General features: G+C 34.5%; 1 long non-coding RNA gene across 1 annotated transcript; it reads right to left on the bottom strand.

The window, feature by feature from the left end:
* Window positions 1–18,307: 18,307 nt before the first annotated feature.
* On the bottom strand, window positions 18,308–47,320 carry LOC145691931 (uncharacterized). Its single transcript, XR_014132587.1, has 3 exons — window positions 47,104–47,320; window positions 19,780–19,925; window positions 18,308–18,812 (listed from the first exon to the last, which is right to left on the bottom strand). It is a non-coding gene; the product is annotated as an uncharacterized LOC145691931 (long non-coding RNA).
* Window positions 47,321–72,089: the final 24,769 nt, after the last annotated feature.

Here is a 72,089-nt window from a genome sequence, read left to right on the forward strand (position 1 = left end):
GCCAAATGACGGTCCACGAGTATATTTATTAAAAGACCTATCCTGCAAGGTAAGGCCAATTTTGAGATAAATGCAGATTCCATGCAGTTATTTTCAAGTAGTCGTAGCTCAGGCTTTAACTCGCATAGATACGAAAGAGAAACAGAATACGCCGAGTGTAATAAAAATTTAGTAAATATAGAACTACGCACATTTGGTAAACTGCCGTTTCAGGGGAAGAATTACTTTCCATTATGGTTCTTATTTCGGCCTGATGCACAGTGCTTTATAGTTTTGCAACCTCTTATTCTATAAGATGATAGAAACTAAACTCTTATTTAAATCCGAACTAAGAGGCATATGTAGTAAAGACAAACGTGCTAACATTTCTTATAACTTACTTCTGACACTTTAGTAACTTAATGTATAGTTATCGAAAACATTAAATAGATCATATGCACAATAATCTTTGTCGTTGTTTTTGATTTCTGTACAATACCTAACTCTATGTTAAGAAATTAACTTGAATTTAAACAGCCGGCTTTGCATATTTGAGTGTCATGTCTATCAAGGATTCGGATCCTGCTCATAACATAGCCCTTTAAATGCTAATGCAATCTCGTGCTCAATGCTAACGCTTCAATCTTCACTTTCTTATCGAACATGACACCCTAATCTCCGATTTTCTGGTTAGTTTTACCAGATTAGATTGTTTTAGGGATCACTCCACTTCTGGAAGAATCACTACAGTAGTCTCTACCATTCGTCTCCGCCTTACGTACCTTTTCTCTTAAGCACTGATTTACCTGGATAGGAATATTCCAGATTGGAGCTCATATTTTTCTGATTTCACATTAAGATATAATTCCACATCTGACATAGCCTAGGTGCTGAAAGGAACGTTAAACTCCAAATTTACTAGCTAAAAGAAGAGTAATTGTGCTCGTTATCCGATTCACTGTAAAAAATAATTTCTTAAATTTGAGAAACCGTTTCTTATCTGTGCACCGAGACAATACTTTCTTACAAATAAGATTTAGCAAGTTTCATTCATTAGAAAAGCAACACTGTGGTGTCTTGTTCCGCTTTATACAACCTCCTCTACTTTTCTTCATTTCTCTTTAACGAGAATTTCAAACCCTTATTTCTAAGAAAAGATCTTCTCGGTGCACAGATAAGAAACGTTTCTCAGATTTAAGAAAGTATTTTTAACAGTGTTCTTTGTAAGTTTCTTGAAAAAGTTTTTAAAAAATACAGTGTACGGATACTTTCGAATAAGAAATAATTTATATAAGTTATATATAGACTAATTCTTTTCCATAAGAATGCAATTTAACATTGATACCATACAGTCATTAAAAATATCACAATCAATTGTACATATTACATTCATTACACATTCTTCAAGATCAATGAAACGTTGACATGAGTAAATTTGAGAGCAATTGCTTTTTTTTTTTTTTTTTATCCTTTAAAGGTTTAACATAAGTTTTTAGCAAGAAAGATATGTGAGGTGTACAGTACATTTACAATTTCAAAATACAGGTAATTTGTATATGGTAGTATTATAACCGAACTTCGTGTTTTATTGGCGGATCTTTCTAAAGTACAGAAAACATTCGACAGATTTTATTGTTTCTAAATGATAAGATGGAAAATATCACTGCCTTACCATTTCGAAATCCTGACTCATTCTGAACATAATGACATACAAACCATGAATGTAAGATAATTATAATATGAGCAGGAGCCTCCTAAGTGTATTTTTTCACCAATTTCTCACTACAATAATAATAATAATAATAATAATAATAATAATAATAATAATAATAATAATAATAATAATAATAATAATTATTATTATTATTATTATTATTATTATTATTATTATTATTATTATTATTAGTATTATTAGTATTATTATTACTCCAAAGCACAGAAACATCTGGGGCCACACTCTGTATCGATTTGCGCCAGAACAACGTAAAATTTGTATTTCTTACAGGAAAACGCATGTTACAGAACTGAACTACGTTTGCACATTGGCGTAATTATATTTCCATTGATGCCATGCTGTAGAAAACTGAAATGTCATGTCTCAACGGAAGCATATCTTAACTGTCTCTTTAACAACTCGAAAACATATCCACTAGACAGAGAATTTTTGTTTCCATCATCAGATTACTGTTTGTTTTGGTCTCTGCAGCATTCCCTGAATGTTGTTACGTTAGTTTTTGAAAAAGGCCTATGAAAACCACATGTAGCAATTCTTTTGATCAGGGACTATTGATGTTCTGTAGTGATGAGATTGTGGTGTTGCTAGAACAATGCGAGGTCATCGAACAAAATGGTGCATACGTGATTTTATAATATTATTTTCAATCACAATATATGTATTCTCAATTTGGACTTCCAAAGTCCCAATACTTTATAGACTCCTGATGTCAGAAGATTTTATAATAATATATTTTGTCCAAGATATTGGTCAGATACCGAAAACAGTCGTGAATATTGTAGTTAATTACAAAACTTAACAAAATATTGCAACTAAACGTAGTATAAACTGATATAAAAAAAAAAATCACCGAGTTATCTGTATAGAATGTACCGCTGAAGCGTAAACTACACATTTAAAGCAGTAACTAAATCTGTGCTCAATAAATGTGTTTAGTCACAATCAATTGTTCAAAACCCCCTTTTTTCCTTGTGATCATCCCAGGCGAATTGTTTTTGCTTACAGTAAACGTGATCCATTGTTTAAGATCAAACACTGTGGAAGCTATTTCCCCTTCTCTCAGTTGGGCGCCGAAAAAAAAAATGTGGTGGGTGGACCAAACTTATCTATTCACGAATATCTAAAGTTCTCATATAAATGATATCTTTTTGATCTTTTCGTCAAGGAACAGAAAAGACATTTGTGGCACAGGTAAGTGTTCTAACAGTCACCCCCTGGGAAGCATCAAGGTAAAGAAGTTTTTTTCCTCTTCAAGTCGTATGCCTCAAGTAACTCTTTCCATCACGTTTTTACAAGGTTTCATTTTTCAACATTCGTTACATATATATTTTTTTTGTTTCGTTTTGAACATAAATCTTTGCACGAAATACGCTGTTTCTTTCTAAAATTTAAATTTTAAAAAAGCAACTTACGAATAAAACTCTTGTAAATGTAATAGTAACTGGAACTAAAAATTCATATGTTGAAGAGTACAAAATGATTTATATGTTCCAAATCATAGAATATCTAGTTGCACTCTGATTACAATCTTTCATTTTTTCTCTTCTTATATTATGAATATGACAGTTGCAATGGGTGGGGTTTTTATTTGATATTCAATTTAAGGATAACTTACTATTACTACTACTAAAACCACGAATAATAATAATAATAATAATAATAATAATAATAATAATAATAATAATAATAATAATAATAATAAGAAGAAGAAGAAGAAGAAGAAGAAGAAGAAGAAGAAGAATATTTAGTATTTCTGGATATGAATGTAAATGCACTGATAGTGTTACACCCGTGATGTCGGAAATGTTACATTTTGTTTTATTTGTTATGCTGTTTTCTTACAATCATTTTTCATGCCATTTCAATATTTTGTGTTAATGTTACGGTTTAGACCCCTATGACAGTTATTTTACAGAATAGCATTTTCTGCATAAAATTGTTCAACATCTGTGCGCCTTATTATGTGCAAAGCATGAAATAGATTCCAATTTAAATATACAAGTATTTAAAAATGAATTTTAACCTAAATAATTCAGGTTTATTTTAACAGGATTTATTCCATAAACATTATTTTCAGCAGAGTAAGAGAAGTATTTTTATTAAGATTTTCAATAATTTTCTTTATTTTAATTTATTTCGTCGAATTAATTTTAGAAACTCTGGCTAGGATATATTTTCAATGGAGTAAGATAAAAATAATGTGTACATGCATTTCCATGGTTATTTCCAACTAAACCCTATTTTACGAGTAATTTGATAGAATCTACAGGGAATTAATCAACATTTCATAGAATTATCTGCTGGGTAAAGGATTAATCTATGAGAAGGAAATTACAACGAGGTCGAAAGTGTGTAATTTTGTTGACTATAAAATTTAGTGACTTTAAACAAATCATCTATTTTCTTCGCTGCAAGCATACGAATTTGTATAAATAGATATATCTACGACATTAGAAAATTTATTGAAATCTGGATATTTGATAAATATATACCAAATTTTCTATCGAGTTGTCATGTGTAGAAATGGAAGTCTTCCTCTTGTTTTCATTATTGGACTTTCAAGCAAGTGAAATATTATTTTTAAAGTAATTCTACGGGAGGGGGTTAACTGATTCAACTACTAATATTTCCTGGTGAGATACAATAAAATAAATATTTGTTGGAATAAAACTAAATTGTGGAAGATCAGAAGTTTGGTTATGTACATTGCTTCCTGTGCATGGCAATACTTGAGGAATAAATAGAAAAAAGTCAATGAGTTCTTATGTACATTCTGAGGTATTTTTTTTATTTTTGAGTTGAGTTGATTTTGAGTTGAACGTCCCGTTCAGCAGCGAGTCTATGATACGTAGACCTATGATTAACGTGGAATCTGAACGGGAATCGAACCCTCGTCTCCACCTTCAAAGGCGTGTAGGCTAACCGCTTAGCCACGAAGAAACGCTATTTATTATTTTTCATCACTGCCGAAATGAAAAATGTAATTCGAACTTAAAGCTTTCTTATTCCTTCCATAGAGGTGAATGGCTAGCCCCTATAGCCTTGCTGCACTATAGGATGTTTCTGGTTTAATCTTGACAGATGCTTAAATGTTTTAGAATACGAAACAAATTTTGTTTGATTTCAGGTTTTCATTATTTCGTGTAATTTATGTGTTCTAGGTTGCTACATACTCAATCAATCGTATTAAGATTTTACAATAATTTTTACTTTTTCTGCAATAAACAGCGCATATTTGGTAGAACGCGACTTAGAATTAAGAATTCTTATTCTGATGTCTACCGGTTTCTTTTACTTTATTATCTCGATCACAGTTCAATCTACATTTTGCCTTTCTCTACTAACTTAAAGTAAGAACTGTAGTGACAGTAATGAAATTACTGTAATGGCATTAAATTCTGCTTATTTCACAGTTAACATACAGAAAAGTTGCAGCTTCACATTTTTACCTGAAAACCTTGGGTCTACTTGTGTACAGTTTTCTGTAACATGGAGAATGTCATAACTCTTTGAGACATAGTAAGATGTACTAAAATAATTGAATCAATTTTGAAACTACAAACAAAAATACTATATGCCATTAGCCACTATGAATGTGTGATATTTTTATATCAAGCGAAATTCTCAAATATCGAAATCAATAAATAAGAACAATTACTTTACATAGTTATATATTTCACATTCCGATTGATTTTTTTATACTTTGTCGATTGGGAAATCCCAATTGGGATGTTTCACACCCGTAGCATTAGACCTACTTTTGTTTGCGTTTGTGCTTAGATTTCTTACGCGTGTTATTACGAGCATCTATGTTTGAACGCATGAACTTTGCCTACTTTTAAATTAGGTCTGCTCTTAAGCACTTATTTTCCCAGTAAATTGAACCTTAACTTTTTGCTGATTATCTCATACATATTACAATGTAAAGAAATCTTAATTTATTGCATAATATTTTATAGTAATATAGTATTTTATAAAAAACGAAACGTTTTACCTTAATGTGGTAGAATATTAAAGAAAGTGATAAGCTTTGTTGATATATTATACAAGATTCTTAGGATCACTGTTGATAAATACAAATCTCACTGACATTCAGAAAGTACTTGGTTAGATCATCATTTATTAAAAAGCGAAGTCGAGACTTTGTAAACTAAATACGGCTAACATTGAGGACAAATTCCAATCTTCAAATGTAACAGCAGAAATTGAAATATATCAATGACACATACAATGTTGTAGTTGCCCATGTGTGGTGAGAATAGTATAGTTCTCCATATATAACTTGGACTTTATGTTTTCTTATTCACATAAGAGGGCAATATGGAAGTTATAAATCAAAGTGAAATGGTAACAGGTCCTGAGTTGATAATCACACATACTGAACCAGACCTATTAGTTATCAAAAGACAAGGTGCGCTACTCACTACAGGTGGTCCTTTACAGCCACTCGGAAACACAGCGTTTCCAACTGTCACCATTGTTTCAACTAATATTGCCTTTAAACACTTTCGCTTCTATCTGTTACAATTTTGTGTCTTACGGATGTATTAAAGTCATTGGAAATAAAAAAAAGAAACAGAGAGGAGTGAAACTTATCTACATGAAATCTGATTCATATGTATCTTCACCCGCATCGAACTCAAATCCCCCATACAATATATAAGAAAGCTAAACATTTATTAAGAGGGATCTAAGAGAGTGAAAGGGTGTTTCATCACTAATATTATATGTTAATCTATCAAACGGGCCCGCGGTGGCTCAATGGTAGAGCGTTCACCTCTGGAGCGTGGGGTCTCTGGTTCGATCCCGGCTAGCGCCAAGTGGACTTTGTGGTGGACAAGCACCGTGTTCGTGGGTTCTCTGGGGATTCATCCGTTTATTTCCACGTTATTCATTCTACCACTGCATTCATTTCTGATCATCACCATCTCCTTTAGCGTGCCCAGCATAACCATGGCACATAAAACTGAAAGATTACATTTCAGTTCCCTTTGTTAATTCATCAAGTAAAATCTTTCGCATTTCTGTGAGGTGAATGCATTGTAATTTAAACTTAGAGCTAACAATTAACTGAGAATTAAATACACAATTTGTGAAAGCGGATAGGAATGTGTCCACATTGGTCTGGTTTTGAATATAGATACACATCAATTTTCGATTTTCACCTTCTTACTTCTCCTTTACTGTAGGCCTACTGGACGATGAGTACCAATTCTCAGTATACCATGTACTATTAGTCATGTATCTAGAATCTTAAATGTTCCGCTTGAAAAAAAATGAGTTGAGTTGATTTTGAGTTTAGTGTCCCTTTCAGCAGCGAGGCTATATGAGAGTAGACCTACTGATTATGAAATGAAATGAAATCTTTGAGTTTTACGTCCCACGGTTATGCCGGTTAGGCTAAAGGAGACGGTGATTATGAGAAATGAGTGAAATGGTGGAATGAAGAAAGTGGGAGGAAACGGGAGAACCCCGAGAAAACCCACGCACACGGTGTTTGTCCACCACAAAGTTCACTTGGCGGGGGCTGGGTTCGAACCTGGAACCCCAAGCACCAGAGGTGAACGCTCTACCACTGAGCCACCGCGGCCCCGACCTACTGATTAACGTGGAATCCGAATCACATGAGCTCCCTCCGGGAATCGAACCCAAATCTCCCACGCCAAAAGCACGCACGCTAACCTCTTAGCCACGAAGAAGTCCCACTTTAAAAAAGTAAATATTCTATCTAATTATATAATTGTAGTATGATTTCTCTCCCAATGAACAGAGGAAGAAAACCATTTCTCTTCGCTGAAAAGAAGAAAAAGAAGAGTGAAAGTTGTGTATTTTTAATGAAGTAAGAAGGTATATTTTTTGCCGCGAGTTTTTGAGAAATTCTCCTTTGCATAATGTTGGTTTGTAACATTGAATATTAAGTATGATATTGTAATCTTTCATTTAACATTGTAATATATAACAATCTGTCATTTAAAAATATAACTTTAAGTTGGGTCGGTAACCCTGCTAATTGGGTAGTAGAGTGAAGTATGCCAAAGAATGTTCTCTGCTGTTGATATTTGCACGTTACAAATTTTCATCGAATTTTATCTTTAGCCCATTTCTGCCTGAATTTTTTTCAAGGAAAATTTGTGGATTTTTAGAAAAAAAAAAAACTTCTTTAGAATTGCAAATTAATACTTTTTAATGAAAAATGTCATCTACAATGCACCTTGAGCGATCAATGATCAGTGACATATTTTATATGGCACGTTAGGTAGAAGATTCAATTTTGACCTATTACATTGGTGTATGACACACTAAGAAACAGAAATCAATATTTAGCACAAAATATAATTATTACAAGTAGCAATGTTCAAACACTAATGAAAAGAATTGATTGGTGTGGAATGGCTCAAAACATTCAATTGTATGTCACGTGACTTCATGAATAGGTTTTAAAAAAACAGCTCCGTTGGTATTTAAGCGTGGGCATTAGTTTAAAATTGGCATAAGCGGTACTTCAAAGACTCCAAATTTTCGATCGCTTTTTTCGTGATGCAGTAAAAAATATACTCTTAAATATTATTTGGATTCATCTTTCTCAAATTAAAATAAAAACAGAATTAGAAATTTGCCTAAGCGTGGACGCTTTTTACTAGTGTCATGATCGGTCGTTCTTTAGAACAAATGTACATTTTCAGTTTGTGATGTCAATATTTGCGATTAGGACTCCTAGAATTGTAACTTGCATCTTGTGTATTTTGTGATTACCCTGCTTGAGTTAATTTTGTTGGTTGATTTAAAGTTTAGCATTCCCTTCAGTACGAAGGTTATATGATACATGATACAGTAGCTTAACATGGGATCCGAATCACATGAACTCTCATCGGGAATCGAACTCGGATCCGTACTCTAACCATATAACCACGTGGCAGTTCTTTTTGAACTAAGAATAGTAATGTAATTCCAATTTTTTAAAGAATTAGTAAAATACATAGAATGTGAGAGACACTAATATACAAAATAAATTAATTTCATAGTTGCCACTGATACGTGGGCATGCACTTTTGGTCCAATCATCTTCTCTCGCCTTCTTCTTTTGTTACAATTTTCTCTATACTTTCTTATTTGTCGATGACCTTATATCTAAAAGCTATAGGCCTACGTAAAAATAAAAGTGATAAGCTTTATAGTTAAACAAGAAAAAAACTTTTTAAAAAACTTACCAAATACCAAAGCAAATTATCACTTTAATTACTGTTATATTGATTGTTATTTTGCAAGTATTAAGACAATAGGGTTAATCAATTCTAAGTGATTAAGCATGTGCCGCTCGACCATTTCCAAAAAATCTAATTTTTTCATGGATGTTTATCCTATATAAGAGTACTTCAAAACCACAATTAATTATTTTTTTCAACATCGCATGACGACGCAGCGGCTGCCGCCATTTTGCGCTTTCTCCATTTTAAGCATTTACGTTGTTTTGAATATCTCAGCATGTATTTGTCCTACTAAATTGAAAATTGCTGGACGTCTTTAACTTGTGCAGAGCTAAAACTTTGATCTCTTAACATTTTTGCCTAAAACAACTTAAAAGGGGTGAAATCAAGGCCTGTAGTAGCAACATTTTTGGACATTGAAGACATGTTTGGGAAGAAGAAGCAACTGACGTAGAGGTCTGAATTTGTGTGTGCATATAGTCCGGGGTCATAAGTTTATAGCTACTCGAAAATTTGCAGACCTGTATCTGCTTCTAAAGGTCCGAAAAAATTGTAAAGTTGGGGAATTATGCCAATTTGACACATTTTACTGTCCAATATATCCAATGGACCTGGATTAAAAATCTGAAATTTTGGGAATAGTTACTCTTTTAATATACCATAACACACAACAAAGCGCGTTTTGTTTTTGAGCGGAAGAGGGTCAAAATATTAAGTAATGATGTCATAGTATAGGAGGTGTTTTATTCAAAATTCAACTGGAAATTCGTTGTTGTGACGTAAAATAAAGTAGGATAAATGGTAAGTCCGATCAAGGTTCTCAAGCTTGTTTCTTTCCTCTAGTTGTGACTCACTGTCTTATCACATCCACAGCAGCACTAGTGAAGAATGTCGCTATCAGCAGAAGATAAGAAAAGTCAAAATGTACATTTGACAAAAAGTCCGTAAGTAATTGCTTTTGCTGCTTGTTACATCAATGATATTTAATCATGTTTATTGTTTTGACTGTCAAGTCATGCAAGAGACTACTGTCCTTTTGTTTGGTCTACAATGTTTACAGCGAATAAGTGTTCATGACTGGGGAATATAGATCAAACGAAAGGAGAACAGTCTCCTGCATGACTTGACAGTTAAAACAAGAATAAACATGATTAAATATCATTGATATAGCAAGCAGCAAGAGCAATGAATACTTACGGACTTTTTGTCAAGTGTACATTTTGACTTTTCTCGCCTTCTGCTGATAGCGCCATTCTTTACTAGTGCTGCTGTGGGTGTGATAAGACAGTGAGTCACAACTTGAGGAAAGAAATGAGCTTGAGAACCTTGATTGGACTTACCATTCATCCTACTTTATTTTACGTCACAACAACGAATTTCCAGTTGAATTTTGAACAAAACACCTCCTATACTATGACATCATTACTTAATACTTTGACCCTCTTCCGCTCAAAAACACAAAATACGCTTTGTTGTGTGTTATGGTATACTAAAAGAGTAACTATTCCCAAAATTTCAGATTTTTTATCCAGGCCCACTGGAGATATTGAACAGTAAAATGTGTCAAATTGGCATAATTTCCCAACTTTACGATATTTTCAGTCCTTTGGAAGCAGATACAGGTATGCAAATTTTTAGGTATAAAATTATGACCCCGGACTACACACATACATAAATTCAGACCTCTATGTCAGTTGTTTCTTCGTCCCTAAAATGTCTTCAATGTCCAAAAATGTTCCTACTACAGGCCCTGATTTAACCCCTTTTAAGTTGTTTTAGGCAAAAATATTAAGAGATCAAAGTTTTAGCTCTGCACAAGTTGAAGACGTCCAGCAATTTTCAATTCAGTAGGACAAATCATGCTGAGATATTCAAAACAACGTAAATGCTTAAAATCGAGAAAACGCAAAATCGCGGCAGCCGCTGCGCCGTCATACGGTTGAAAGAAATAATTAATATGGTTTTGAAGTACTCTTATATAGGATAAACATTCATGAAAAAATTAGATTTTTTGGAGATGATCGTGCGGCAATTTTCCGTTTTTCTCGATCACTTAGCATGGATTGACCCAATAGTAAATTGAAATAAGTTTCAAGGATTTCATGGCCTCGGGTCCACGGACATCGTGTGAAATACATTTCTGTAATTTACTCTTCCGATGCTGGGAAGTTCTAAGAATTGTTATTTTTTAAGTTGGTAAGACAAGTATATTGTGAAGCTTTTGGAATTTAATTTAAGCATTAGATATTCACTACGACTTAATTTGTAAACAAATCACAATAGATGGAAGCCACCAATTTTGTGAACTTAGTTTTGCTTCTGAGCAGTTATAGAAAGAAAAAAATCTAAAATACGACTTCAGGAACGTCAAACTTCTTCTAACCAGTACATACAATGATGCTATTGCGTTTAATTACCTTACTTAATAAATTATGCTCCAAAGGTCTTCAGTTTCAGTTACATTACAACATGTTTGTTACTTTTACAGAGTGCGAGCAACCTTGAACTACAATTAGCGTAGACAGAATACTTATAATGATTTAAATCAAAAGACGTTTCTCAAAATCGATTTCTTCCGAAACAATGACGTAACCAGCTAATTTTTCTCTTTCTAATAAACTCAAATCTTGTTTTATGGTCTATCATTTCCAGTACTTCCTCATTGATTTTCCCTCGATCTATCTAAGTTTCTCCATTTTTTCCCCAACTAAAATTTCGAAAGACTTGAACCGTCCTTTCTGCTTCTTTTCCTTTCTTGCTTTTTGTTAACCCTCAAACAGCACATTGCTCTACAAGATAAGTTTTGTCGTAACTCTTACTTAAGTCACTCTCAAACTACGATTTTCTAGGGTTCAGAAGAGCGTCTAAACAATAATAAATAAACATTCTTCCTTTCATGTCCTGTCTCTGAAAGAAATTTGTTAATTTTTGAGTACTTCTACTTGAATCGAATCTGAGTAATGAGTATTGAGTATTTACTACTTGAACCAAATTTAGCTGAGGGATTTTTACCTTCATTTTACTTTTCAAGAAATAGTTCTTTTTTTTTTCAACAATACTCATAGTATCAACCCTGTCTGGATAAATTCAAAAAAGAGCAATCTAAAAAAACGAGATTTTGTTTCTGCGACGTTGAACCTGAGAGTTTCTTAAACTTATAGTTACTTTATGTGACATATTGTCTTGCCACCAGATGCTATGACTTTAAAAAAGTATGTTTGTTCTAAAAGAAATCACCTAATCATCTAATGTAATTATCATTAAATAAAGGGGGATATTGTTTTAGAAATGTCAAAGTTAATTTAAGGAAGGAACATTTATAGGCTCACTAGTTTTATGGCTGTAGCTTCTAATTGGTTATCTCTCAAGAGTTCGCAATGTAAGTAAGTTCTTTCTCTGCTTGTTTCCTCTCAGGTTGCTGAATAACTCGTGCTATGCTCTGTACAATATTAAATTTCAGTACTTTAAACATGATTCATGTGCACAACGTTACAACTAATTTAAACTATAAATTTTATTAAAACTATTAACAGATTTAAATTGTTTACCAAAAATATAAAGAGAGTAATATATAAATTCAATATATGTCCTTATTTTCATTGTTGAAAGTATTTACTACAACTCGGTAGCCATAGATTCAGATAAGTGTTAAAGTTTGTCTATTAAGACTTAAGGAAATAATTATCCAAAATATGAAGCAAAATTGTTTAAAGAAACTGCGATTGGTAATATCAAAGATCACTTTTCTGGTTTATTTGTACGTTTCTGATAATTACAAAATGGAACTGCATAATAATCTTGAAGATTTATCTGGACCATCATGGAGATAACATGGAATCAGCAGAGGTAACTCACGCCAGCCAGATCACAATAGTTCAGAGCCACACAGTTCAGACATTGAGCTAGTACCCAGCGAGGAAGAAGTATTGTCCACATTGGACTATGAAACGATTTCCTTGTCTCTAGTACGAAGAATGCAAGAAGTTCCTCCTGTCACACCTACGGATATAATCAATGTTCTGGGTACAGTGGCTACTCTAACAGGATTTGAATGAAGCAGCCCGAGCTGTTACAGTCATCCAAGATGGAATAACTGGTCCGCAGGCTGTTGGGATGTTTACCTCGTCTAGTGTTGTGAACTTAGCGGAGCCAGATGAACCAACAGCCGACACTACCGATTACAACATCCCGCTCTACATTAGAATGGACATCGACCTGCGACCTTCTGACCAGCTTGACGTGTACTGGCCATTAATAAGAGATGTAGCAGAACATATAATATATCGGAATTTTATATTTCACATGCATAATATGGAAATATTAAATTCAAGTGTGCTCATTATCACATAGTACTCCATAAGGAAGATATGATCAAGTATTTATTTAGAAATAACGTAGGTAGTGCCAAGAGTATCAGAAATATAAGGGTTTATCTGAAGATAGAGCAAGAAGAGGGATTTTGTTTATTTTTAATTTAAAGACATTGGAAAACTGCACGTATAGTAATTTGCTTTCTACCATTTGCGTTAAAGCAAAGTAACTCTTCGGTAAAATTCTTAATTATAGCAACCATGCCTGAGTTTATTAAGTTTGCTTGAGTACATTAAACATTCCAAAGAAACACAGATTCTACCTTTTTAACGCTCAATTTCTGTAAGGGGTAAATACACCAATAATACCACAATTTAGTTACCACATAAACATTTATAAACTGTATGTAATGAATAAATGAAGTCTACAACTCGGATAACTACAATAACTGGCGAATCTCTGTCACCACCAGGAATTCAATCTTGTCATATTGAAGAGTAAGGACCAATATTAAGGGAATATCCAAAATCGTTAAAGAAATGACATGGGACTTGTCTGTGCTAGAGGATCAGTAGCTGGTAAACGAAAGCATTAAACTAGTCTCTAAGAATAATGTGTCTATATTTTTCTCAATATCACAAATTATTTATAATCAAATTATTTACAGTGTTCAGCAATGAAATCGCACTTTCGTTATGATCCTGGTGAATCCGAAAATCAGTTTTATCACATTAAGTGCGAGGAGTATATTGTAACTTTCAACTATAATATCCATAGATTAGGGTTAAAGCTTTAATATAGAGCAACGGTCGTCAAAAGAAATGTTCACTTCAGTCGATTTATTCTTTATAGTGATTACGACTACAGGCGTGAGCGAGAGGTGATAGAAGGTATACACGGTGATACAAGGTATTCAATATTGTTTAAAGTGCCACAATAATTCGGTTTTACATGCATATTAAATACTTTTAATGAATGAAATGGCTAACTGTCTGAAATGACTTCTTCTAATGTTTATTTGATACATCTCTATTAACATTTTCTTGTGCTCATTATGAGTACATTTTAGTTTGAGAAAGGAATACTAATGAAACTGAGTAAAATTAATACAAAATAAATTGGACGGTGTTATGCATCAATTGACCAAGCGCCAAAACACGACTCTGAGGTATTGAAGGAAACTCAAACGTGTTACTATTACGATCTAGTTCTTGACGCTTGGTCGAATAGCTTTTCCTGAACGTTTAAGCAAGTAATAGGGTTTCGAACATTTTTTGTTTACATTATTCACATTATCTTCTACACACTGATGTAAAAATTTCGAAAATCGGAAAATGGTGCTTGGTCAATTGGGGCATAACACCATCCAATTTATACGTTACTATCAAAGTGATGATAGTTAAGAAAGAAGTGTTTGTTTTCTTTTTAGTTGGCGCAAATAAACTACAATAATAAATGTCACTACCTTTTATTATTTTTTACAAAATATTAACAGCATAGTTTAAGAAGAAAAGTTAAAAAGTTTAGTATCTAACTACATATTTGTGAATGTGTAAGTAAACAGAGAATAATAATTACTTTTTGAAAATTAAAACCATTATACGCAAAGATGTTGATATGTCCATGTGCATAATTTCCTCATCAATAGTTAACTTAATTGCTATGCTGGTTTCTTGCAATTTTTCTTGCAAAATATCTTTCAGCTCAAATAATTAAATTCAATATATTCAAGATGGGGTTTCTGAGGGTCAATTCTCAGGAATCTTTACTCGATGACCCAAAATTAAATACTCCGTTATACATATTCTGAACGAACTTCAGAATGCTTCTGCCTCAAGTTTTGACGCACTATTTTAGTTCAAATTCTGCTTATGCAGAAATATTTTTGTTTTAGCCAAATAACTAAATTCAATGTACCATAATTCTGTATAACGTAAGAAAAATATGTTTCAAACTAATGTACCGGTTGCAATGCCATCCTAACAGCATTATGGGGCTCCTACGACAAGCCCCAAGCCCTAATATGGGCTGGGGCGGCTATGGCAACTACGCAAGGAGTAAAATGTAAATGGACCTACATGCATGTGAAATGGCACTATGGCAGAAGTGACTGTAATACTAACCCAGGCATACTAAATCCTAGACAAATCATGATGTCCATTTGTAACACAAAAACATTGCACCAAATGTTGTTTCATATTTTCGTATAGAACGACTATGACCAGTTGTCCAGAAAGTATCCAGTTACTTATCTTTTAAGTTAAGACGTGAAAATAAAGGGGACTGGCTGATGCCAAACATGTACGTGCATATCAATTCTTCACAAACTAAGATTTTACTAATAGCGAGTATAAAAGATTTCCATTTTTAGTATATGCTCAAAGATAACATATTTTCTTATTAATTACGTGTGGATTTTAAGTGTAACCTCATAACAAGGTTACATTCAGCGAGCGAGAAATTCTTAATAGCAAGCAACCACCCTTGAGAAGACTAGGTACTTCTTTTAGAGGAGAAATGGAACGGTAACTGTATGCTTTTCCAATACTAATAACTTGTAATTTGAACGCCTGATAGCAAATAACTATGAGCTAATATAATACGTAGTTGTTATGATGCTAATAAATGGAAATCTCTCTCATTTACTTCAATAGATTTCCGTAAATAGTTGTTTCTTTCTGAGCAACTTATTTCATCTGTCTCAGTCATACTTATTGGCAGTCTTCTATAGGTTCTTCCATATCCAACACAGACCCACTTCACATGCCACCGCAACTCTGGTAACCCAACAAAAACCTATTTATCTCCAATATTTTGTCTGATGTTCAAGCTATGTGGCTTGTCTCCATTCTCTTGGAGCCTTGATATTGATTAGAATCAGTTATAATAGGTTATATAAAATCCATAAAATTTATTTAAATAAAATCCTTATGAAGGTAGTGTCTGAGACAGCAATGAATGTTTTTTTTTTCATAAACTACGTAAAGAAGCTACAGGCATATATGACAAAGGCCTGAATGATACCGGTATCTATTTCTCAGAAGAATTCACCTAAAGCATTCATGAACTTGGCCCACTGCGAAACTAATCACCCAATTTCTTTCACATAGAATTTGAGGGTTGGTCTCTGAACCACTTGGTACAGTGACATTCATCTCATCATCGGTGTAAAACTTCTACCCACACAGCAATGAAATATTTTCAAAACGTTTCTAAAACGTGCCATCATTTTCCTTCAGAAAATGTATCCTACTTCCCTTAAGGAAATATATTCCATATGTTTTTGAAAACATTTTCCACATAATACTGAAAACATTCTCTGAATATACTCAAAAGCGTTGTAGAAATATTTTATACGCCGTTAGAGAAGATTTCCAAAAAATGTTTCCTGTACGATTTCCAAACATTACTGAAAATGTATTTGAAACGTTTTATACAGTGTTAACGGAATGGTTTTTAAAATGTTTCTCATGGAATATTTTAAAATTATTTACCAGTAACACTGACAATATTTTCCTACATATGCCAAAATATATTTAGTGAATATTTTTTGTACATCTCAGAAAATATTTAGAGAATAATTTCTGTGCATGACAAAATATTTAGGGGATATTTTCTGTACATGACAAAATATTTACAGAATATCTTCTGTACATGATAGAATGCGAAGCCCATAGGCCAACCCGGTTACCATTGCAGATACGGAAACAAGGTAAGATATAGAAGGAAATGTTTAAAATGCAGCAAGTTTTGTATTTATATTAGTATACTGCCCAATAGTAACGAGAAGTACAAAGCTGCCACTGTTGGATAACACTGAATGAAAGAAAGTGTGGTTTGAAATTATTTGGACCAAAGGGAACGGAAAGACACAATGAAAAATATAGTGCAAGACCCAATTTCGCGTCCTTCGTATCTGCTCTTCCTCCCCCCCCCCAACACCGTGGTTGCTACGCCACTGGCGTAGATATTGCATTTGCATGTTTATTCTTCACTGTGTCTCCTTTCAATTCTTCTCGGTGTAGCTAATTTTAAACCACACATTATTTCATTCGTGTAGCCCAACATGATGTATGGTAACGCATTTTCTTTATTGAGCGGTACACTAGTACAAAAACAAAAGTGTTGCTGGAATTTAAAAGTGTCCTTACATATCTAACCTTGTTTTCATATCTGCAATAGTAACCGAGTTGGCCTATGGGCTCCAGCCTTTTGCGTCATTGTGTATATATAATGGCTTCTTGCTGGGAACAAATAGTGGGTCGAAAACAAGGCGGCCATACTGTGACATAGCAGCTGGAAGAAAACATAATATTCTTCTGTCCAATTTTACCTGCTTAGACGCCTTTGCCTCACTCTGTCTTCATGACGAAAAACCATTGCGGCCCACAGACTCAGACAAAATAAATAAATAAATTAATAAATAAAAATAAAATAAAAAAATATTATTAATAATAATAATAATAAAGAGTGTAAATTGTAACTACAATAATTTTAGCTTGTTCTCATAATTTTAAGCATTATTTTTTACTCAAAATCTTATTTATACAAATGGTTTCTGGGTGTTCCACTGGTGCTACTGGTATATGGCCACGTCGTGCATATATGTTGGGGTGTCTTATGTGACTTACGAGATTCAAACTGGATATCAGTGTGTTCATAATCGTCGCCTGCCAGTTTTGAAAGCGGCTGTATTGGATCCATAAAAAGATTGAGGTTTAGACATCCAATTCAAGAAACAATTGTTGGCAAATCTTTTCCTATCTTAAAAATAATAAATTCAATATAGCCGCTTTGAAAACTGGCACGCGATGATTGTGAAGACTAATTTGCAGTCTGAACCTCGCAATATGACATAAGACACCCCAACATACATACACGGCGTGGCCACATACCAGTAGTAGCAGTGGAACACCCAGAAACATTCTGTGCATAAATAAGATTTTGAGGAGAAAAAAAATATGAGAGCAAGCTAATATTATGTAGTTATAATTTACACTGTCCACTATAATAAATATGCATATATATATCAGTTTATATCGGTTAGTAGTTAAATAAAAATATAAATGTACACTATTCTGGTTTTATTTATTTAAATTCTCTTCAGCAGAATCTTCATGCTGCTCGTATTATTTGTTTCTATACATTAAGAACAATCTTCTCAAATATCAGAAATTCACATTTTAACTTGTAAAAACTTGTTCCAGGAAATTATGTCACTGACACGCTAATTCAATAAAAATCAACAACAACAATATTTATGGATGTTGCAAAAAATATGTTCCACAAATCTACGGCGCATGGGGAATAGATCTTTTCACGAAATGTCACTTTTTTGCTACTTTCAAGAAATATCACATTGCTGAATAACAAGAAATACTCATTTGCTTCTGTATAATCTCACTTTTGATTACCACAACTAACTCTAATTTCGACGCTGGGAATTGTCACTCCAAGTTCTGTGGAACTGCAGCTGAATTCTTAACTGATTTTCTTGTTCGTCTCTGTATGGCATGTTGAAGCCAAATCCCAATAATCTACGCGTTCTCATCGTTAGTTACGTTTCTCTCCTGTTGCAGTTTCTGAAAATAAAAATAATAGGCAGTGTTTAATAACATAATAACAGCAGGGAATGATTAGAGATCAATTATTACATCTTAAACTTACAAAAATATTTAAAATGTTTGTGTAGGACCTACAGCAGGTTGTGAAGACAATAATGTGTTACAAAAGTAACATCCTGAAGAAAGTGTAAAGGGCAAGGAAGACAACAGCTAAAGCTGAAGGTGACATACCTCAGACTGTAGCTTAATTACGGTCGTTTTAACATGTTGAAGTTGTCGCACTTTTATTTTTAAAAAGTATAGCATTTTATAAATATTAAACCTAATATTAAAAATAATAATAATTTGAAAATATGTGGCAGCATTTGAGTTGATGAAGAACTAGCGTCTCATTCCGAAGGCTCCGATCTCAAATCTGGGCCTGATCATTCTTTTTCCCTCAGTCGCACAAGATGAATGCCGAGATGGTTACTAAGGCTTTGATGACCGCTACCTTGCTCGATTTCTTTGCCACGGAGCAGGCCATACATATTACTTTGCCTTATACAAATGAATAATTTTGATAATGTAGGAATTAATCATGAAATGCTCAAGAAAACTACCAACATGACAGAACAATTCAGTAAAAAGATGAAATATATTTTATACATATTCAGCTCTCTCTTCCACGGACACTTAAATGTAACGTGTCACTTGAGGACAGGAAAATTGCAAATTTTGCTAAAATAAGGATTTCCAAAGCCTTTTAAATGTTATAACAGCGGTTGCAGTATATGCTTTTGGGAAATAAAGTTCACAGGAAGATGGTTCTGAGAAGTATTCATGGCACAATAGTAAGTATTTAAAGCGAAGAAAATAAAAAGGGCACCAGATTTTTTTTTATACAATATTTTAAACATAGTGTATCCCTCTTCAAATGACAACTTCTATATTTTGTTTTCCACTCTGAAAATGAGATTAAAGAACAGTAGGGAGAGTTTCTTACCTATTATTGTGTTAGTGGTTAACGAGGAAAGCTCTTTCCTTTTGCACCGTGCCAACTAAATTGCTCAGCTATTTCACTTGTCTTTTTCATGATGTTTCTTGTGATGGCTTCTAAGCTGTGACCTCCCAGTTTTTCATTTCTTAGACCTGTAATGAAATACACATTAAGCACTCAAGTAATAGTAATGGAAATTTAGAGCATACAACTGATGCCCTTAAACAAATTACATTGATTTTAGACGACAGTCTCACCGAGTCAGTTGCAATTGGCGCATCCTCAAAAATTAATATTTGCACTGACGTTTTATTTTTCCAATAAAAGAAAAATTACATACTAATTTTCAAGCAGTTGTACAGGTTTGGCAAAAACCATGGTTTTTATTGAAAAAAAAAGTTTTTTTTTGTTTAAATAATTTACTCTATGTATTTATATTAGATATGGACAGAAATTAATTTGTTTCGTCTTGGTGTTATTATGCAACAACAAGGTTATGCTGAAAGGGAATCCAAACCGCTTCTCGGGTTACATCCAAGAGAAATTGTCCATTTCGACACGAAACCGGGACTAATTGGTCACAAGTGAGATTGTCGACTCACTCACGAAGGACTCCTGATAAAAATACGTTATACTGATCTTTACATAGGCCTAGTTGTTAATATAATTGTCAAGAGTCATTTCGGAAGGACAAAAAGATAAGTAGTTACAGAAGTAAAAACATCATACAGAATTACATATAAATCAAGAAACTCCCGCCTTAGCCATTGGGAAAATCCTATTATTAGCTTAAATGTATTTGTATGTAAAATTTTAAGTTCAACGTATCATATTAAATGACAAATTTATTATGTAGATAACATTCAACGAAATTAAAACAAAGTCGAATCCAAGCTGATGTTGGAAGCTACGTAGGCAGTTGATACATTTTGCCAATTTCTATCAATATATTTAAGCAACCTTGGCTTCTTTATAAAACAACAGGCATTCAGGCAAGTAGAAATATACAATTTGGTTTCGTTTCGTATGTTTAGCCTTAACATCCTTATGAAATACAAAAGTTATCACGAAGAAGACTTTCGCTTAAAGGGACACCTAATCGCTACTTGGTTTACACTTGAAAGATGGGTTGTGGTTCGACCGAGAATTGAACACGGGACCCCAGTAGTCCTATGCGCTTATCGGACCCCATGTTTAACTTATAGGAGAAAAGGGGAGGTAATCATAATAGAACGTAAACAAAAGAGAACAAATGAGAATGGTGGTAGTAGGGGGAGGGGATACAATATGAGACGATAGAAAAACATGGTTTGGAGGTGGGGTGTGATGAGAAGGTGTATAGAATTCTTTGACGGCATGTAAACAAAAGGATAAAAGAGAAATGAAGCATACAACATGTTTAAAGAAATACAAAAGAAAACAAAAGGTTAATAGAGGATAAAAGAGAAATTGTATATACAACGCTATGCAGCTGTATGTTTTTTAAAAAAGAATAATTGGTGAGAAGGATAAAAGAGAAATGAAGCATATAATGCTATACACTTGTTTGCGTTTAAAAAGATTTTGGCGGTGTGGTGTGTGAAAAAAGGTTTGTTGTTATTGTACATATGTTAAATAGTAAACAAAAGAGAAATTGTATATACAAGGCTATGCAGCTGTATGTTTTTAAAAAGATTTTGTAGGCCTGGTGTGGGAAAAGGTTTGTTGCGAAAAAAAAACGAATTGTAAACAACAAGAAAGAAAGAATAGTACCAGATGTTGATACCGTGGGAAGATAATACGTATACGATGGTTTTCCAGTTGGGATGTTTATGAAAAAATAATAATTTTCAGAAAAATGTTAGAACATTGCAGCCGAGGGCGGAAACGCGGCGCGGCGCGGGGCGGGCGCGGGAAGGTGCGCGGAGGCGTGCGCGACCGGAAAACACCCGCGTGTGCGGGCGCGAGCGCGTGACGTCATTTGATTTTTTTATTTAAATATTGATTTCTAAAAAATTATATGTATAGTTTTGTTAGCGATGGAGAACAATCAGTTTGTTGAAGACAATGTTGAGAAGCGTAAGTTAGACGATGAGAATGATACTTTTTGTAAAAGGAAAGTAAAAATAGAGGACTATCTAAATTCTCCCGATTCATCATTTAACGAAACACAATTAGAAAGATATGAAAATGATAATGTAGAAGTTTACCCATGTTTATCATCTGATAGTGAAGAAACAAATGATTTACCCGATGGCGAGGTGTACGAGTTTTCGGAGGATAACGTGGATTCTGAGGCGGAATCAGACGAAGGCCTGGTAACAAATGTGGGTACGCCGCCACCTTCACCTGCTTCAGCAGAATTAGGGTGGAAGTGTGAATGTTGTGTTAACTACGTGGATGTAAACTGTATTAGAAACAGTATTGTGAAATGGAATCCAAATGATTATTTGATATGCTATGCATGTTATTGGAATGATACATTTCATTGGACTCATGAATGTTTTTATTGTGATGACGATATTTTACGATTACGTGTTTGGTATGTGCTGACGACTCCACGTGTACAGGACGAACTGTTTAACATTTATGGAGAAACACACAGTATTGGACCATTAACAAGAGACTATTTTAATATTACATATGGGGAACTAACAATTGATGTGAATGCAAGAGAAGATCTTTTGCGTATTTTACTTGAGAAAGACAGATCGAATGCGTATAGTGAAGTGTGTTAAGAAAACATACTGTGCAAAATGTTTTCCGATATCAGTGTATGTGTATTATGTAGTGAAGAAAATATTAGTGAAGTTTGTGTTTTAAAAACTATAAGTTTATACTTACGTTTAAACAATATTTTTTGTGAACAATGTTTGCTACATCTTGAACATGATTGTTTATTTCTTCATGATGTAGGAACTTTTGCTGTAGAATATTTATCCAACGATATAACTCTTATTGATTTATTTGAAGTGTTTGAAGAACACCATAGTGAAATTTCAAGTATAAACTTTATACGCAAAATGCGTGATTGTTTAAAGAACACTGAATTTGTTGGACAAATTATACCTTTTTTCTTAGAACGTAAACATAAAATTTCACCATGTGTTAATGAATATATTATTGATATACAAGGTTTTAAGATTTCAAATCATGAATTTATTATACGTGAATTTTGTTTAACTGCGTGTGATGATACAGTAAATTTGCATTGTTTAATAAAATCGCCAGTAGAATACAATATACTTCCGTTAGGATGTCAAAAACAAATTGAATGGTTAACATTAAACTTACACGGATTAATTTGGAATGATAAATGCGGTTATACTGTATCACACATACGTAACCTTATATATCAACTTTGTAAACAAGATGCAACCTTTTATTGTAAAGGTGCAGAAAAAACACTTTGGATTAAAAACATTTTTGCACTAGCTAATGTTATTGATTTGGAAAGTAAACAGTGTCCACCATTAAGCACATTACATGCAAACGTATTTAATGATTATTGTACTTTTCATGAACAAAATATTAAACTTGATAAAAAGTCAGGATGTGCATTTCGTAATGCACAACAATTATGTTATTGGTGGAAGTTTCAACGTACTATAACATTAACTAATGCATTTGCAAAGTTGTAAAAAGGAAATGATATGTTCTTGTAAATAAAAATACAAGATTTTAAATTGTAAATAAAAATTTTATTAAGCTATTCTACTTTTTTTCATTATATTGGTTACATGATTGAATACAATTTTATCATTTTGTTTAAGATTATTTTTTCTGAATAAATTTAAACATTCTTGAAAGCTTTTCTTTCGTAGAATATGATGCAGAAAGTACAACACAAATTGCAAACACAAGATTGAATTATCATCTTGATATGCGGAACTATTTGTAAAATATATTTTACAATTTTTATTTAAAAAAGTTTTTATTTCTTTTGGAAATGGTAAAGCTAGGCTATCGAAATAGTACCCTCTTTGATTTTCATCAATGAATACGCACACCCAATGCGTGCCACCTGAAGATGAATTGCTTAAATTTATAATAAGTCCAGCCGGTGGTTGTACAGTTTTTGGTATTCTATCAATAGAATAAATACCATGCACATTTGCACCAGTAAGTTTATCACGAAGTAACACTTTTATTAAATCATCCGTGTACATAACTTTTGTTTTTTAAATTCACATCACTTCACTTCACTTTACATTACTTTATACGCGTATATGTTGGAAGACCTAGTGGGGTATATGGAATATTCTCATAAAACGAAATAGCATGCTCATAATATTATTGACAGATTTTTTTATAACTTTTCCAATAACGATAAATGGTGCTAACGCATAAAAAATACTTTTAAGACACTTCATAGTATGATACCTTGCAACTCTTTGAATAATCAAGCAAAAATATTACAATATACAATGTTTGTACCAGAAGGGCACATGTAATTCATATGCTTAGAAGTGACCTCCTATACTTCTTTTATTAAAATGATACTTTTAAAAAGTATTATCAGTATATATATTTCTATCTTTATCAATTTGAATTAAAGAATCGAACTGGGCGTATACAATACATGTTATAGGTTCAGTTAAATTTTCAGAAAAGGAAACTTTAACATTTACAGGTGCATCACGCACAAGGTCCCACGTACAATCATCTAATGTTGCTGTAGGTGATAGAATAAATGCATAAAGAGTATAGCCGTGTGGATATTCTTCAGGAGTAATAGTATGTGCATTATCTTTATAATATAAACCAGTACCGGAAAACAGAGAATGGTAACTTAGAAGGTACAAATTGTTTTCAAAATTGGGGGTGAGGGGACTGGGAGGAAAAGATTTCGATCCAACCTGTAGTTGCAGTTTGTTAACGTTAAAGTGTTGAAAATGAAATGGATTTAGTTCAGATTTTCCATTAAATGCCGAATTGGAAACAAATCCGATAACGAGACCTTTAGGTACGTTACCCAGAAAAATATTATCAAGATTGTATGAATTAACGTTTGCAGGAATAGTATACGATCTTGTTTGAACTCTTGTAAGGGGATATTTTGTTGTTTCATGATTCATATTAGTATTGATTTCCATTGCCAAATGAGGTGCAACATCAATGCGGCGTATATGTAGAGTAACATCTTCAAGTTTAACTTTATAAAAAGTATTTACAGGTGACATTAAACAAAAAGCATCTTTACTGCGGTGTAATTTTATACGAAGACCTACTTTATTTACAAGTGCTCTTGGTAATCCAGCAATATCTGTATACAGACGCCCATACATTTCAAACGATTTACTATTTTTAATATAATTAGCACGTTGTTGAAAACCTACATTAGCATTACCAATGGTATCAAATTGTTTAGCGGTATCTTTATACCACATACCTAATTTCAAATGTGTATCAGAAGCATCACGGGAATAATTTAATAATGTTTCAAGGTATGCACGATAAGGATAAAATCCTGATGAAGAAGTAATTAATTTATCATTTAATGAAATGTCAATTTGACTAAATAATGAATGTAGGAAATTATTTGTTGGTGCTACAACATCGGTGTCAGCTAATGCTGTGCCATCAGGTTTTGTAATTTTACAACGTACGTAAAGATAAAGATATGCAGTATGAATAAATTCTCCTGTTTCACCGGGAATAAAAAATTCAATAGGTCCATCAGAACTTAATGTTGAAATTGGTCGATATTCAGCATTAAAGCAAGATTCAATTGCAGTTTGCGTCATTGGAGTACTAAATAAATCGAAATCGTTGGTACAGCATTCCACACTGCTTGAATTAAGTAGTGCCATTATGAAAATATATCTGTAACACGACTTATTTTTCTTTTTACTTTTCTTTTGCTTTTGCTTTTGTTAGTACGCTTACGTTTAGTTGGAGGCCCAAAACGAACGATTGCTGGAGCTTTACGCCTGCGTGGCCGTCTCTTACCACTTCCAGTTAATAACTGACCAACTTTGTTAACAGCTTTTGTCTTTAATGTTTCACCAGCTTCTTTTACACGTGCACGAACAGATTGTTTAAATGGTTTATCTTCTAATACATCACCCGCTACTTGTATTCCCGTTTGTAATGCCTGTCGACCTAAAGTTTTTGCACCCTGTTTAAGAAATGGTAATGCAAAACGAAATAATCCTTGGAAGAAACTACCTATACCATGTCCCCGTTGATATACAGGTCCTGAAAAGTATGGGATACCATGTCCGTAATGTCTTCTAAATTTCATTCTGAATAAAATTAATTAATTTTTATTAGGAGAGCGCTTAAAATGAAGTGTAACACTTAGTGTCCCAGAACGAAATGGCAAATTTCGTCCTGCATGATCTTTTAATAGTATTTCAATACTGTTAAATGAAAACTTTGCAAGTGGTAGATAATGAATATCTTGAAATGTTATTGTTTCCACTTTACCATATTTAACATCTGATATTGTTGCAATACGTAATAATGGGGCTTTTGTATCACCTAAAAACTGATATTGTATGATATCAGTGTAAATAAATATTTGATGTGGGTAACCAATATCAACATATGGTTGTTTAATTCCACGTCTATAGAAAACAAGATCTTTATGTTTACGAAGTCCTAATTGTAATGCTAATGTTGGTGATAATAATGCTCCTTCAACACGATTAGTACAATCTACTTGTACAATATTTGATACAGAAAATTTTATCTCTTTTGTTATTTTATTTAATTCATCAACGATATGATGTGCGGAGTGGTAATATCCACTGACAATTTTACTTTTTTGTGCTTCTTCATTTTTTATTTTATACCATATCACATTTTCCCCATCGTTAACATTATAGCATGTTAAAGAAACATGTAATTCACTTAATCCTACATACCAATCGGTTTCTGATAATTGAATATTATTTTTTAGTTGATTTATGAAATGTGATGGACTATTTGTAGGATATACATCAGTACTAGCGTTTGATACAAGTGTAATGTAAAAACTATCATCTATACTTTCAGAAATCATTTTCGTTAAAGTGAAGTGTCAAGTTTGAAGTTCCAAATTCAAATGGCAATTTTAAACCGTGCTCATCTTTTAAGTTTACTTCAATTGTGTTAAAATAAGATTTTACAACTTTAGCGTATTGTGGTGTGTGAAATAGAAAACATTTTACATTTCCATGCTCAATATTATATGCACTAACTTTACGAAGTAATGGTCCAATATCTTCTTGTTGCTTTACAATATCAACACAAACATTAAGAATGTTTGGTATATTGTAATCTAAATTGCATAAAAAGTTTGCACGTGTTATTTGTGGTACTTCTACATTAGCAGGTTTTAGAAAAACAATATCTGTAAACGCAGTTGTATTTTCATTTATATAACCAAGTAAATGTTGTAATCCCTGTGTCATTCGAATGACAAAAAAATCTTTTAATTTTAAAGAATGTTTAATTCCAACCTGATTTTTATTTTTATAATATTTTAACAAGCGCAAGTGTTCAGGAATCATATCTAAAATGGATGTAATAGAAGTATAGTATCCTGGTGTAATATTAATGGTTGCAATTTGAACTTCATCATTAATGACGGCTTCTATTTCAATTTTTTCCTTTTGACGAACATTATAAAAACTAAAAGGTACATTAAGCTGTGTTAATGCAACATACCATTCTCCCTCACTTAAGTGAATAGGTTCTGCTAGCTTTACTATAAATGAAGAAGTTGTATTATTACTAAAAATTTCAGTACTTGCATTTGAAGGAAGAGTAACATAGAAATCATGTTTTATCATTGAACTCATTTTGAAGACTGAACAGAAATTGTTTTAATCCATGAATTCATACTTGACGGATATCCTAACCATTTTACATACATCATACCTTTCTTTCGTTTTAATACTTTTTCGATTAAATATGTCTTGTTTGAATTCACATTTATTTTTTGTAATTCTTGTGTATAAAATATACCTTTAATTTCTTCATCATTCCAATCTTTTAATTTATATGTAATAGGATTTGTCGGAATACATTTATCAACGATAAATATTTCTTGAGACCATTTTGGTAAATATCCCTTTTCTAACTTATGCTTATATTTACTAACACGTACATAATCACCCGGGTGAAATTTACATGTTATTTCCTTTTTATTCATTTTATCACCGTACAATGTATTCCAAACTTGATCAACATTAGAATGAGTTACATCTGCAGGTGCCATTTTAATACTACTATGATACGTGTGATTATAATTTTTTACAATTTGCTCTAACACATCTATATAACGATATGTATTCTTAGCAGTAAAATAACGATACAATTTTTCTTTTAGTGTTCTTATAAATCGTTCTGCTAATGCACATCTAATTTCTGAATGTACACTATAATGATTAATTTCATATTCTTTAAATATTCGTTTTACATAACGATTATAAAATTCTGTACCTAAATCAGTTTGTACATTAAACACAGGAAGTTTAAAATTTTTTAAAATTTTTCTGATTGCTTTTGCCATTTCAGGACCTGTTTTTGTTTTTAAGGGAACACAATACGCGTACCGAGAAAAAATATCTATACAACATAATATATACTTATAATTTTTGTTATACTTTGCAATATTTTGCATATCTGCTAAATCCATTTGTAATGTTTCATTTGGTGCACTAACATAATATTGTTTACGTTCAAACACTTTACGTGCTGGTGCATGTAATGTATACGCATCTTGAGATGCTAACCAATCTTTAATTTTCTTTTTCGATAAATTTGTTTTTCTTTGTAGTGTTTTAATACTTGATAAGGAAGCAGGATTCGTATAATCATAATATAATTTTGACAATTTTACCATTTTTACATTTTATAATCTTTCCAATTTTTAAATATATTTGCTACGATTGTTGGACTTTTTGATTTTTTACCTTTGCTATGTGATTTAACTATAGGTGTGGAAATAAATTCCCGTGGTACATTAATATCATCTAATAAACTTTTAAATTCATGAATACCTATGGGATTTCTAGAATATTTACGTGTACGAACAACATCATTTACTAAATCGATAATATTAGATCCTGGTATTATTTTTCCTTGAATACGTACTGTTCCCGTTTGATCCCAATGAATTTTATCAGAACTTGTTAACTGTTTTAATAATAGATCTGTTTTCCTTCGTTGTGTTTTCGGTACTGAATGTAAAATGTCCGATACAAAGGGTAAAATAGAATTATTCTTTTCTTCAGCTGATGATGTTTCAACAACATCTTTTTCAATAATAGGTAATGTGATAGGATTTTGTGAAACAGATGAAGTATAATTTAAATACTGTTGTAATGCTTGTTGATACAATTTCCATTTTTCATCAACACTAAGATTACGACGTTGTAAAATATTATTCATTTCTTCATCTAAACGTGATTGATGTGAATCTATTGATTTTATATTTGCATGCATTTGATGCATTGCATTATCAGGAACTAATATCATTTTACGAAATTCAGACATAGTTATCTTCCAAAAAAACTACTTGCTACTGCACCAAGTAATGGTCCTAAAATTAATGGTAAAAATGCCCCACCTTTTTGTAATAAAATTTTCCTTTTCTTATTAATTGCTGTACGTTGTGCAGATAAAGCTCGCAAGATCTTTTTATGTCTACGTAAACGTTGCCTCTGACGCGAATTCAATGGAATATTTCCTTTTATTGTGTTTTTAGCAACTTGTGAAATAGTACGTATTAAATCGCCAGATGCATGTCGTATAATTTGTTTTCGCTTTGCGTTTTTGCATTTGCATAAAGCGCGGAGAGTATCAATGTGTTGTTTCACCTTCAACATCTTGAACTAAACTAAACGTAAACGACTGAATTACTGTCTTTTACATTTGCATATACATGCAATGTTTCATTAGGAAAAATATTTGTACGTAATCGTAATGCATCATTTGTTTTCTGAGTTAAGTCAAATAACAAATAAGTGTGAGGTTCACGTGTTACATCTTCGAACACATTCACAACTTGTTTACTATATCGTGGCATAATTTGTCTTGCTAAATATTGTATTTGTAATTTATCACGAGGATTTTTAAATACTATAATATAATGTGCATTTAAACTTATATCACGAGCATGTTTTCCTTTTGGAAATAAATTTTGAACAATAAATATTACTGTTAATTTTTTATGATGTGCATATTTTGTAAATAAGTTTGCAACATCACCATTGGTTTCAGACATTAAATCATCTAATATTAATAATGAATTTTCTTGTATTTCAAAATTATTCATGTCTGGAATTCCCTCTACGTAGCGAATTTGTGCAGTTGCATCCAAATTTGGAATGACTGCACCGTAACACCATACAATTTCATTAAATTTCATAGTAAACATTTGATCGCGTTCATTTAATAAACGATTTACAAAACATGTTTTACCTGCACGTGAAGGACCAGCAATTAAAATGGTTGATGGATGTTGAAACTTTAACATCTTGTATTAAAATGAATGCACACAACAGATACCATACTTTATATATACAATCATTCACACACTCACTCACACAATTAACAAAAATAAATTAAAAATAAATTAAGAATAAGTTAAAAAATAAATATTAAAACTTGAAATGACTAGAATCACAGCTTAGCTGTTGTTATGAGTATACTTTGGTCTAGAATTTATGAGTGCACAGCAAACGATGGAATAAATAAATAAATAGTGATAGTCTACTATTGTTCTGTTAAAAATAAATAAAATCAATCACTTATAAGCCAAGCTAAAATTATTCTACAAAACCATGAGGTAAACTTCGAGTTTTTGGTATCGGTCCGTTATTTTGTATATCGTCAATTCGTTTTCGTTTTTTGTTTACCTCTTGGTGTGTTTTCGTCTCATTACGTGAAAAGATTTTGAAACCATGTTTTCGCACGATACTATTTGGATTATCTATGATGGTTGAATTAATTTCTCCTGTTACTAATCCATAGAAACTCTCAAAGTTTATTCTTTGAGAGGTCCTATCATTTAGTGAAATTCCCCGAATTTTGTGAATATAACGAAATTCCCCTGAGGCATTTTTAAGCCTCATACTATAATTTTTTGGCCCTAACCCTATAAACGTCACAAACTCCCACCCTTGTTCTATTTCATTAGTCAGATCACCCAAATAGTTTCCAAGCTTCAACGGAGGTTCACTATCTTTTTTACACGTAAACATAATACTGTCTGTATCACAATAAATTACGTCATTAGGTCCTACAGTCACAAGTAAATCAAATAATTGTAGCCTGGCCCATGAGGTAATAAAACCAGCAAGTATGACGTTGGAAAATTCCAGAGGTACATTCTCAGTTTCCAGGTCTTTATATGTGAGAATGAGATGATCTTCACCAATTGGAATAACACTATGAACCTCATACCGCGGTGTGGTAAGGTACCTATGAAACTCTGTCCCACTATCAACAATCACACACTGCGTCATATCTGTGCGCTGCCCCCATTTTCCGTATAAGGAATTGAGGTACAACTTCGCGCATTGTCTAAGTCCAGGGTTCGACCTAATATTATCTTTATTTAATTTTATGCCTTCATGAGCATAATAATCGTCAATGTATTTTTCCTTGTCTTCTTCAGTTTTACACCAAGCAGGATAGCCTGAGGCTTCCTGCTTCATTTGAAGAAACGTATTCACATAGTCCCGGAATAAACTAGGTGAATTCCGATCTTCAGATCCCATTAGTTCGAATTCCCAAATTTCATAAATTTTGACGATCTTATAACCGTTTGCAAGAGCACGGTGAAGCTCTGGTGTACAAAATGTTCCAGTTAATGCACGTTCAGAATCACTATGTGTGCAATTGTCATTAGTTTGTTCTTCTTCCATACATAGCCTGCAAAGCCCGAAAAGTAAACGGCCTTGCGCTACGTACGGCAAAACAGGAAAAAAGAGTTGTTTTGGAGCCAATACGGTACATTTTACAATACCATGAATTTTTCCCACATCTGGGAAAACCGGCCCCTTATGTATCATAGGTGGTCCCACCGGAAAAGGTTTCCTTGCCATTACCCATGGATATAACGATGTGATATCAAAATATTTTATTTCTTCATCGTCCGAACAATTCACATATGAACGGAAAACTTCTGTTCGTCCGCCGTTGTAGCAACTCTTAGGAATAAGAAAGTCGTCGGTAGTACTGCAATGTTCTTTAAGGAACTTTTGCAAGTCTACATCTGTGCGTACTTTATCATCCCAAGAGCACTCCCATATTTCATACAAATTCATTTTGAGGATTTCTGTGAAATATTTCCGACGGATTTCCGTGTGTTCATACCTTTTTTCAAATGTGTTGTACGGACCATGCGCGTTATCTATTATCGCGTTACGATTATTCGGGAAACAGGTCTTACAAGCATGCCAGTAACAGCCCATAAATTCAAAGACAGCATTGAGCTCTGCATGGTAACCATCAACATTATACCTGCCAAAAGATTGTTCTCCATTTCGTCCAGCATGCTGAATTTCTATACCCATCTGGTGCTCCATATATTTTAGCCATTTCATTGCTTTCTTACTTGTTTTTGTTTTATGATGGAACCCCAAAGGTGGTATAATAGAGATACTTTCTTCTGGAAGATATGATGTTCGATATGTTTGCATGGCTAAACTTGCAATTGTTGACGAAACAAGAAAACATTGTAAACCACCCGTTTTCTCTTCTATAATATTACTAAATTTGATAACACCTTCTGTGAGAATTCTCACATCGTTTTCACAGTACTCCAGCATATCCTTTTGCAAATTAAATTGCTCTCCCATTTGCACACGTTCTTGGTGCCATACCTCCAACCGTTGTCTTTCTTCAACACTTCGTGATTCAGGGTCATAGTATTCTATTCTCGGATAGGGTCCTACATAATTTTGATTTTCTACTGTGTTAAACAGGTATGGGAAATCTCCCTTCTTTAAATTTTCAGAAAGGCCTAATGTCTTCGGGAGTCTTGCCAACTTGACCCCGAGGAAAAGATAAGAATCCCTGAAAATGATTTTCTTATCAATAGAAATACTAAAAATCTTCTGACCCTGAATTAAGGTTTTTGGAATAATATGCTGAGACTCAATGAGAGATCTCAAACAGAAAATGCTGTCAAAGCGTGAAGCATTATGTGCAATTACACAAACCTTATTAAATTTGGGTCTATCTAGTAATATGTGTGAAATAAACTCGTCTATGGTTTTAAAAGAAAACGAGCGGTTACCGTTTTTATCGCCACATGTACTGCATGGCTCATCAATGCCTTTGTTTATACAATCATGGCATACGTGTCTAAGACACACTAAGCATACAACATGTTCCCGTTCGCCACGTTCATTTTCAGGTTTCAGCATGGTCTCTACATCATAAACAATATAAAGAAACCTCTTGATATGAGTTGCTTTCAGTTTCTTCACATAACATGAGTGACCTTCCTGTACATGTTCACGACAAGTACTGCAAAAGTATTCACCACATGCATGATCCGATTTCCGACTTCTTAAATCATAGATTGCATTACACTTGGTGCAGACCTTAACATATTCGCACACACTCTTGCCAATTTTATTACCTTTCAAGTGATTGTCAAAACATTCACCCCTAGTAAAATATCTGTTGCATGCATTACATTTCATTTTATACATGTTAATGTCCACTTTATGCACATGTTCGCAAGATGAACACATTAACTCACACTTATGTGATCGATTTGGACCATTAAAAGGCATTAAACAATTTAAACAATACTTCCTCTTTCTTAGAAATGAAGTAATCGTTCTAATAGGACGAAAATGTCCAATACTACCCCTCTCATCATAATAGATATAAATTGGTTTTGCTTCCTTTAAATCTGGTTGTTGCACTCCTGTTTCTGGGTAACGTACTCTAAATTCACGCTTTGTTTCGGGAACTTTTTCATATATAATAATTTGATAATTTGGACTCAAATGATTTTGAAATAGTTCAACATCATTAAAATCCATTCCATTTTTTCCTTTAAAGCTAACACCTGCACGTGTACAGAGGGCAATAGCTCTACTCTTTAATTCATGACGGTTTGGATCTGTTAAATGACTCAAATTTCGAAGGGTATCGGTATGCTTTGCTATGCCCCAAGCGATACTTTTAGGTAAACAAAGTTTGTCAGTATCGCTTCCCGGAAGATCTACCAAATGTTGTACCAAAAATTCATTCAAGGGTAAATATTTGTTTAGTGAGGAATTGTTACTTCGACTTCTTCCAGCACCAAACATCGAATTTACTATATGGAAACGAAATAGGATATTATCACCTAAAAGAAAGTCTTCATTACTATTTAAAACTCTAGTAATGGAAGATAAAATGAACTTGGCAGAAATATCTTTGCGGCGTCTCCATGGAACATACACTGCTTTGTTATCCTTACTATTCGAGGAATCAATGTACATTCCAACAAAATCATTAGGTCTTGCATTATTAAGAACATTATTTAATGCAAAGTTCATTAAGTTTTCAATATAGGCCGCAGGATTTCTGATTTCTTCATTTCCCCTTGGCCTTACCGCAATTTCATGTCCCACTAAGTTAAACTTAGTGAAACTCTTTCTGCTTTCGTGTGCAACTTCGAAGTTACCTTCCCCTGTATTATGAACATCTCTTTGATCACTACGATCAACCATAGGAACGTAGCCGGATGTGCTAGGCTGTGGAGACCGCATCCCGTAACCCCGAATATCCTGTGAACATTGTACACTTGATGATTGTATTTCTTCTTCAGTTACAACATAAACAGGATTTTGACCATTTTCACATAGTTCATTCAATAAGGTCTCCATATAATCAGAAGTTCCAAATTCGTCTCGATTAACTATAACTGCGGAATTTTGAATCATATGCGTACCATCTGCGTCACTATCTAAATGTTCATTAATAATCTCATCGATTAAATTGAAATCTTCTTCTTGAAGTGTATTTTCCAAGGTTACATTTTCTTGGTGGACCGAGGTCACGGAATTCTCATTAACAGATGGCATCACATTATTATTATTATTAACCAAAATAAAACGCGTTCCATAATTACAAAATTCGGCTACCTCTACGGCATTTATCCTATCACCTTGGGTGCAATTAAAATAATTAAAATGGACGAATTTATCATGTGCCCACTGGTACATGATTTGTTCACGGAAAAATCCGTGTGCGAACAATTCAACGATGTCAGCGCTAGACATCGTGTATTGTAATATAACTGCTTGATTATCATGGTAAAAATTAAAAAGAGCAGATAGCAAGGTATCATACCTTTCGCTGCCGCGTAGTCCCTGCCTCTGCTTATCTATAATTCTCCACCAGGTCTCCAACACGCGTTCCTTTGTATTGAGTCCTTCAATCACTCCCGCCAAGTAAATTTCATCAACTTCATTGAACTCGTTTACCGAGGATGTGCCGAGGAATTCCATCTGAAAATACATGTAAAATAATTTTCAGTATTTTATAAACAAACAAATACATACAGCATATACAATAGAATTTTCATCTTGAAAAAATCATCAAAACTGTTATACTGTGAAAATATTAAAATTTTTAATAAAACACTTAATGGGTGTAAACCGAAAAATATTTAAAAATATGATCTAAAAATAATAAATACATGTGATCGCTAAAATCGTTATACACAAATGTAATAAGTTTAAATAATTGTATTGCTTTATTCAAATACACGCATATATATATATATATAATCTATTAAGTATAAGTTTCATTAACATTTAATATTTCTTTCAAAAGCATCAAATTCAATCTTAAATAATCAAGTATGTATAATAAAAATGGACTTACGATTTTCTTCTAATTTAATCTGCTAACTCTGGTGAAAGTCTCACAACAGTTCTTCTTTTTTCCCTTTAGCGTTTTTTTATGCTGTCTCTTGCGCTCTCTGCTATTCTTAAATCTTCTTTATATATGTACAACTGCAACAATATAGTTAATATTAATACTCTTTTCTAAATATAATATTTTAGTATTTCTTTAAATATATGTTTCTATAAATTTATTCAGTAAGTAAATATCGTGTTGAAGGTATGGTTACCAGTGAACATTTGATAACGTTTCTTCATCCATGCGTTATATATATATACTATACTGGTCACAACGCACAAAAGAAAAAAGAAATTCCTAGCCTTACTAAGAAAGGAATTTTTAAACCAGTAACACAAGTTCACAAATGAAATTTGCTCTTGCAACTAATTTATTAGGAAATTATAAATAATTAATATTTTCGGATCATTTCTCTTCGGTTCACAATCATAGATTGTTACGAAAGGTTACATAAATAAATAATGAGTATGAACCGCAAGCAAACTAATAAAAAATACCACAATTACAAATTACATCACATTATGTAATATTACTGTTACTAATTTAAAATATGTTAAAGCACCTGCGTACGAGACTACAAAACTAAATGGATTTGGGTATGAGATTACAAAACTAAATGCCTTTGGGTACGAGATTATATTTCACAGCACAAATCGTGTTACATCCTATACAGGTAGTATTGTTATACTTAGTGTAAATAATATAATTAATTTCGTTATAAAATTACAATTAATGCAAAGTATACGTATACCTTTACTAATGTTTAAAGTTACATTTAATAAACATGTACAAAAATAGTTAATACATTCTCATGCTTATGTTCTGTTAAGTTTCACAATGTTCGGAACCATTAGTGTGGTACAATTACCAACATGTATAGGAATTGTGTATAAACGCTTATGTTTATGTTCAGCAATGTTCGTAAAACTTCGGAAATCTTCGTGTTAACTTGTTCAAATTTCCAATTATTGGAGTTTTATAATAAGATAATATTATATTATAAACATTATCGCATATACTACATATCATTAATGCAAAAAAAAAACACATTAAAATCCAACCGTAATGTTTGCTTTTTAAACGACACCATCTGTACACATAACATTGACATTAGTGTGTATAAGACTGTGCGTGTGTGTACATGTACCATACCAAGTTACCGAGTGTTGTTTGATTTTATAAGCGGTGATACCCCGCGCAGTTTCCGACCGGCAATATTTTACGCGTCCCGCGTCGCGAAACCTTTTTCCGGGCGCAAATACCACGCGGCGCGCACCGGTAGCGGTAAAAAGGCGCGAAAATGGTATTTATTTTAGTAATATCATTTGTTTTATCTAATGATATAAAAATACAACCTCTAATAAGCATATTTCCAAAGTTTCAAAAAAATCAACGCCATATTTATGCAAATTCATTAAATTTTAATTTTCAATTTACAATATTCTAACCTGTATAGTTGTGTTTGGTAGGTCCTAACTTTCAAGAAAATACCTTTCTTTACTTTCTACGACCATTAGTTTGCCGTAAAAAGTCAAAAATAAAAAATGTACTTTTTGATCATGCCTTGTATAAATTCGAAAAAAATAAAAATTGTTCAAATTTATCATGTAAGGTGTCTTTCTATATAGATTTTGTCCTGATAAATCGATTTCTGTAATCCATTTTATCCTCGGATCAATGGCTTAGGAGCTACGCCCATTTAAAATTATTTTAAAGCTACATTGTTCTAACCTGTATAGTAGTGTTCCTTAGGTCCTATCCTTCAAGAAAATACCTTTCTTTTCTTTCTACGACCAATAGTTTGGCGTAAACACCCAAAAATGTAATGGGACACCCCCTTACGTAGCGAGCCGCCACTGTTAGCCAACCACAAAATTGTTCAAGTTTATCATGTAAGGTGTCTTTTTATATAGATTTTGACCCGACAAATCCATTTCTGTAGTCCATTTTGTCCTACGATCAATGGTTTAGGAGCTACGCCCATTTAAAATTATTTTCAAGTTACATTGTTTTAACTGAAATTGTAGTGTTCCTTAGGTTCTATCCTTCAAGAAAATACCTTTCTTTCCTTTCTACGACCATTAGTTTAGCGTAAAACGTAATACCAGTCCGCGCCCTTCCCTTGTAAGAATTTAGAAAAATTAAAATTGTTCAAGTTTATCGCGTAGGGTGTCTTTCTATATAGATTTTGACCTGACAAATCCATTTCTGTAGTCCATTTTGTCCTAAAATCAATGGTTTAGGAGCTACGCCCATTTAAAATTATTTTCAAGTTACATTGTTTTAACTGAAATTGTAGTATTCCTTAGGTTCTATCCTTCAAGAAAATACCTTTCTTTTCTTTCTACGACCATTAGTTTAGCGTAAAACGTAATACCAGGCCGCCCCCTTCCCTTGTAAGAATTTTTAAAAAAATTAAAATTGTTCAAGTTTATCGTGTAGGGTGTCTTTCTATATAGATTTTTACCTAATAAATCGATTTCTGTAGTCCGTTTTGTTCTACAATCAATAGTTAACGATTTATGAATATTTAGAGTTATTATACGGAAAAAAATCTTAGTCTTTTACCATCAGCGGCATCTATGTAACCATGATTTTCAGTACCATGCATGTTTTTGTGCGGTTAACATCAAAAGTTTTTTGGTCTACTGTTATTTGTAGAAACGGGAATGCCTCATACGTTTACCGAGAAAAATATTTTGTCATTTTCCCGCCATATTTTAGTTGTTCGTATACAGTTTTCGTATGTGCTTCAAACATGGAAGAGGATGGCAATTTTATGTTCGGTATGTATGAACATTTTAAATTTGCATGTGCTTTCCATTAGCTTTACATAAACATATCTCATACTCAAAACCTAATTTTTACCCCTTCAAATGGTACACATATCTTTAAAATAATGCTAAATTGGTAAAAAATAATCCACCCGTATAATCATATTTCGTATACGCCACTGTTCTCAAGTCCTTTGGATTGTCTTAAATTACATCCCATTCACCGTCCATTAAAGACCGGTTCAAGCATGAATAGCAAGTATGCACATTCACGCTTTTTTCCCATCCATCTCTCACACATACAAATATACATACATACACATGGAACATCAATAAATTATTGATAATGCAAGCAGGGTCAGTGGTAAACCGTTCATTTCTATTGCTCATTATGATATTCTCGCCTTTCTTCATTTCACGAGAGCACCGTCTCTCATTTAGCCTAGCCAGCATAATCATGGGACGTAAAACTCAAGATTTCATTTTAGTTTTACTGTTTCAGGTCCAAGATTCGATCTCGACCCCCACCAATCAATATGCACGTGAGCTTCCTCGTTGATATCACGTTTCCTCCCACTTTCTTCATTCCATTATTTTATGAGAGCACCGTTTCTCATTTAGCCTACCAAGCATAATCGTGGGACGTAAAACTCAAGATTTCATTCTAGTTTTACTGTTTTAGGTCCAGGATTCGATCCCGACCCCCCCCCACCAATCAATATGTACGTGAGCTTCCTCGTTGATATCATGTTTCCTCCCACTTTCTTCATTCCACCATTTCCTGAGAGCAACGTCTCTCCTTTACCCTAACCAGCATAATCGTGGGACGCAAAACTCAAAGATTTCGTTTCCTCCCACTTTCTATATAGTCTTTCAAGAGCTTTCTGTGTACAGCGAAGCATTATAAAAGATCCATTTGTGTTAATCAACCGTCTCCCTTAGACTACCGGGCAAAAGCGTTGGACGTTAAACTCAGCATTTCATGAAGCTCTACTGGATGGGGTCCCAGGTTCGATCCCAGTTCGCGCCGTGTGGCCTTTGTGGTGCACAATCAACATGTGCGTGATCTTCCTCGGGGTTCTCCCATCTTCTCTCACATAACTTGTATAAGGGCTACACGTTCAAACTTCATTCACATTTACATACACGACCTTTATATTTACTAGTATTTCCACCGCTGTTAAAAATTTAACTCAAATCACGATAAGTTTATTATTCTAACAATCATTAAAGCTAAATCATTGCTGACCTACTCATTATCGTGAAATCCAAACCATCCCACCTAAAATCCAAACCGTGTCTCTCACTCAATCAAATTCCAATCGCGCTAATACAAAAAGCATATTAAGGGAAAACGCCTCCCCACGCTATGATCACAAATCATATCAATAAAACGTATAAGAATTCTTACCTTTTAATTGTAGAAGAAATAACTTTAATCACAGAACAAACACCAACTACGCAACACACACACACACCTAATCAGATAATAAGATACATATATAATCTACATTGCGTTTTTAAACACGGAAGTTCCATCACCTCTCTTCCCTCATACTTTTTTTTTTCAAGTTAAAGCCCTGTGGATTGTGTAATCCCCAGCTGCTACAAATCGTTCCCACGGTCAAGTTACCAAAACTTTTACAATAACAACAACATATTAAAAAAGCATAAAAGAAAAAAGAATTGTCTCTTCTAAAAGTAGAAAAAAAATATAGCATGCATTCATTCACATTTTGCCTCTCATTCACGTAAACACGGGTAGTCTATTTTTTTCTCATGGTTTTTCAACACACACATATATACACTCTCTTGGGTCTTGTAAACACGAGCTCTCTTTTCATGCATCATTACATGTTTCTATAGGTTAATATATAAGAATATAATTGGAACTCTCTTAGAGCCAAAACATCTCATACATGCTTCACTAAACAGCAATTATCAATCATACAGAGTATAAGGGTTCTCTTTCTCTCTCTCTCTCTCATATTACACTCAATTTTTCAATACACCATCCCCTCCCACATTTCCTCTTCAATTCAATTGTATCTAGTACACCTGCGTTTTGTTTTTCACATCCTGTTACCTTATATCACAGGATGTTATTCCACAGTTCCCCCACTACTCTGCATTCGTCTATATAGCGAATATTGTCTTCCTTTTGTTTACGTTCTATTATGATTACCTCCCCTTTTCTCCTATAAGTTAAACATGGGGTCCGATAAGCGCATAGGACTACTGACCCCTTGATTAAAAGATGAAAAGTAGATAAACATAATGCAGATGGTGTGATATGTGGAAACGTCACCATGAAGTTCACACGATTTAAAGCATTTTTCGTTCTTTTTTTCTTTTTTTGGTTTAAACCTGTTGGGTTTTTTGGAAAAAAAACAGCTGTTTAAACCAGCCAACCCTGCCGTTGTAAATTAGAAATTGATGAAAGCAACGTTTCTATAAAAAATATTATGAAATCTACAGGAAGACGAGGAATAATTTAACAGTTTTAGAATATACACGGTGGTTGTAAAGTCAATACCTATTTTTAATCTAGATTATCCTAGAAACTGGCATCAGCTTAGCTGGCCAGTTAACATTTTAGAAGTTGTGGAAAATGCGGGTGCATACGTTGCAATGTAACTTAATAACCAAATGGTGCACTCTAATAATGTATTCGATGAAAATAAAACTGTGATAAGTTGTTTAGTTTTAGAAATATTCATTGTTACAAATAAGAACTGACTTTACACCCACGCTGTATTCAGGGAGTAGTAATGCAGAAAACAAACTATTCGCGAACATGGATGAGAGATACTTTCTAGCATGCATTGTTTAACAAGTCACGTATTTCCAAACTACTTCCAAAGCAAAGCCTACACGAAGTTGTTCTATCAGAATTCATAAATATCAAATTCTGCGGAGAATTGTAGGTACTATAAAGTCAGCAACCTATATTAATACACTAGTTTAGCACAGATTGAAAATATTATGTATAACTCAAGAAGCAGGTATTGTACATGGAAATTAAGATGAAATGAAACATTTAGTTTAACGTCCCACGTTTATGCATCCAGGGTGAGACGCTGATGATGAGAAATGAATGAAATAGTGGAATAAAGTAAGTGGGAGGAAACGGGACAGCCCCGAGAAAACACACGCATACGGTTTGTCTACCACAAAGACCGCTTGGCGCTAGCTGGGATCGAACCAAGGACCCCATGCAGCAGAGATGAACTACGTACTTTCTAAACGTTTCAACTAGTTCTAAACGTACTCGCTTCACTGTCAGACCAACAATTGAGCCTCTTTCACTCTAATATACGGAATGTTCAAAAACTCCGGTCCGATACGGTTTAGTGTATATATATTTTTGCATATGTATAATGTAATGCTTTATTAACTGTTATATTGTTTCATATCGTTGTATGCAAATTAGAATAATGAAAAATTGTACCTCTCTTACTTAAATTGACGCTATTTTACTATCGGATGTAGATTTAAATGTATAAATATGTACACATTCAATGTTCTTGTGACGTGTCCAACTCATACGTTCATGTTGTGAACAATTTGTATGAAAACGTGTGAAAATAAATACAATACAATCAGTGTTTGAAAAACCCGGACTTTTTTGAAAAAGCCCAACACACCTGGACCCATATGGGGTTTTTCGGGATTAATTGTTTTTTCTTCGGGTTTGAGTTTTTTTTTTTTTTTAAATATTCCAATGCCTTTAGGGTAAAAGTGTTAAAATGTGATTTATATTTCAAGATTATGATTGTCACAACTTGCAACAATTTCACTGCTGTTTTGAAAAATGACTGTCATTTTGAAATTTTACGTTGGATCGCCACCAAAATATATACAGTTAATTTAGAGTGTCTTGTGCTTCTACTCTGAAAATTTCAACTTGAAAAACTGAAAATTACGGCGTGGATACCCGCTATTTTGAAATTTTAGGTTGGTATGCCGCCAAAATCTGAACATGAGAAATTTAGTTTGTCTCGTACTTGTACCCTGAAAATTTAAACTTAAAAGACGGAAAGTGGTACCCTGTTGTAAGCGTGGTACAGGCAGACGAACGAACAAATATAGAACGAATCAGCCTAATACCCTCACTGACATTCGCCAAATTTATTAATTGAGAACAAATATATTAATTTAATTTAAACAAATCAATCTGTAACTCATGTTTTATAAAATAAAAGTTTCAAAATGTCTTAAATAAAATTAAATATTTTCTAGCGTAAAATAAATGGTTCTATTGTTGAAGTTCACTTCCGATACTTTGTGCGTTGAATTACGGGAATTTCCCGAGCACTTGTTGCAAGACCGTTCTCCCAGAAAATTAATTTAAAACAATTAACATATATGTAGGGTGTTTTAAAACAACACCGACACCGGTTTGGGAGGTGATACCTGACACCAATGTAAGACAAAAAGTATAGATCAACCTAGGTGAACAAATGCTTCCTTTCGGAGTTATAAGCTGCCGAAAACATGAACAAGAGGTAGTTGGCCAGTACTCCAAATTATATGCCAGTAGCAAGGCTAGCTCTATAAAAATTGTTGCGTGAGTACCGCAGGATTTTGAAACGCGTATTTTTGGAGAGTGCACATCTCAGTTTTTAAGTGAAGTCTCGACACGACTACGGTAGGTACCACAGTTTTGGCGCTATAGACCTTTAAAGTTTATCTTTTCATATTTTCGGCAGCCTACAAGTCCGAAAGGAAGCAATTGTGCACCCAGGTTGGTCTATACTTTTTGTCTTATTTTGCTGTCAGGAATCATCTCAAAAACGTTGTCGATGTTGTTTTGAAACACCCTGTATAATTCAATTTCATAAAGGAAATGTTTCAATATGTCTTAAATGAAACTAAATATCTTACAGCGTAAAATAAACAGTTTTATTAGGGACGCGGTGGCTCAGTGATAGAGCGTTCACCTCCGGTGCTTGGGGTCCCTGGTTCGATTCCAGCTCGCGCCGTGTCGACTTCTTGGTGGATAAACACCGTGCTCGTGAGTTTTCTCGGGTTCTTCCGTTTCCTCTCACTTGGTTCATTCACCATTTCATTCATTTCTCATAATCACGGTCTCCTTTAGCCTAACAGGCATAACCGTGGGACGTAAAACTGAAAGATTTCATTTCATTTTTTTCAAATAGTTTTATTGTTCAAGTATTCAGTTCCAATGCTTTGTGCGTTTAATTGCTGAAAATTCCCGAGCACTTATTTCGCGACGAAGGTTTATTATTATTTTCCGAAAATGCAAGCTTTCTTTACTGTACATCGAAACTTCCACTAGTACAAAGTTTGAATTCAGGATTTGAAATAGTAAGCGTTACGCACCCTTCGAAACTCCGAGCACTAAGATTCTTAAATTTGACACGAATTTTTACGCTATTGCTGCTGTTGATTCTACAGAAAGCTAGTTGAAAAGTAGCAACAAATAACTAAACTAAACTGTTGTTGGAAAACCAAACTCTACTGAAGAATACCAGTGTTACCATCAAAGATAATAAAAAATAATACTAATAGTTTTATTAATACACTACATATTTACTAGTAGTACCAGCACCTATAGCACTAAACCCATCAGATGTATGAGGGATAATGTCCTTCGGCGTCGCTAAGTAAGCGAGCACACTATTCACGGAAAGTATTTTCTAAAATATAAAATTGCATATTTTACTTGAAATAGGATATAAGCACATTCCATAAATTAATTTGTTCTATAATTATCTCAATCTAAGGTACGGCTTTTTAAAATGCATTCAGTGCATTAAGAACTTTATAAAGGCCTCACTTTGGATGTTGTATACCTTAACGTGAAAGCACCTAATTTGCCCAAGGAAAGTCCAAAATCTGATAAGAATCACTTCCAATGTGATCACGTTAATTGCACCAATAATATACTAACGAAAATCTCAAAAACCCAGGTGGGTCCAACCCGAAAAAACCCGGTGTTTTTTTCCGGGCTGGACCCACTTGGGCAAACCCTGAATACAATACAATACAATACAAGAATAATTGTAATTTTTCGGCAAATCTAGTCTGATGGCCCCCTTGAATTTTATATATGCTAGGTGAAATATTTACATTCGCCTGCCGCAAATCACTTAAGAGACAATAACAAAATTAGCGAAAGAATTATAATTTTTCAACAAATATTTCGAGCGGCACGCCAATAGTAAACCTGCACACAGAATTAGGCAATACTCTAGCAAGCTGTTGTACCAAATTTTGACGCATTTCTTGCATCTTCCAGTTTCTTTTTGCAGAACATGCACTAAATGAAAAATCCTTAAGTTTCACGTCCCACGATTATGCCGCTTAGGCTAAAGAAGACGGTGATAATGAGAAATGAGTGAAATGAAGAAAGTGGGGGGAAACGGGAGAACCCCGAGAAAACCCACGAGCACGACGTTTGTTCACCACAAAGTCGACACGGCGCGAGCTGGCATCGAACCAGGGACCCCAAGAACCGGAGGTGAACGCTCTAGCACTAAGCAACTGCGCCTCCCTATGCACTAAATGAGGAGCTCTAAAAGAAAAGGGGAAACAACTTGTGCTAGGTGGCCAGTAAAAAAACAAGAACGCTATTTAACCGAGTCAGGGCAGAAGCACAGCAGGGGGGCCCGAGCAACAGCGTAGGGAGCAGGAACATCAGCGACAGGGGGGTGGGGGGTACGCATAAAAGAGGATGGTCATTCACAATATTTGTAATTATTCTTATCTTCAAAAACACTTAATTTCGATCCTTTAAAAAAAAACACTTTTCACAACTAATACACGTGTGTTACACCCCCTTTCTTTCTCACCTTTACGACTGAAAATAGTGTATGCAGGGCTATTGCCTCTGTTCTGAATTTTTCTTCGTGAATACATCTTTTCCACACTTTGCGCAGTTGATTTTACGCGCATCACCATACCATGACTCTACATAAACTTTATAATCCTTCTCTCTTTACTACACAATTCTTAAAAAAAAAAATCACATTACGGCCATCGCAGATGTTCACAACTGACGTATGAACCGGAAATTCCCGTCGCTTACTCTTACCCTATTTGCATTCAAAATCCATTTCAATAAGCTGTGCAATGACAGAAATAACTTACATTCACACTCTTATTCCTTCACGAAAAATACTTCACATTTTACCTATAAATTTTGCTCTCGATGTAAACGTCTGCTCGAATGTACCCCACAATTATTATAACCCAGTGGTGTATTTAAGGGGGGCTTCCGGGTTTAAACCCATTGAAATTGTACTTACGATATTAAAGTAAATAAATTATCTTTCAGAATTTTTTCATCTCCAGGAACAAAGTTAGCCAAGCGTCTGTCCCCTAAAAAAAAAATCGTGAATACGTCATTAAAATGGTAATATACGCGCCATTATCCCTTGATCAAAATAGAAGAGTACGTGCCTGCTCCCTTCGGAAGCACCCCTCGTAAATACGCAAATCGTAAAAGAATTGTAACTTTTCGACAATTAATTCTGACGGTCTCCTTGAATTTTATCTATGCCAAGTGAAAAATTTATACTTCGCTTGGCGAAAATCATTGAATACACACAAGAAAGAAAGTGGCGAAAGAATTATATCTCAGTAAGTATTTCGAGTAGTGTTTCTTCCAGACCTTTTTTTGGGAGGGCAGTGCCCCCCGGAGCATCCTAAACAATACGTTTACAATAATAACTAGAATAGTATTAGCAATGCCCGCGGAACATTACTTCTGAAAGAAACAGAGATTTCGAGTGGCACGCCAGAAGTAAATCTACACGCAGAATTATTATAACCTGTCATTAAAATGGTAATATACGCCTGGTAACTCTTTACTTTGGGCAAGGTAGTAATATTATAAAATACAAATCGCCGAGCGAGCGTTAGCGATTGAAGGCGGATTAGAACCCCGTAGGGCGCGTTATCTTCTGTCTTTCCTTCTTGAGAACTGTAACTAACTGCAGGAACAGGTTCAGATGAATGGTTTATTGCCACTGCCTTGCCTAAAGTAAAGACTTGCCCACATCTTTTCCCTTTGGAAAGCATCTACTCGCTCCTGTTGTCCTCCACCTTCGCCCTGTTCTGATTCAGATAGTATTGTTGCGGGAAGTTTCTAGAACACAGGTCCCCATATAGGTTAACAGATTTCTTTCTCTGTACCAAAGTAAAGTAATTAATTCACATAGTATTGCCGAGCGAGCGTTAGCAAGTGAAAGCGGGTTAGAGCCCCGCAGGGCATGTTGATTTCTGTCTATATTACATATAAATGGGAAGGGAGACCTGTGTTCTAGAGCCCTGCCTATTGGTGCTTTTTAGTGGCCACGTAGGCTGATTTGTATTTTTTGCACTGTAGTTTTTACGTGATACATCCGGCCCCGTATATATATACGCAAATCATAAAATAATAACTGTAATTTTTCGACAATTACTTCTGACGCTCCCTTAGAATCTCATCTATGCCACGTGACGTATTTCAAATCGCCTATCGAAAATCACTTAGGAGACAATAAAAAGAAAGTTATTAAAATAATTCATTTTTCAGCAATTATTTCGAATGGTGAGCCAAAAGAAACCTGCACGGTATTTTATGTATAATCATAAACAATGGAAATCTAGCCTCCCACATGAATTTATTACAGACAATAAAGCTAAATTTTACAGACAATAAAGCTAAATTAATTTATGTAATCGTTCTACTTACCGACTTTTGTTGTAAGCTTCATTTCATTTCATTTCGGCCTCCAATTGGACACCTTCTTCATAGGCACGACCGTTCAGATCCAGATGCCTTCTTCCTATTTATATAATAAATATAACTGTAAAATGGTAACATTCGAATTAGTGTTTCACATGAATCTTTGATCTTTAGAATTGCCGGGATTCTGTCACAACTTTACAGGAACAGATCAACATTCAAATTCAACATATCACGCAAGGAATTCTGGTACTTTTGAGAAACAAATGACGGTTGATGTAGCGATGCTATTTTTTTGTCTGAAATAAATGCCTGTGCGATGTCACCAAGATATTATAAATTTCAAATTTTTAACAAATATATTTATTTGATGCTGCTATAATTAGTATAATGATTGGTAATAATGCTACTACGATACTCTTGTGAGAGAATTGATTCAACATTCGATAAAATATTCTGGAAATAATTCTAAAATATTGCATGAAAATATTTCATTTAAGTTACAGGACAAGGTAACAAAAACATTTCCATACAAAATTAATAGGCGTTTTAAAAATATTTCTGAAAAATATTTCTCATATTACGAACGAATTTATTTTTAAAATATTCGAAATATTTTAAAAATTATATTTCATATGTTTTCTTGTAAGAATAGAAAGATTGCATATGACATGTTGGAAAACATTTTATTCTGTTCACAGGCCTATTCTGTTTTCTTTATCATGTAGGCCCTATGTAAAACATTTTTAGTGTTACTTCGAAAACATTTTCTCTTTCAACTAGAGGTAAAAAGTGCGGGGGGATGCCCCCCACCTGGCAAAAATATGTACGGCGTCTCCCCAGTTCCTAAAAAAAAATACAATGGTCAAAGATAATCAGGGGCAATGGCGTGTCGTCATCCGCTACCTGCCGTCCCCCCCCCCCACCTTTTCAAATCCACTTTTACCCCTGCTCTCAACATTGAAAACATATTACATTACATTCAACACAATATTTCTATTACAATTTGTGAAAATTTTCCTTACATTATTTTCTACTAACGTTCTAAAAATGCGCATCCTGTCAGTGGCGTATTTACGATTTTGTTTCGTGGAGGGAATTTTTGCTAACTTTATTCCTGGACATGTGAAAATTGTGCAGGATATTTTATTTACTTTAATATAGTAAAACAAATTTTGGTGGGACTTAAGCCCGGAAAGCTTATTTAACGCCACTGCTTCCTGTACTTCATTAAATGTTCTCCAAACACATTTTAAAAAATATTTCCGGCAAATATTTGGGATACTTCTCAGATCTAACAAGGAATATGTTTTCTCTAATAACGGAAGAGTATATTCTGAAAACAATGTAAAAATGTTTCTATAATAGACCTATATCAGAAAATGTTGTTCACTAAAGACACAAAATATTTTCCAAAACAGAATGGAAAACATTTTTCTATTCATTTTTAATGTTTTCTTTTATCTGCTTTAAAGTTTTATATTCAAAATTTGATAAAATATTCTGGAAATAATACTAAAATATCATACGAAAATATTTAATTTAAGTTATAGAAGAAGATTACCAAAATACTTTTGTAAAAATTAAGTAAACCTTTTAAAATCATTTCTGAAAATATTTCTTATATTACGAAATATTTTTTTAAATATTCTAAATGTTTTTATAATATATATTTAATACGTTTTCTCGTAAAAATAGAAAATATTGCAAATAACGTATTAGAAAACATTTTTTAAATATGTGGAGTATATTTCGTTTCATTGTTTTCCGTATGACATATGGAAAACATTTTTAGTATCATTTCAAAAATATTTTCCTTCTCAACAGTGAAAATATATTAAATTAGATCCAAAACAATATTTCTAATATATTTTGTGAATATTTTCCTGGATTTACTTTCCGGCAAGCATTCTCAAAATGTACTCCAGGTAATTTCTGAAATGTTTTACAAACATTTTTGGGAAAATATTTTCGGGAAATATTTGGAATACATTGGGGAAACCAGCATGGAAATGTACAGAGAAGGAAAATCTTTTGGAAACCAAGGAAAATATTTTCTTTTGATTGAGGAAATATTCCTTGCTGTGTGGGTATTATATTATTCAGCGAACCAAAGATGTGAAAGTCACATGGTGATAGGGATGTAAAAAGGATAGCTCAGTATTTTCCACTTAAATCATTGGAATAAAGTTTGTACCAATCGATCAATATGTGGACAGTTATTATAGTGTTGTACAGTGACTTCTGCGTTAATTTACCTTTTTTTTTTTTTTTTGGTAAACTCTTGAAGACAGTGGAAAGTTCCACAATAACATTCAGCACTGGTGGAAACCACTGAATATACACCTTCTGATAACCAAATTGCGTCACTATCATATGGGATGTATTAACTATTGAGTTGTTTCAACAACAAGACACACAGTCGTAATTTCTTCTCGACTTTTTCCGTAAATTGACGATCCGCAAATTTTACGAAAACGGATATGTAATAGGACTTCATGTCCAAGCTAATTCTATCCTAGGCGATCTCTCAACAATACTTCCATTATTAAATGTTTTCATTGTTTTAATAATTATAAGTAACGATGTTTGAGTTTTGTAATACAATATTATATAAGGAATATCAATCTAATATAAACAAAATAAAGTTTGTTTGTGTATTTGTCTGTCTGTCTGTCTGTCTTTGTGCGACCTGGGAACCAGACGAGTGGACTGAGATTTACCAAAATTCGGTCAGGGGTTCCTTGGTCCAATCCCCAGATCAAAACGAAGCGTTTTTTTTTTTTTTTTTTAAATTTCGAACCAGAAGGGTCTCAGGGGAGGTTACCGGAACCGGCTTGGGAAGTAGACAAATAGACCGAGAGTTACCAAATTTTAGTCACGAATACCTCCAGACCAAAGTTAAACGTTTTTGTCAAAATTCGAACCAGGGGGTCTTAGGGGGGAGGGGGATACCGAGACATATAAAAGTAATCCAAAATGACCGATATTAGTGTCAAATCCATAGTTTTCACGGTAGCTGAAATCAATGGTGACACTTCCATTAGCGATGACTTGCAAATTCAATTACAATTGTATGCGGGCCGGGAATCAGCCGGGGGGGGGGAGGGGAAACCGAGACATGTAAAAAATAATCCACAATGACCGATATTAGTATCAAATCCATAGTTTTCGGGGTCGCTGAGATCAATGGTGATACTCCCACAGGCGTTGACTTCCAAACACAGCCCCCGTGTGAAGCATGGGTATATTCAACTAGTTAACTAGTATATTCTTCTACAAAATAATGATAAATCAATGTTTTCTTAAACACTTTTTATATTTTTCCAGAGGTAAAAAAAAAGTTTATTAGAAATTATTCACACAGAATTAGCCTTGTTTTTAACATTACTACCGTCAATACTGACAACTACGATTTATATGCTGAAGCCTCCATTGGATGAAATTTTGAGCACAATAGATAAATAAATATACCAGTATAGTTATGATAATCTAGTAGTGTCCATGAACTTCTCTCATACACTAAAATCTTTTGGCGTTTAACTGTCACAAGCGAACTTTCAGTGCTGACAGTTACGTACCTGGCTCCCTAGGCCCGTAGCTATGCACTGCCTATATGGGTGTAGTGTAGGGTTGCTATATTTCAAAAATGAAAATCTGGGACGCTACTAAATCACGCGAATCTTTGAAATGCTTAAAATGAATGGAAGTATTATTTACTAATTTACCTTATTCCATTAGATAGAGTTGTTCAAGTATTACATAATCACTTTAGTAGACGTTTTCCTCCCTAGTTAAGCAAACGTAAGCAGATGATTCAGCCTCTTAACCTGGTAAGCAGTTTTTTTTTAATTTCTCAGGATCTTTTGTTTCGTGGCTTTCAGAGATTCCACATTCTGACAAAGTGGTGGCTTAGAAGGGGCAATGGAAACGCGCAACCATTTTACGTTAAAAAAAAAGAAGAAGGAGGAGGAGGAGGAGGAGGAAAAATAAATCTGCCTCAAATAATTCAAAAAACACGTTTCTCCCCACCTCATAAGTTTTTATTTCTTTAAAAAATACTACATTTTCCCATTGTTGTCTGTTCAGTTTTATTAATTAAAACAATATATTTTTCTTCTTGAATGATCAACAGAAAATTACCAAAAATATCGGTCAGTGATTATTGATGAAAATATTTCAGAAGCAAGATGTAGATTGAAACAGAGTACTAAAGATAGCAATAAGATTGAGCAGTAAAACCTCTTGTCTCTGGCCCAATGAAACGAATGCTTCGTTCAGTATCAAAGTAGTTAAATCGTGAACTTAATTAAATCAATCTTTCATGTATGCAATTTTTTTTCGACTTTTGAATTGCCATACTCATAAGTTGAAGAAAAGAATTCTATAATGTAATCCTGTGAAAAAAAAAAAAAACACCGGGACATTTAAGCGTCCGGAGAAATATTTTCGGGGCGCCGGGACGCAGATCTCGATTCCGTGATGGTCTTGGATTTTCCGGGACGAATGACAACCCTAGTGTAATGTTATCTGATAATGTATAGATAATATATCAAAGTAAAGTGAAAGCTTATGCACATCATCATCATAGATATTCTGCCATTACTGGTAGCTCACTTGCCGCTGCTGGCAAGGGAAGGTCCCACAGGTTCTCGCTCAAATCTGATTGCCACATAGCATATCTAATAGAGCATCATAAGAAATGAAAATGTGGAAAATTTAAGGTGCCATGGACCAGAAGGATAGGCTTCAACACTTAAAGGAAGATCTTCAAACTTTGAATATCCATATATATATATATATATATATATATATATATATATATATATATATATATATATATATATATATATATATATATATATATATATATATATAAGGAATCATGTACGTTCAAACTAAATATCTTGAAAACCGTTAAAGCAATCAAACCAAAAGATGCACAATATAATGAGGACAAAAAGGCCGTATTGAAAACCACAAACAGTGTTGCCATAGATAAAGCAGTATTGGCAACTCAGCATAAAAGTATTTTGTTTGAAACAGCATCATATACAAGTGTGCACAGATTTAAAATGCACTATTGTCATTAAACATAACAGTGAAGTGTAGTGGTACAGTGTTGCACACTGTTGGAGCTACGTGTGTTGAAAATGTACAATGGAGAGGTCTGATATGTGACAACAAAGGGTAATAAAGGAACGCATTAGAGAAAAATGAAGAACTTGCATTATTACACTTTCGTAGCCCTGGTGAATAAACAGGTAACTCATGAAAACAAAATGTTACACGCCAGGAAAGACACCCATGTTTTCCAATTCTGTAAACTGCTATTCCAGATTTGGTAGAGCACTCTTGGTTTATGTCTTTTTATGTAGTTTTTCAACTTCAATTTCTTTTTTCAACTGCATCAATCTGTTGTGACACTTCTGTTATTTTGTTATGTTATATTATCGGTGTTATTCTGCATTTGAATTAAATTCATAATGTGAGACCCAGATTCCTTTATTACACACTGTTGCCACATATCAGACTTCTTCATTGTACATTTTCAGCATACTTAGCTGCAACAGTGTGCAACGCTGTACCACTACATTTCATTGTTATGTTTAGTGATAATAGTGCATTTTAAATATCTCCACATTTGTATTTGGTGCTATTTCAAACAAAATACTTTGATGCTGAGTTGTCAACACTACTTCGTCTATGACAATACACTTTGTGGTTTTGAATACAACTTTTTGTTCTCATTATATTGTGAACCTTTAGCGTTGATTGCTTTAATGGTTTTCAAGATTTTACTTAAAACGTCGTATATAATTCCATGATATAATTTTTTGGGTGTTCAAATATTGAAGCCCCGTAGGTCCGATTCTTCTGGTCCAAAGCACTTTAACTTTTCCTTATTTTCATTTCTCATGAAGATCTATCAGATGTGCTATGTGAAAATCAATTTGAGCGACAACTTGTGGGACCTTGCTTATGAGAAGTTTCCATTCTTCATGGTCTTCCGCTAACTCTTCGTCTTCACGTACGATTTTTGTGTTTTGATATCATCCAACAATTTTAGCCTCCTTCGCCCCCACCTCTCTTTCTTGTCATCATACCTTCTATAACGTTCCTCTTGAGAGTCCCTTTTAGCAAGTATCCCAACCACGATTTCCTCCTCTCAATAATATCTAAAACTCCTCATTTCTCCCTACCATTTCCAACACCTTCTCATTCGTTTTCCCATCGACCCAACTAATTCTCTCCAATCTTCTCCACAAGCATATTCGAAAGCTTCCAGTCATTTTTCATCATTTTGCGTAATTTTCATGTTTCTGCCCCATACAGTACAATACTCCACACGAAGCATTTTATGAGTCTTTTCCTCAGCTCTTTATCACTACAAAACAGACTTTTCTTCGTCCTAAAGTCTTCTTTCTCCATTCCTATTCTTGATTTTATTTTACGTTTGCACTTCATATCATCACTAATATACTATCTAGATTTTGAAAACTCATCACCTGTTCTATTTTCTCCCCTCCTATTTCTATGTTTGACACCAACCGTTTCGTTCCAATCACCATGGTTTTTGTCTTTCTAACATTTATTTTTATCTAATATTTTTCACAACCCTTCCTCAAGTTTTATAAGATGTTGATAGTAATAAATATTCAACTATATATATAAGTGTTTGAACTAGTAAATGGTTAGGTTTAACTTGTTCCAATGAACAATTACTAAATTGTATGCAACTATAATTATAACTCAATCCCTTAACGTATCACTCGTTTAATTACTACCACATATCACTATAATCATAGAACTATCTCTATATCGAGCCACAATTATTCCATCCTCTTATCGTAAATATCCTGTACTTTTAACTTATTAGCCATTACAATATCAATTATTCATAAAGCACATGCTAACATAGAATTTTTCTTCTTCTTTTAAACAGGGGTGCCTACAAGGGGGGGGCTATGACGCAAACTGCGTCATTGAAATATTTGGGGGGGTTAAAAATCTATATAAATATGTTTGATGAGGGGGGGTAAAATTAATCGAAAAGAAGATTTTTTTCATGGAAGAACACCTACGGATAGACAATTGGGGGATGCGTCATGGACATAAGGGGGGGTGGGCACCACTGTTTTAAAGGTCACATACTTGGCATTAAACTTAAGTTTGTCGTTTCCAACCCTTTCATTTCCCAACGAATGTTATTGATTTTGTTTTCATATTCCGCCACAAGCGTCATATCTATATATATAAAAGAGAACGCACAAATCCTTTGTGAACTCATCACGCTAATACGGCTGAACCAATTTCTTTCATTTTTGGGGGGTTATTAGGATTTGGACCCTAGATGGTTTTTATCATATCACTTTAATTTTTAATTACCAGTGTCTTGAGATAATTGACCATTCAAGTGTCCATACGTACAAATCCTTTGTTATTAGTTCATCATAGGTAAAAATAAACGTATTTATATGCAACCCGCATGACCATGTGACTCGGCGGGTTAACATAAATGACAGGCGATATAATGTTAACATTTACTGGAATCTACTATGGTTTTTATCATATCACTTGAAAGCGAAAAAGTAAAAATTATCTAATTAACAAGGTTTATTGCGTTCCGGGGTGACCGCAGCGAAGCGGGGTGAACGCTGCTAGTCATGTATAAACTTGATATATCTAATCATTCCGCCTTCTACCAAATTCATTATGCCGTCTTCATTATGTAGACTCTTTTCACTATATCTTCTAATAGATAATAAATAATATGGTCGAGAGGCATCCTCCCTATGGAACTCTCCTTCCAACTGCACTCTTCTCTGTCATTTGTTCCTCTGTTCTAACACTTACTTTTTGGTTTATATTTAAGTTTCTTATGAGTCTTTTTATCTTTTTATTCCAGCCCAACCTTCTTTAGAACTCTCAACAACAATTCCCAGTTCAGGCGACCAAAAATCCTTTTCTAGATCAATAAATACTACATTCACCTTTTTCACCGATCACCCTTAATAATCCAATTGCATCTCTTGTGCTTTTACCTGTCCTGAACCCGAACTAACTCTCCTCAATTTTTAATTGATCTTCCATGCAACCTTTTGCTCAGTATTTGAAGCAAAATTTTTGCTGCATACGAAATGAGACTAATAGTTCTATAATTCTCTGAGTTCGACAAATAATTACTGTTAATATAGTACAGCGTTAAATTAAAATGTATTATTAAGTAATATTTTACTTGATAAACATATACAACTGATACAATTTGAATATATAAGTGAAAGTATTAAATCAGGGATGCAAATCACCACTCGCCCACTCGCCAGGAGCGAGTTGTTCATCGGTGCGGGCGAGTATTTAATATGATGCAGAAGGTAAGTAAATTATTTCTATTGTAGGATGTGGGCTAGTAGCTTTTTTCTTGGGCTAGTAAAATTTTGTTGTTTATTTGCATCCCTGTTTTAAATACTTACTTTTTTTTTTTTTACCATCACTGTCAAAACATTATGTTTTGTTTTGGGAGCTGTTCTCGAAAGAGTAGTATGAAACCCAGAGCCGAACATGGTTGCGTTAGTTCGTTGTAGAAACGTTTTTGTTTATTATCATGATGTTAGACATGTTTTCGTCGTATCTACTTTGTAGTCAAGAAAGATCCTATGACAACTTGGAATGTTGTAGAAGTTGGAAACAATTTCCGCCTTCGATTTCCTTTGGTTCGTATTCTGTATTACAAAGTCTCTTACAAATAGCTGAAACTTATTGTTGCTTGTTTGAAGAATTTGTTAAAATCTGCCAACTTATCCGAAAAACGGCAAGATCATATTAAAATTGGGTCAACCTCCATATTATTGCCATTTTCAAAATAACAGATGGATAGAAGTATCTTTTTACATGGAATTTGGCAGTTATTGGTAATATTTACTAATAAAATGAACTAATATTTCTGAATATCCCGACAATTTTTAGTCGATCTTGATATTCTGAGGGTTAGTAATTGTGTCTTAGTGAACTTAAATAAGTAAAAGTAATATTTTTATTTTTCAGGTGTTTTCAGGCTGTTTTTATAATACAAACTTTATCTTTTTAAGATCTAAATTCAATTTGTCCATTGTCCTGTAAATTGCAGTGGAGGAGGTGTATGTTAGCACCGACAATGAGTGCAGAAAAATAATTTGTTATGTCATTCTTTTTCGTAAGAGTGATCAAACTTCAGGTGCAACTGTGTCATCGAAATTAAAGTGAAAAGGTATCTGGCATGTCTAGGAAAGACTGACTTAGATAAAAACCGGGTAGTGGCTTTGAATTCTGTGACAGGTCTTATTTGAAAGAAGCTTCGTCGTTAAAAATTTCCTTTTATTGTTAAGAGAATAAACCTTACTTCACGTACTAATTCTTCTCTTCAAAAACTAGCACATGACGTATGTTTCCTTTCCTTAGATTGAAGCGATAATATTTTCAATTCCGATGTGACTTCCCTCAAGAACCACCACGTTTCGAGTCCCACTTTAACAGTGGATACATATTAATATAATCTTAGTGCTTAAGAGGGACGGTAACCCCATTAAATCGTAACTCCATTTCCAGCAGCTCTCATTTTCTCAATGTGAGTGGCGTAATCGGTATGACACAAAAAACACTGGTTTTACAGACACAAAATTGTCAAGCTTGCAATACACCAAAATCAAAACCCCAAAATTATTGTACTTAGTGAATACTTACTTTTGCATTTCGTAGATTCATGTCAATATTTTAAGTCTGCCTTGGATACTAAACACCAATAGATTAAGTGAGGGATGTTTCCAAAATCTATTTTCATTAATGAGACAAGACGAGCTTATTTTACTCTATCAGACAAACACATGAAACTCCCAGACAAGGAATTATAAAAGGTATGCGGCATGTATTCGTACATTTCATATAAAAAGAACAATCTCTATTCAGTCATTCATTCAGACGACCATTTTAAGAGACCTGTAATTTAGTCTATGCTACTTAACGTAAGTCGTGGAGAAGCTTCGCATTGGCACTTGAGGCTGCCAGAGAAATGTGATGTAAGTGCCTTTTCATATTACTTTTCCGAGTTTTTTAAATTTTCTTTTCTCGTATCTTAAGCACGGCTCTCATATCCACTACGGTGAGAACAGTTAATGGAATTAGAACTTCTTTATTAATCAACAGTTTTACACTCTCCTCGTTTCACTTCGTTTATTTCTCGTAATAATATGTGAGAAACCAGTCTAGGTAAGATTTAGGTGGATCGAGAACCAACAATAAGGAGTTCGACTCTCAACTGACATTGAAGTGTTTGGTAATGTTCACAGAGTAACAGTATATGTTTAACAAACGCATACTTTATTATCAGTCATGATGGTGTAGTCGTTACGATTTCTGAGCAACTGCACTGTTAAAAATGGTTTCTTAAATTCGAGAAAATATTCCTCGTATTTGAGAACATCCGTTTCTTATCTGTGCACCGAGTAATACATTCTTAAAAGTGAGATTTCGATTTTCTCAAATCATTTTGAGAAATAATGACTCAAATGCGAGGAATTATTTCTCATTTCTGAGGGTGCAAATTCCTTCTCAAATTTGAGAAAAGAATGTATTTTTTCTTAAAATTGAGAAAGTAACATTTGAGGAAATGAGACGTATAGCCCCAATTTTGAGAAAAACATTTCTCAAAAAGATTTGAGAAATATCTTCTTCAAAAGCGAGAAACGGTGCACAGAAACAGGGTTCTCAAATACGAGAAGACGGAAAAGAATATAAACAAAATATAAACCTGCAAAAAATTCAAACTATTAGTACACCCAGAATTTATATTAAATAAACACCTACAGTTATAGATATTTTTTAAAACATAACATTTTAATCTTCACTTCAATTCATGAAAATTCCACGAATACCACGATGACTTGTAATTTAGGTGCGTTACTTATTCCTACTGCATCAGACAGTTGAACATTTTTCTTTTCATCACTGTCCACTTTCTCAAGACTTCTTTTTCATCGACGTGGTTTACTCAAGATTGTCCCGTTTGATGCAACATTATACCAACTTCTTGATAATTCAGATTCAAGAGTTATCCGTCTACTTCAGAATAACAGAACAATTTCTGCTAGAGTATAACGTCCCACGCTTATGCTACAAGGCTCAGGGAGACGTTATGATGATCATGAGCGAAAATGCTGTAATGAAGAAAGTGAGGGAATCCCGAGCAAACATACATAATATGTTTACTCACACTCCCCACTTGACGGAGGTGGAATCAAACTAGGGACCCCATGCATCGGAGTTTAGTTCTACCACTGAGTTATTGCAGTCCAATATGCCTACTTCTCTACCATAAAAAAAGTTACCTACATGAGAAACACCGTGTTCGTGGGTTTTTCCAGGATTTTTCAGTTTCCTCCTACAAGAAACGCATGGAGGAATTTATTTCGGAGATGCTTCAAGTTCAATACGAGGACAAATTGTATTAAAACATGTAAAATTGTACCTAAAATTAGATAAAATTTACATAAAAGTAGCGATTTCGGGGAAGGTCCGGAGCTCCAGGAATCACCCCCTACCTTCCACCTTCTTCATTACTGCAGGGGAATGCAACAGTTTGTGCCCCTCATAAATGTGCTGAAACTCCACTGCTAGGATTCAATTCAGATTGGAAATAAGGTCACAAACCCATGCAAAAACTGCCAAGAAACGTACGTCCACATTTTCATTACACCATTATTATCCATCTCTATCACTGTCTCCCTTAGCCTTGGAGCACAATTGTGGGACGTTGGGTTAAAAAAAAATAAATGAAATCTTTGAGTTTCACTTCCCACAGTTGTGTTGGATAGGCTAAAGGAGACGATTATGATGAGAATGAAAAAAAATAATGGAATGAAGAAAGTGGGAAGAAATGGGAGAACCCCGCGAAAACCCATGCACACTGTGTTTATCCACCAGCAAGCCCACTTGCCGCGAACTGGAAATCCTGGGATCAAACCAAGGGCCTCATCGCACCAGAGGTTAGCGCTCTATCACTGAGCTACCGCAGCCTCTACGTTAAATCAAGAGCAAATGCGTACAGTACTATGTCATAAATAACCAGCAAACGCGTGTCATTAAAACGATTACTTTTAGTGAAAGAACGGAGGCGCCAAGCTATGCTAGGTGATCAGTACAAAGTACCTTTGTATTACAATTCCATAATAATAAATCGCACTTTTGTAACGCTGTTTCTAACTACACAGATGACTTATGTATTCTTTGTTTCCGTACATAAGCTATTTTGCACATTATAACGAATGACGAAGGGTGTAAAACATTGACATGCCTCCCCGTTCTATTGTAATATAGAAAACAACGTGTCCTACGGGGCTCTAACCCGCCTTCACTTGTTATTGCTGCACTCGTTATTATGTAAATTGAGTACTGAGTTTTGATACATAAAGAGCCAACCTGACTGCTATAGCCTATATAACCTGTATGAGGGGGGGGGGGGGTCAGCGTTCTACACTACAGTACTTTTACTATACTACAGTATACTACAGTAACTTTTAGTCTATGGTAGTGTTTACAATTCACCCAAACTTACGTTCGAAAGTTGATATGTACGCTGTTCCTCGCCGCTGTCTCATGACGTGTATTCATACGCCACCTCTGCTGCATCACCTACTGCGTACTCATATCCATTCGCACTCTGCTACAGCTGAAATCCTTTATCTCCTTTCCTGAATAGTAATTAAGCCCTAATAATATTACTCCCTAGTAAAACATAGTAATATTATTTCGGTAAGATTGTTATCGTTGTTTTATAAATCATCTATGATATTGAAAATCACGCACTATTCCATTCTCATTTTTAAGAAGTGAGAAAATCTCATAAATGGGAACCTGAAAATTTGCCTTGAGCTCATAAATGAAAACACATTTGGAAATAATGAGACATTTTTCCTCAAATATGAGTAAAAATTACTTATTTTGTTTTGAACATGCATTTTTCTCATTTCTGAGCAAGGAAATTTTTAAGAGTGTGGTTCCCTCATGTTTTATCCTTTTTACGTGCAGGAATGATTTTCCCGTTCCAATGTGGATGTTCAGCTGTTCAGGAATTCATCCGGTTCTGTAAAGTGGATATACCTAGGGAAATCTAGGGGTCTAAAAGTGAGCGTAGGTAGTGCTGACTACAGGCCGTAACTTGTGGGAGGGGGAAGGGGCAACAACTCCCCCCCCAGGGAAGCTCCCCGCCGTTCGAGGGGGCCCACTTTAAGACAAAATTTTCTTACTCCATATACGATACGAACATGAAATTATAAATGAAGCACCAAACAGATTCAATACGTTACACAAACAAAACAACACACAAAAGGCAAATAAAACAAAAATGAGTCATGGGCTCATTTCAGTAAAAAAAAAAAAAAAAAAGGAAGAGTCTACTATTAGGGGCCTACAAATAATATTTATTCGTGTGCCTTTTAGATTTGTCAATATTGTTCCCTTAATCAATTTGTTATGTATGGAACGGGCCAGGGGCGTGCGAGAGGACCCACGGGCCCCGGGGACCACAAAAAGTAAGATAAAGGTGGAAAGAAAAGCCTATTGTCGAATTTTGTGGGAGGGCCCAAAACAACTTTTTCTAGGGCACCAAATATTAATGCTTTCCCAACCCTTAAAATATAAGTTTCGGCGCTGGCACTTCTTTATATGACGAAGTGTAGTAGGTAAGTGTGAAGTGTGATAGAAGAATGGTATTAATAAGGGTGAAGAATCTTTGTGGCAACACCTGATATGGACACCGAAGTCAAAAGTCACGTTCGGCGTTCTTTCCCCTCCCTTGTTTAAATTCTCCCTCCCTTCTTCCGTTTTACTTACCTTCAATCCTCAATATAAATTTAAATCTGCACATAATCTTGTCTGACTCTACCTTTCCTAAGCGTAAACTACTCTTCGTTGTGCTTTTAAATATTTCTGTAAATTAAAATGTACAGGTCTTTAATTTCTATGCTTCATCTGAAGCTTTCTGTACGTATTCTTGTTAGTATTTCTATTATGAAAGTAGCTAGAAATGAGTTAGCACAATACCAGAATACCTGTAGCTCTGAAAGCCGAAGAAATCGAAAACATAACCGCCAGCATCCAGTTACATCATCTGGAACAAGTTTTTTTTTCTTTCTTTTAAATCTCGAGCGACCACTTTTCAAGAAGTACACAACGCTTGACTCCGATTCATTTTTACGCTCTTTTGTCGCTTCTATAACTGCTTGTAGGATTAGATAGACGAAAGCACGGACAACCAATAAACCACCACGAGATTTGCTACCACCTCCCGCGCTTCAGGCAGTTAGTACGCATTATTCAACAGCACTGCCAACTACGTAATTGGCAAAACTCCGCAATATATTCATGTGGTTAGGAATTTGCAAACTCTAAAGGATTTACCTTACAAATAAGTAGCTTTAAAAATTTACTTATTCATCTGACTCTATACTAGATTTTTCTAAGTGTTTCCTAAACTATTCTCTAGACACTAACATTTGTGGAAAAAGATAAATTGAAGTTATTTGGCAGAGTGTCTACCTTAAACCCGAACTTATAAAAATGCGTACCTCCTAAGAACCTGCACTCGAGTTGGAGGCTGCTACTAGCAAGGAAAATATTATGATTTTATAAATTACTTTTCATTCTAAAATTTAAGTGTTTCTCACTGGTGAAAATAACTTGTATCAGAATTATTTTGTACGATGAATTCATGAAAAGAATATTACGGTTTTTGCAGTATATTTCTTTCTAAATTTTCTTATTTATTTATTGTAGAATTCGTACGAATCATACAGTATTATTTTCCAGGGTGACTGGAAGATAATAAAAAAACATGTGATTTTTAGTTAAATTCCTGTTAGAATATTTATTTTTTGTTGATTGCAAAAAATATTTATTTTTTGTTGATTGTCATATCAGGATATCCGTTCTCCAAATGTCAGAATCGATTAACATAAAATTGTATTCTTCGTAAGAAATGAAATCTTGGCAAACAGAACATTCTGATCATAAATTTCAAGCACATTGCTGATTTTGAACTATTCTATTTTAAAATGCGATAAACAGATTTTTTTCAGATTTCAGTAGGCTGGCCTATGCCAAACTTAGGCTTAGGTAATATTAAATTTATGTATAATGCAAATTCATTTTTGAGAAATTAAGAAACATTGAACTAGGCTTCAAGAAGAAATCGTTAAAATTCTAGTTCATTTCAAACAAAAGTCAAAAATAATTTCCCATATAAAAGAGCCGAAAAATGAAAATAGCGTAGGGTAGTGTTGATCAGGAGACTACATGCCAAAACAAATAAATAAATTGAGGAGGGATAGTTTCTGCTTACAATAGAATAAGAGAGAAAATAAGAAATGCCATTGGTTTACATAGAGTTGTCTGGAAAAGCTTACTGAAAACGTAGAGGAAATTGAGTAATGTATAAATCAATGTTTGGGAGATTATCCAAAGAAGCGGCAAAAGAAAATATAACTGAAACGGTAATTCGACAGGGTTCTAGTGTAATTCTGCAAAAAAGTTTTCAAAATGCCTTTAAAGTAAATAGATAAAAATTGCCAACATGGGGAGGATAAATGTTCTATGATTAAAAATTAAGTATACCTGCTTCGCAGATGATATGACTATTATCTGAAACAAAAAAGCAACGAAATGTTAGAAAAGTTGAAATGAAACGAAATACAATATTTAGTTTACCGTCTCACATTTAGGTATATCCATTAGGGTAACGAAGACGGATAATAGTGAAAGTGAATAGATATGAAATAATAGAATATATGAAATGCACACATAGGATATAAGATGAGAATCCAAAGAAAACTCACTTGAAATCGAACCAGTGACACTTCACACTAGAGATGTGTGCTCTAATATGCTCCCTGTTTACAAATTTTGGGGGAAGTTAAGAATAAATGTATAGTTTAACATCCCACGATCAGGCATCGACGCTCTTACATATACAAAATGCAGTGATGCCCACCCCCCCTCATGTCCATGACGCACTCCTCCCTCAATTGTCTATCCGTAAGTGTTCTTCCATGAAAAAAAATCTTTTCGATTAATTTTTACACACCCTCAAACATATTTATATAGATTTTTAACCCCCCAAATATTTCAATGACGCAATTTGCGTCATAGCCCCCCCTTGTGGGCACCCCTGCAAAATGAGTAACAGGGTAATTTGAGTATTCAATAATACGAGTTTTAAACGGTTTATACAGGGTCTTTATGTCTGGGTTGTCCGTTGCGTAGAAAGCTTGCACCAGCGATTGCTACGGCTTTGAGAGGGCTTAGACTTCTCCATTAAACAATTACTTTAAAAATGAAGATTGAACATTTCTGAGATAGTGATACGGAAGGGTGCTCACTTTATATCTGACAATTTATGACGGGTATTCACATTATGAGATACCGCGCCGCCAGCACCGATCATGCACTATTAAACCTCCAACATTGGGTGATATCAATAAAAATAAGTAACTACTCCTGAGAAGTCCTGCTCCAGAATCGGAGTAACTACACCTGGAGTAATCTCCTCCCTCAATTTCGTATCAATAAAACAAGCCACTACTCAGGTCTAGTCTGCTCCAGATTTATGAACGTTTACTCGCGCTTCCTCTGCACGTAGCACTGAGTCGTATCAATAAAAGAAGTAGTTACTCATTTCTCCCATCCGTCGCGCGGTCATTTCGGCAAGTACCACGGGCAAGTAGCAACGACAGTTTCAATCAAAGTGCATTTGTGGATATTTTAAAGAGTTTCCAGTAGTACTTTCAAAGTCACAATTACCAGAAAGTAAACAAAGGAAAGCCGAAGCTTTGAAGGCAATTACAGTGAAATGCAAGGAAATATCAAATACATCTTCGACTGAGACACAAATCCAAAAGAGAATCTTTAATATCCGAGCGAGCATTAAAAAAAAAAAAAAAAAAAAAAAACTAATTTGAAAAAGAAAACGGGAAACAGGAAAGTAATACTGAAACCACGGGAACGAACCTCTTGGAACTGATGGATGTTGATTGGAATCCAGCAATATCAAGATTAGCACGACAAGTGCATATCACGTGTTGTCCAAGGTCTTGTCCAAGATTGTTTGGCTTTAAGAACGAAATCAGACACTTGGTCCCTTTGTTTCCTTTTTTAAATAGTACAGCCAGTCACGTCGTAAAGCACGTCCATCTGATTGCGTTTTCCACACCATACGTGTCCCCTTTCACCTTGGCATAAAAAAAATACATTCTCATGTATACACCCTTCCTATCAGCGTTGAGTTGAGTTGATTTTGAGTTTAATGTCCTTTTCAGTAGCGAGACTATATGAGACGGGACCCACTCATATGGAATCCGAACCATATGAGCTCCCGCCGGGAATCGAACGCGGGTCTCTCACGACAAAGGCATGTACGCTATCCGTTTAGCCACGAAGGAGCTCTTCCTATTAGCGTATTCGTCTCCAAAATACTAGGTTTCTTTATTGCCACGTGTTTATAGTCAAGTGCTCCGATAGCACCCGGAAATGCATTTTGTTCTTGCCACTCTGCCTTTGCTGTTTGAATATTACACACACCTCCGGAAACAATCAATTTTCAGATTTCGCAATAATCGCATACATTACACTTGTAGTAGTCATAGACACAGTACTTTGAACCACAACAGAATCCCCTGACATTCAGACATGGAATCCCGGATCACTCACGTAAAGCAAGAAAACTCGCATCTTTTCATCATTACGTAGTGCATCACCCCAAATTTCCGTTGATTCTCCTAAAAAAAATGTTGTGCTAACTACTCTATATTTTCTTTCATGAACCTATATTTTTTGTAATCTCCATTTGCAACATTTCTGTGCAATTTATAAATTTTGCTACATAGCAAAACAATCATATACTCTGCCATATTTCGCACGGAGTCACCTATTTAGCTTGCTCCACAAATTTGGAGAAGTTACTAGCATCACAGAAGAGTCTTTGATTTTTATTGATATCAAACGCGGAGTAGTTACTCGGCACGAGAATAGAGGTGTGGTTACTTCAAAGGGCGGGGCTTCTTCGAGGTCAGCCGAGACGACTAGTGCTCAGTTCTCTTTTTATTGATACCAATGCGAGTAACTACTTCAAAACTGGGCATAATGAGTAACTTCTCTGTTTAATTGATATCACCCATTGTGACCTATCACATGACATCGCAGTTTCCATTGCAGCAAACTCCTGCGCATGACAGGAATGTGAATTTTGTCCCACTCCTCCCTGCAAACTTTCCATCCAGGGCGCAGGCGGCGATGTTGAAGACATCGTTTCAACAGTCCAAATGTGCAAACATCCATTGGACTGGCATCTGGGCTTTTCACAGGAATGTTGCCCAAAAGGAATGTAACTTAAATATTACGAAAGGTACTTGTTCACTATGGGTTCAAACATTTTGCAGAACCTCCTGGGAGCCTCGTGGGAGCAAGGGTCTACAATTCGTGACAGTTGTTTATGCTTTCTCTAGTTTTCTGATTGAAAGAACTTCATGCTAACAAGGTTGTAAAGTTTCCTCTGACCAGTAAGCAGCTGCTGTAATGCTAGTTGAGCATAGTGCGAGAAGTTACTCAATATTTAATAAAATATACATTCAATCATTATAGCTGAACTGGATGACTTGCATAAGGGATAAGGCAGACTCGAACTTGAAAGCCGTCATTGAAACGTTCTAGAACTTCGTATCAACACTGAGGAAATGTAAAAGATTTCAATTCGTACGGGATAGGAAATGATTAGATTTGACAGAATAGATCGTACTGCCACTAACTTTTGGGCAGTAGGATCACTGAACTTCTGAGATATTTGCCAATAAGTACGCTTCTAGTTGATGCATGGAAGAGAGTATTTCACGGGCCCCTCATGTTAAAAAGACTAATCTTGATATATACATTTATTATTAAAAATAAGTGCATATGTGCCTCAGTTCTTTAGATAATTCTACTTCTAAGGGGGAGAAGACAATTTCTATAATATATCAATTTGCTATTCATAGAATGAAAATGAGGACACGATGGAACCATTCAAAATGCATTTTTGAGCTTAGTTAACAATTGAGTTAAGTTATATTTTATAATTACTCTTTGATTGAGATGCATATCGTAAGAGAGGGAGGTAAAATTTCCAAAGCCAAAGAGTTGCACCGATTGAAACAAACTTTTCAACATAGTTAGGACTTGGGTCAAGCTAGGCTTTTATGTTCATTTTCATTCAAATACGTATCCTAAGAAAGAGAAGGGGCAAAGAGTTAAAAATACCTTTAAAATATTTTTCATAAACTTATTTTTGCCGTACTAAAAATGTGCATTTCAGCTAGTAACTTTATAAGGAAGTGAGAAATTGAACAAGAAATTATAGTAAAGAGTATTTAAGAGTTAACTTTGGGTTATAGATATATTATGTACCAAACTGAATGGTGCAATACAGAAATCATTGGAACTCAATAATAATACAAATAACTTGCTTTTATCATTTAAAGTTTTGATATTAGTTTTTTGTTTCTGAAAAGAAAAATCTAGAGTAAAGGCGATCGAATCCGGACATTCTAACAAAGTAAGATATTTTTAACAGTTTTTTGGGAAGTAAAATATGGAGCGCAACATGAATTTGTCAGTTGAAGCACCGTATCCCCCATAAAGTAATAATATAGTATAAGAGGTTTCACTGCTCTTCAGGCCGATAGCCAGCCCCAAGATGTTGGGCGGGAAGGGTCGGCTGAAGTTAGGGGGCCCGATCCAACCATATTATAGTTCATTTGCAAGTCTACCGTGAAAGTTTTAAGGGGACCAGCAAAAATTTAGGAGGGGGCCGAGCCCCCTAAATCCCTTGGATACGGGCCTGCTGCTCTTCCCGCTGAAACTGTGGAGACTGTGGCGCCACTTCTCAAGGAAGTTAGGTACCACGAACTACTAGAAGCAAGAACAAATCAAATCATTCAGAGCGCCTGAGTCTGATAGAATTAGCCAATGATACACTTATCTACTGTCAGTAGCAGATGATGCAGTTAGTTACAACTCTAGCCGGTAGTGTCGCATAATCACTTTCGGTGCATTGTGGGGGGAAATTAATTTCCATTAGTTATATAGGAAGTGGTTCATCAGTGTAATCACTTTCAGTGTAGAGTTGAACTTCATGGGAGGCAGAGTGATACAGCAGTGTGGCGTGGGAAACAAGTCTCAAAGTAAGTAACGCCAAAAAATTTGCTTCTTCTAATTTCTGAACGGTCTTTCTTAAAGTATTATTAGCCCATACTTCATTGTTTCAAAGTCCAGTAACGAGTTATTTATGCTAATCATTTACGTGAAGGTCAGAACCCAGGTACTCCTCGACGTCAGTTCTGGTGACAATTCCATTGGGACTCTTTCGGACATTTTCATATGTAATCTATGAGATCAAATTAAGAATAGTTTAGACTATTTTTTTGTAGAAGGTGCGTTCACATATACATAGGCACATATACACTGCAAAATATTTCTAAAAATAATAAACAAAACGAGAAAAGTTTCGAAATAAAAGGTTAATATTTTGAAGAGGAAATTGACCTGTTATAATATTTACTGACTCCAATCTTCCTGGGCAGGGGTATGGAGCCATGGGGAAATTTAAATAGAAATCCCTATCTTTTTTATTACAGATTCGGATTCTATGTGGAAAAATACGTAACTATATTCAATAAGTAAAAGGCACTTTAACCAGTAAAAACTAGTTGCACTAAGGTTTCTTCAATTGGAAGTCCCCACGTTGTCATTTCAGAATAAATGTGTAATAAACAATGCCAATCTTTGTCTTATACTTTTTCATGGCTCGTGATAGATGGATCTATCTTCAGAAAGAAATATTTATTTTCACTGAAGAAACTCATGTTTTATTTAGCTATGCTTTATCAGTAACAAACATAGATATGACGGAACCTGTTTTCCGTACATTACCTCAGTATAGGCTCGATTGTTTTGGGTATGACTCTTCACTTCTCATATTTCAGTTACAGTAACCGCTCAAATTGACCATCTCTAACGACCATCAATTTACTGATAAGCGTTTCGAATAATTCTGAACGTCTTAAAAGTGTGTCTGCAGTAGGTAAAAAAGTACGAGGGCAAGTCAAGAAAGACTTGGACTGATTTTTTTCCCGGCAGTTCTGTTAACGCTGGAGCTTCATAGTTTGGCATACAAGTAGGGTGGGTCTTGCTGTGCATATATATAAAATGTTGTTAAGGAATCATTGCATGTTTGGTAACCACGACTTTTTATTGCAGGTGATGTTCTGCGCCGCCTCTAGAAGTCGCCTGTAGAAGAAATGGAGTCATTACGAGATGAACAATTTGCAGCTATACGGTTCTGCTATCGCCTGGGGAAAAGTGCAACAGAAACTCTAGGAATGTTGAGAGCAGCCTACAAAGATGACGCTCTGCCACGAAGTACCGTGTTCTGGTGGTTCAAAGAGTTTAAAGAGGGCCGAATGACAATCACGAAAGCTGGTGGACCAGGTGTATCAGCGTCAGCTGTTACTGAGGTGAACATTAACACGGCAGCAGTCATTGTTAGAGAAGATCGCCGCATCAGTATCGACGATCTGGCAGCCGCACTACGCATATTTCATGGCAGTGCCTTCAAAATTTTGCATGACCACCTCCACATGAGCCGAGTGTGTGCGCGATGGATTCCGCGACTCCTGACACCAGAGCAGAAGGCCATTCGAGTGGAGACTTGCAGGGAGCTGTTGCAAAGGTTTGAGGATGGTGGAGACGCCTACCGCACCGTGCGACTTTTTTCTATTCCCTGTCCTAAAATCCAGACTGCGTGGACGCCGCTTCTCCGATAATTCCGAGGTTCTGAAGGCATCGGAGGCGGTTTTGAAGGACCTGTCAAAGAATGGCCTGCGACACGTGTTTGAGGACTGGAAGACTCGAATGAAAAAGTGCATTCAAATGGGCGGGGACTACTTTGAAAAGGATCATGTGCCTGTTGCTGAGTAATAATAAATTGCCTAGAAAAAAAATCAGTCCAAGTCTTTCTTGACTAGCCCTCGTATGTTCCCAGTAGAGTTAAAACCGTGCACCATGTGCACACTGGTAAATTTTGTAGGTTCGTAAGGTGCTACGTTTTGTGAAGGGAAGATGACAGTACATATTCTACTCTATGTTAAACTTTACATAATACATAGAAATAATTTCTGACGTCTGATTAGATTATTTTTTCAGATGGTTAGACAATACGTAAGGAAACGACGGAAGTCATGGACAGAAGATGACCTTCACAATGCTATGGCTGCTTCTGATGGAGGCATCACCAGGGTAACGATTTACTTGTAGAAAGAAATTGCATTTTACAGAAATTTGCTGGCGCATCGACCAAAACAAGTGACTGTGATGATTGTGGCTTCTGTGGTAAAAATTATTATACGCTTGATTCTACAAAATAAGTATGGTCCTTGGGAAGAATGCACAAAATGAAAATATGGTAACATGTAAGATTTCTTGTTGGTGATGTTAATCGTTCATTCGCATGTGGAAAGTGCATTTAACTTGAACTGTTCTTGTTTAAACAGCGTTTTAATTGCAAGAAATTATGTAGTATAATCTCTAACGTAGCGTAACTACACTGTGGCTAACTAGACTGTGTGATTCTCGTTTAACCAAACAATGACCATTAAAATATTAAAAATCTAGTGTTTAAGGTCTTTACTCAGAAAAGTTCTAGTGTCTTTTATTCAGAATAGGAAAAGATGCACGTCCTGTTGAGCTTTTCTATATGTTTAGATTGGAAATATACCTATATGATACTTCTTATACTTACTTAGAAGTCATTTGTATTAAGGAAACACACATACAGTAAGTGTTTTTATCACATTTAATGTGTCTGATGATTTTGTAGCCATATTATGATTTTAAGAATACTTTTTGCTTCCCTTAGTGTCCGGATTCACCCACCTCTTTCGCAATTTACAGTAAAATGACATCTTCTGTTTTCCTGAATGCCATTAAGAGCAACAGGCTAGCACTTTACTATCATGTGTTATATGTAGAGTAAACTCCAAAAAAATATTTGACCAGAACATAGTGGCTCTCTCCGCTGAATTAAGATGGCTACAATACAAAATACCTGAACTGTCCGGATTCTCCTGCTTTTACTCTACATTTTATACTATACAATAATTTTAAATGTCTATTTTCAGTTACTAAAAGCTCCTTTATATATTTACTCTGTATCCATGTGTTCGTAGGATACTACATTCCAAAAACTATTTGATGGATTATCTATCATTTTGAACAGGATATAAAGAATCACAAGTTAGGAATAGAATTAATTGATGGAGGTGATTCATCCAGTTGATCCCAAGATATGGATAATTACAAATCAGTTGCCCATGTGAGTAATTATAGATATCATTTTTGCTTGACAGACTACATGTAGTGCTGTGCTGTTGAGATTCTTCTTCTTGTTCACCTCAACCATAGGTTGGTGGACAACATGGAAATTTTAAAACTTTTCTCTCGCTTACAAGAGCTGTTTTATATTTTGATAAGGCTTCTTCTTCGTAACTGCATCTAGATATTCTATCCTCGGTCTTCCTCTTCCTAGTTTTCCTTCTGCCTTTCTATCAGCACAGTGATCCAATCGGAGTATCGAATAAGATAGCCAACCATGCTGTTTCTTCTTTTTCCTATTATCTTCATGCTCTGTCGTCCTTCATTAGCTTCCTTTAGTACGTCTTCGTTCCTTTTTCTTTCGGTCCATGATATGCGCAACATTCTGCGCCAACACCACATTTTAAATCCTTCCAGCTTGGATGTTTCAGCTTTTATCAATGTCCACATCTCTGATACGTACAGCGCCACGATCCATACAAGTGTCTTAATAAATCGTTTACGAACATCCAGTGAAACATTTATTGATGTTAGTAGTCCTCTTTTCCTATTGAATGCTTGTTTAGCCTGTACTATTCTTGAACTTTTTCACTTCTTACGTCCTAGGATATTAGATTTCCTAAATAGGGGAACGTCTTCGATTTTTTCTCCATCTAGCCATACGTTTGCCTCTTCCTGTCCTGCTCTTGTGCACTTTATTACTTTGGTTTTCTTCTTATTTATCATCATTTTGCATCTTTTCTCCAGTTGGTCTTTCAAGTTTGAAAGTGCTTCCTGCATGTCCTCATCGTTCTCCGCTATCAATGCTATGTCATCAGCAAACCTTATTGTGCTGATCACCTGACCATTTACTTTTACGTCATTTACGTTTTTATCCAAGAATTCTTTCATAGCCTCTTCTATATAGACGTTGAACAGGAGAGGTGAAAGTCTACATCCTTGCCTCACTCCTTTACTTATCCTTGCTTCCTTCTGATCTCTTCCTATAACAGCTGTCTGGTTCCTATAAAGTTGGTATATTATTCTTCTGTCTCTGTAATTTAATCTCAGCTTCTTCAACGCTCTGAATATGATATTCCAATCTACGTTGTCAAAAGCTTTCTCTACATCTACAAATGCTATCACAATTGGTTTGCTTATTCTGATGTCCTGTTCCATGATCAGCCGTAGACTCAGTATTGCTTCAATTGTTCCTTTTTTCCTCCTGAATCAAAACTGGTCGTCTGATAACCGTTCTTCGATTTTCCCCTTTATTCGTTGTGCGATAATTTTGCACAGTATTTTTGATGCATGGGAAAGCAAACTTAACGTTCTGTGTTCTTCGCATTTCCGTGCGCCTTTCCTCTTCGGTATAGGTACCAATATGTTTTTCCCGTAGTCTCTTGGTATTTTTCCAGGGATTTACATTTCATTAACAAGATCAAATAGTTTCTTCTTTGTTGCTATTTCGAGATTCTTAATCACTTCCGCTGATATTTGACCTATTCCTGGGGCTTTGCCATGTTGCATTTCCTCCAAACAATTGTCAAATTCGCACTGTAAAATTGATGGTCCTAATTCATTTTCGT

This window comes from Thermobia domestica, chromosome 8, assembly GCF_964235325.1.
Source record: "Thermobia domestica chromosome 8, izTheDome1.hap1.1, whole genome shotgun sequence".
Classification (NCBI taxonomy): domain Eukaryota; kingdom Metazoa; phylum Arthropoda; class Insecta; order Zygentoma; family Lepismatidae; genus Thermobia; species Thermobia domestica.